Source organism: Bufo gargarizans, chromosome 4 (assembly GCF_014858855.1).
Source record: "Bufo gargarizans isolate SCDJY-AF-19 chromosome 4, ASM1485885v1, whole genome shotgun sequence".
Lineage (NCBI taxonomy): Eukaryota > Metazoa > Chordata > Amphibia > Anura > Bufonidae > Bufo > Bufo gargarizans.
Genome location: NC_058083.1, coordinates 480,774,533 through 480,846,621, shown reverse-complemented (window position 1 = coordinate 480,846,621; position 72,089 = coordinate 480,774,533). Strand labels below are relative to the sequence as shown.

The window sequence follows — 72,089 nt, the reverse complement described above, 5'->3', positions numbered from 1 at the left end:
AGCCATTTTTTTTTTATTCACCGTGTTTGCTTGATATGCACCTGTGACTATGTATATGAATGTGCTAGTCTAAATTTTCTTGTAGTAGGTATTCTGATTTCATGTCAGATATTGAGAAACACATGCATATGTTTTTTTTTTGTATAGTGTATGTAAACCTCTGGTTTCAACTGTAATAATATATAATAATATATGCTGGGGGGCGTGGCCGGATGCCGGGAGGAGAGGTCGCATAGTGCCAGAGCTCCGGCTGTGGAACTCCGACAGCGGCACAAAGCAGCTATATTTCTAAGATTTTGGAGATACTTACCTACCCCAGAACGGACCTTGCTCCTGTACTCCTTCCGATGATGACCAGAGGAAGGAAGAAGGGTTCGCAGCCTCAGAAAATGACGGCATTCTTCCATCCAGCTCCTGGGTCTTCACAAGATGGCGCCGGTTCCCGCCACACGGAGGGAGCGCCCTGCCCGTCCTCTGCAGCGGCGCTCATTCAGCGTTCACCAGGGTCTCCCTCTTCAGCAGGATCCGACTCTCCTTCCTCACAGGAACCTAAAAAACAAAAGAGGGTGAGTGAACAGCAGCCATACAGTCCTCCCCTTGATACTTACCCTGCGTCACCAGGCATAGATCCTGGATTAACAGTCAATGCAATGCAGGACATGCTGTCAGATCTAAAACGATCTATTCATGGCGACTTTAAAGAGACAATCTCTGTTATTCATGCAGACATAGTCGCTATAGGAGAAAGAACCGCACATTTGGAAGAAAAAATGGAGGAATTTGTCTCAGCGCATAACTCACTAGTTGATAATCATAATGCGGTTGAAGATGACATAGCCACCATGAAACTTAAAATCGCTGATCTGGAGGATCGCTCCAGAAGAAACAACATTAGATTCAGAGGCATTCCTGAAAGTGTTCTGGACTCTCAGTTGCAGGACTTTATTGCGGACCTCATAGTGGCATATCTGCCAGACACTCCAGGGCCAGAGTTGATAATAGACCGGGTTCCCAAACCCAAAGCTCTTCCAGCCTCTATTCCCAGAGATGTTCTTGCCAGAATACACTTTTATCACCTAAAAGACTCCCTAATGAGAGAAGCTCAAAAAAAGAGGACGGATATCCCTGAAAGATTTTGTAATGTCCTCCTATTCACTGACTTATCACCAGCGACATTGAGCAGGAGACGCGAGTTCCAAGTGTACACCAAAGCATTAAGGGACAACAATATTCCTTACAAATGGGGTTTCCCTGTCAAGCTGATTGTGAGATACCAAAATTCATCAAATGTCCTAGTTTCTCCACAGGAAGCGTCAGTAGCTTTTGCCAAATGGAACATCTCTGTGCCACCGGAGGGCGCCAAAGCCAAAGATAAAGACAAAGAAAGAGACAAAGCAATGAACTCTCCTTCTAATAGACCTTCCTCTGACAGAAGCCACCTTAACCTGACTCCAGAATGGACCAAAGTGGGAAGAAATCCTCCGTGAAACTTATGCGGGACACTTTCTTTGATACCATAAGTATCCTTCCATGTTATACTTGTTTGGTTATACTACTATTAGGCTATTCTTATGGGGTTCCACACCCTGATGCTCTACCTCTGAGAACAAATATTACATCTCTGTGTTCACATTCCCTAATCCACTGTTTTCCTAACGCCTCCCATACTAAGTGAGATACATCACTACTTGTGGTCACTGTTAGACCATTGTTATGTTTCTGTTATTTATTAATCTTTTTTTTTTCCATGTTTTATCTTATTGTTTTATAAGGTTACACAAAAAAGGTCTACCTCAAACAAAGGAAGTCAAAGATTCAAATCTACGTTCCCCACAATTTCCTTACGGTAACATAAGTGTACTTCACTATTTCACTCGCACACTAATTACTAATCATCTCAGGTTAGAAATATTAGCATATTGTATTAGAAATCAATATGGCTAGTAAAGGTATAAAAATCTTCTCTGCAAATGTTAAAGGTCTTAATAGCCCATTTAAGCGGTCAGCATGTTGGAATGAGGTGAGGAAACAAGGAGCTGACATTATCTGTATTCAAGAGTCCCACCTTAATAAGGAAGACTCCTACAGATTTTCTCACCCCTCCTTTCCACACATTTTTTTCTCATCAGCTTCAAATAAAAGAAAAGGTGTGATTATAGGTTTTAAAAATTCTGTTGCCTTCCAGTGTCATAATACAATAATTGATGAAGAGGGCAGATACATCATCATTATATGCGATATAAACAACTCTAGATACACAATAGTTAATTTATATGCCCCTAATGCTGATCAGATCAATTTTATCAAACGTACAGTCAAAATAGCCCAGGATTCTAAGCAAGGCTCTCTATTGATTTGTGGCGACTTCAACATGTGTCCTGACTCCTCAATTGATAGGCTGCCTTCTCCTCTTCCCTCTCAAAAGAATTCACATCTCAGAGATTTCTTATTTCAAGAGGGTCTTCTAGATATATGGAGGGTTCACCATGCTAATGAAAAAGATTTTACTTTCTTTTCACACCCACACAATACTTACTCTAGAATTGACCTCTTTGTATCAGATAAATGGCTCCTTCAAAAAGTGTTAGAAGTATCAATCTCTAATATAACGTGGTCTGACCATGCGTTTATCACCCTTACTCTGGATGATAAATATAGTAATAGAATATATTCCCCATGGAGACTCAATAACTCCTTACTCCAAAATTCTTCTATTCGTACAGAAGTAGAAAATTCATTAAAAGAATATTTTAAATCCAATGACAATAAGATGGTTTCAGATATTACATTATGGAGTGCGCACAAGGCATTTATAAGGGGTGTTTTGTTGAAACATGCGGCTATCCAAAAGAAGAATAGATGGAAAACTCTTGATAAATTACTAGCTGATATCAAAAACCTAGAGGATTCTTCTAAGATTTCGTTAGACCCTAAAATTATCAGCAAATTAAAAATAGCCAGACACCATTTATATCTCCATTTACACGAAAAACATGAATTCCACCTGCGTAAAGTCAATTCAGACCACTACTCTCAAGGTAATAAAGCGTCAAAAATTTTAGCTAATAGAATTAAAAAAAGAGAAATTAAATCAAGAATCCCCTTCTTATATGACAGTCAAGACCAAAAATTATATAATCCCAAGCATATAGCAGAGGAATTCGCCAAATATTATGAAAATTTATATAATCTGGAGAAAACACCTGACATTGTCCAACCGACTACTGAATATATTAATGATTTCCTTACTGGTATATCACTTCCTTCCATAACTCCAGCCCAAAATCAATCCCTTAACTCTAAAATCACACATCAGGAAATTTCTGAAGCAATACACTCCCTCAAAAACAATAAATCTCCTGGTCCGGACGGACTTACAAATGAATATTATAAAATTTTCTCACACATCCTAAACCCCTTTTTGAATAGATCCTTCAACTTAATAGCAGAACAGGAGTCGATCCCCAAAGATATGTTAAACGCACTGATAATTACGCTCCCCAAACCTGGTAAATCTGCAGACAAGCCGGCTAACTTCAGGCCTATATCGCTACTAAACTCAGATATAAAGATTTTTGCGAAAATTCTGGCAAAAAGATTATCTGGTATCCTTCCTACATTAATAGCTAATGACCAAATTGGTTTTGTCCCCAACAGGCAATCATCAGATGGCACTAGGAGATTCATAGACCTTTTAGATGTAGCACACTCTACACGGACGCCTTCTCTGCTCCTCTCCTTGGACGCGGAGAAGGCGTTTGATAGGATACATTGGAAATACATTCATGCAACCTTGAAAAAATTTGGATTTGGTGATTTTTTCCTGTCTGCGGTAATGTCCTTATACTCCAACCCTAGCGCCTCTATTTACACATCTAGTTTCTTATCTGCTCCATTCAATATTAAGAATGGAACTAGACAAGGGTGCCCCATGTCCCCTTTAATATTTGCCCTTGCAATGGAACCCTTTGCGGAACATATCAGATCCTCCCCTCTCATTAAAGGGTTAACGGTGGGGAACACAGATCATCGCATAGGTCTTTTTGCAGATGATGTGTTAATCTTAACATCAAACCCTGCAACTGCATTAAATGCTATTAACAATATAATTACTAAATTTGGCAAAGCGTCCTTCTATAAAGTTAATATCAACAAGTCCCAAATTCTTGACCTGGGTTTATCCAGAACTACCAAAAACTTAATCTCCAACTCATACAAATACCCCTGGGCTGTAGAATCATTGACATACCTAGGCATTCAGCTTGCATTCCCTACTAGTAAACTATTCAAAGTTAATTTTTGGCCACTATATAATAAGATAAATGATTCCTTAAACAACCTAAGAATGGACTCTCTTTCATGGTTAGGGAGAATAGCAGCAATTAAAATGATGATATTACCCAAAATTATTTATATGTTTCGTAATATTCCAATTGCCATTCCTAAAGGATATTTATCAAAACTACAAACCTTACTCAACCGACATATATGGGGGAAATTTAAACCCAGAGTGAAAGGTCTCATCCTTCAAAGATCACTTAAAACAGGCGGACTCAACACCCCTTCTATTAAACACTACTATGCCTCTTCTATACTTGATCAAATGAGATACTTGATTAAAAATGATACCTCTAAAAAATGGGTTGTACTGGAGAAAAATATAATGGGTGCCCAGGACTTAAACTTATGGCTCTCAGCCACAGCGGTCTTTGGTATTAAACATATCTCTTCACTATCAACCCTGAATGCAATCTTTAGCATCTGGTATGTCATTGCTAGAACAGAAAAATTAGTTACTTCCTCAAGCTCTTCCCTACCTCTAGAAATATGTGAATTAGCCATACCAGACCTTCGGATCGGTAACTGGATATCCTCCGGTATTACAGACATTGGTCAATTGAGAATTAATGAAGTTTTTGTTGACTTTGCTTATCTTCATAGAGAATTCAGCATTCCCAACTCAGATTTCTATAAATACCTTAGAATAAGACATCTACTTCAATCCCCAAGAAATTTTCAATTTACCTCACAAAACCATTCGTTAATGGACTGGATCCATATGACACATAGTCTAGATAAAGGTATCACGAAAGGATATCAATTACTAAAAGAATCTAGCACAAATCCATTACAACACATCATGGACTTGTGGAACTCTGAGTTGGGCTCTGTTCTCACAGAAGCGGAATGGGGGGAAACCTTCACCTCTGTATCTAAGCTCTCCAAATGCTCAGACCATTTAGAAGGAGCGAGAAAAATTCTATATAGATGGTACAGAACCCCAATGTACTTGAATAAAATATTTCCTGAAATGTCGCAAGCATGCTGGAGATGTGGTAATGCCCCTGGTACATACCTACACATGTGGTGGGAATGCCCAGCAGTTAATTGTTTATGGATCTCAATTTTTGAATTAATATCTCATCTAGCAGGCTCCCAAATCACTCCCTCTCCTAAGATGGCTCTTTTATCTGTAGGCCTTATTGAACTCCCTCAACATTATAGATCCATTGTTAGTCATCTAATATTTGTTACCCGCCTAAAAATTGCTGCCTGCTGGAAAGCCGGAGATCTCCCCAATATCAAGAGAATTCTTAGAACACTAGACAATTGTTGTTTATATGAAGGAATTTGGGCTTCATCTAGGAACTCGAAACTTACCTTTCTAAAGAACTGGGATATGTGGTTGAACGACAATAAGTGCAAGATTCCTCCCAATGCGTCTATTAGGCTATAATGCTTCAATCGTGTTGCATTACCTGTACACTAATTTTTTGCTATGTGAAGTACCTGTGATATCATTTCTTATTACTGGTATCAGTTTATCTGTCTTATGAAGTGTAATTTCTAATTTTTCTAAAGAAGTTTCACAAGTGCCTAAAAATACCTCTGCTAAGAATGTATTCATGTAATTGTATTCATGCAATTGTAACCTATTTTATTTTATTTTATGTAAATCTTAATAAAAATCTATTGTTCAAAAAAAATAAAATAATATATGCTCCAGAATTTTTAATTACATGGGGAATGGACGTAATTACGAAAGCAGACATGTCAGGACACAGGTTATATGAACAGAGCCTTATTTGTGCACTATATGTCAGTATATCCTAAGGGGCCCCAATGGAAGGTACAGCAAGGCGGGCCCTGCCTCCAGGCACAGTTGGTACCAAACTACGTATCGGCTTCCCCGCTGTTTTCTTTGTCCTGAGTGGTAAGAAAATGATGATGTGTTTTACCTCCCGCATCTCAGTCCTCTACAACCAGGCACTAAGCGCGGATGATTCATTGCTGATTTCCTGTCTCTTTCTCTTATTGCTGATAGCTCTGGAACTTTAATCCTATCATTATATCCAGAATAATTGTTGTTTCAGCCACAGTAATTACCAGGGAAGGCGAAACTACAATTTAATTTTATTGTGCAATCATATTATTTTTTTGCCAAATTAATCTATTTGCAGCATAAAGTATCTATTCATCCGGGGGAGAGCAGACGGGTTGCCTGTGCAATCTGTGATGACGGGGCTGATCTGTAGGGCACGGCCACACGGTCTGGCTTCTGCATACAAGAAGTCGTATCTGTCCTCTATACTTTCTCTCCTTTTTTGATCCACTCCTGATTTTGACTTCCAAAACTGCATCCAGAAACTTGACCGTGTGACCAGGGGTGCACCTAGCCTTTCTGCTGCCTGAGGTGAAAACTGAAATGGCGCCCCCCATGCCAATGTCTTAACCTAACCCCTTTGCCATACCTCCCAACTTTGTAAATGAATAAAGAGGGACACATTGTGGCAAATTTTTTCCACACTAGGTAACGCCTCTAACTCTGCCCAAAACATAACTATACACCTAATCCCACCCAGTCCCCTTAATGCCCCCACATAATAATTATTCCCCCTTCATGCCACCGCACAATATTCATGCCCCCATTGTGTCTTCACAGAATTATGCCCAGCTGTGCCCACAGTAATATGCCCAGTTAAGTGCCCCCAGTAATATGCCCACATTGTGCCCCTCACAGAGTTAAAAAAGTTAAAAAAAATAAAAGTTAAAAAAAATAAACACCACATACTTACCTTCTTCCTAGCAGCAGCAGGACATCGGCTGCTCTAGTCTGTGAAGGAGGCGGAGCCGAGGCTGATGCCCGGCCCCGCCCCGCCCCCCACCCGGACAAGAGGCGCGGAGAGCCGGCAGGGAGGAGGAATGATGGAGCAGGGAGCCGATGCTGGCGACGGCTCTCTGCTTCATTATGCAACTTCTCTGCTTCCTATGGACACAGGAACATCTGCCAGCAAGCGGGACATACCTCCCCTGTACCGGGACAGCCACTGCAATCCAGGACTGTCCCGCCGTATCTGGGACGGTTGGGATGTATGCCTTTGTCACAATGAAAGCGCTCACTTCTCATGGCCCTTCCGCTACCCCCCTCTTGCCCCTACCTGGTGCTGCCTGAGGCGATCCTTACCTGCCCTCATTGGTGGTGCCCCCCTGCGTGTGACCGTACCCTTATAGAGTGTGCAGTTTCTTCACTGCAGTCATGTGAATCAACATGCTATGTAATGCTGTATTCCAGTTGACCTACATAGGGCCGGTAAACAGCTGAGTGCCTGTCATCTAGTAAACTATTTCACTTTTTACAGCCTGGTTTAAAGATGAAGGTGGTCAATAGTTGTTCCTAGTTTTCTGAAGGTTCACGCTCATGTTTGGTTGGTGGAATGTAGATCTCCTACTAGTAGTTATAGGTGAGATTGTAGACGAGCAAAAGATTAAATTTGTGTTCCCCCATTTAGGCCTCACATTTCTGTGTCCATTTGACATCTGTGAAAAAAAATCTAAATCAAATCAGTCAATGTTTCATCCGTGAAAAATCCGTATTTGGTCCGTGTGTCCGTTTTTAGCTCCCCATATTATCCGTATTCTGCAAAACCTGCTCAGCTGAAAATAAATTTCCAGAGCATCTCCTATCAGTGGTCGGTGAAAAACGTACAAACACAGATACAACACAGGTGCCATCCATGTTGTGTCCATGTTTTTTCACTGACCCATAGATTTCAATGGGTGTGTTTGGTCCTTGTCACTGACCAAAGTAGTGCATGTCTCCGTGATTTCTTCGGTCAGTATAAAATACTAATGTGTGACATAAATGCTATGGATTCTCCGTGCAGAAAATCTGGAGTGTTTTACTGTACCAGCGAAGTACTTATCCGGAGGCTGCGTAAAAAAAAAAAATGCAGGGTAAACTGACTTGTGCTGTGGGTTTACAAACCGCAGCACGTTAAGGGGTTTGTGCCATAAACTACTTTACACTCTAAAACAGGGATGTTCAACCTGCGGCTCTCAAGCTGTTGTAAAACTACAACTCCCACCATGCCCTGCTGTAGGATAATAGCTGTAGGCTGTCCTGGCATGCTGGGAGTTGTAGTTTTGCAACAGCTGGAGGGCCGCAGGTTGAGCAACCCTGCTCTAAAGTTTATTCCTCCTTGGATTGTTGTTTATCAAAATTTTTATTTTTTTTCAAATTGACCTAATTTGCAGTTTTCTCTTATCCCCCATGCTTGAATCTTATTTCCTGGTTTGTCATGTGACTGCTGTCTTATCATGCCTTAGGGCAGTGAGATATCAGCAGGACGTGGGAAACTAACCCGTTCATTTTCTATCTCCACATATTCAAAATCCTCTGTGTAACACCCCAGAGTGATGTTACCACTACTGCACCCTGCTACTATCTCTAATGGGCTAATATAATGTCATCTTATGTATGTCTTTCCAGGTCCTCCACAATGTGCATTCGTAATCTGTTTGCAACTGTTATGTTCATGAAATGTGCCTGGTTCACCAGCAGGTGGCAGCAAACACGGCAGAGCTGTACTTAGAGGGAATTAGAGGGTACAAGCCCACCTCTGGAGAGAAGCTTGTACTACTTCCTGCAGGAAGAGAGGGGACCAGTTAGTTCCAGTCTAGTTTACCCCCAGATAGGGGAAGGGTGTGCAGGGGCATGTCTCTACTAGACGTGCCCACGCCAGCCAGAGCACCTTAAGCTCTGCTGGCCATGGAGGCCAAAGCTTGAAGCCTCAGGAGCCAGGAGGAAAGTTCCCTGGCATAACCTAGAGTCAGACTACAAAGTGAAGTGCAGCATACTGAATAAGCTGAGTTTTACAGCCAGCCTGTCAGTACAGCAGAGTCAGAGAGAAACAGATATAGCAGAGTGGAGTTTGACTGCCAGTTTCATGCTAAAGCCTACTGGACCTGCAAGGTCTGGACTCAAGTTATTCTTTTATTCCTCAATTATTCCCCCTATTTATTTATTCGGAGCCAAAGCCTGGGGTCCAGCCGTATCCAGTGTAGGAAGGTGCAGGGGTCCGTCATTGATGGAAGGCATGTGTCACTGAGATTCCTGGCCTTGGTGAGGTAAGAGCCGGTAATTTCATGTGTCAGCGGCAGCTAGTGCTGGCTGACATGATTTTGCTATTTAGTATGGCTGTAAAGCCGATCCGGGCCGGCTCTTACTGGGAGCAGCCAAAGTGCAGGGTGGGTGGCTGCTCCCCACGTTCCAGGCCAGGTCTTGGTTTGGGCAGCACTGTCAGGTGGTAGGAATTTACTCCTCTCTGACAGTGAATCTCTGTCAGTCTCTGTGTTGGGAACTGGGAGTTTGGGCCTGGGTAAAGGCCTGCTATCTTGTTGGCGTGAGAGCAGGTGGTTTCTGCTATGTCCAAGGACTTCTGCATTGCTGCATGGTGTGAACAAACACCAGACTCAAGGCGACTGTTTTCCTTGAAACTGACTTTTTGTTTTGCTTATCCTTATGTGTGAATAAACACCGAACTGTTTAAGTTAAAGACGTTGTTGCCTCTATACTGCGTCCGCAATCCTGTCTACCACACCAGATAGGAGCACCATGACACACATATAAAGAGATTTTAGGCTGCAAGATACCACTTGGCATTTCCTACACCTGGGACGCGTTATATAGAGGGCCCTCGGGGGAGGCGCTCGTTGCAACTGGGTTTATAACAGACACAACTCGTGCTATTGACCATCATTTGTTATCTGTCTGTCTACTAGCTATCTGTCTCTGTCTGTCTATACATTGATGCATCCACAACTGAGATGTAACTGACACTGCACATATGGAGGAGTAGTTATTGAAGGGAAGGAGAAGAAGCGCTGTGAGCATGTACGTCCTGTATTACAAGGCTCCACTACAGGACGTAACCAACAGCAACTGAAAATCGAAACTGGTTTGCTACAGGGCGCAATGGTAGCTAATAACTTTAGAATAAGGTCGTTTTGATAAATGATGTATTTGGGAAAAGTGAGATAGCAGCAATATCTGTTGGGCGGGAAACATTTATATTAGTGGCACAACCCCGTTAATTTATGCTGTGGGCTTTACCTGTGACTTTCTGATGCAAAGGTTGAAAGCAACAGAAGACCCGTTGTGGTCCCTGCCACAATGCCACTGCAAAAACCATCTCATTTCATGCAGATTGTGTAGAGGCAGATTTCAGAGGAATTTCCATTATGGAAATTTGGCAGCAGAGTTGTCCCATGTGGATGAACCCTAAGGGCTGCGAGGTACAATGGCGTACAGTACATAGAAGACAGGGGTCCTTATTATGAGGCCACACTTGCCAACCAGGATAGAGGAGCCTATTTTATTTTACTGTCCATAGTCTCATATTTAAAATGCTTATAAGGGCTCATGACGTCTTTCCGTGTCCGTTCAGTTTTTTTGCGGACCATATGTGGAACCATTCATTTCAATGGGTCCACAAAAAATGGAAGTAACTTAGTGTGCATCCCATTTCCATATGTCTGTTCCACATTACGGCCAAGGATAGTACTGTTCTATTAGGGGACAGCTGTTCCATTCTGCAAAATACAGAAAGACGTCATCCGTATTTTTTGCAGACCGCAAAGCAGATCCTCTGCGTTTGCGCCGTTATTCAGAGCAGTGGTGCAGGCACAAGATTGTCAGGGGCAGCCTAGATGTCCGACCCCATCAATCGAGCGGCAGGTGGAGCACCCTCAGCTTCCAGGACACCCCATCGCAGGTGCAGAACTCTGCGTGATGAGATGAATTATAAATCGATTCGCTCATCTCTATAGTGGAGTCTTTCAGTTCCTTTGCTATTATTGCAGTTGTCGGGCGCACGGCAAGGGGTCCCTTAAAGTACATGTTTTTCGTGACGCCAGTTGCAGTGAAGCAATAAGGGCACAGGACCACTTTTAGTGATATTGTGGTAGATGGTACCCAGGTGTAGGAATGCCAGAGTGGTGTAGGGCAGCCTATAATGTCCCTGATGTGTCACGTGCTCCTACCTGGATACACTGGAACCCCAGGCGTTGCTCTCCGAAAGCATAAAAATAGCGGGAAGAATTGAGTCCAGACCTTGTGATAAAGTTGATAACAGCTTTACTTGGCATAAATATTCCTCCAAACAGTTTTCAGGCTTTGTGTCTTGGTTCTAAGCAGGCTTTGGCATTAGTGTGGCAGGCAAACTCCTCTCTACTACGTCTGTTGCTCTCTGGCTCTTCTGTGCTGACAGGCTGGCTATAGAACTCAGCCTCTTCCTTATGCTGTACCTCACTTTGTAGTCCGACTCTAGGTCATGCCAGGGGACTATACTTCCTGGCTTCAGAGGCTTCAAGCTGTGGCCTCCATATCCAGCAGAGCTGAAGGTGCTCTAGCTGGTCCAGACAGGGCTTGTCCAACAGGGATGTGCACCTGCTGCCTTCCCCAAGCAGGGGGTAAGCTAGACTGACTTCTAACTAACTCCACCCTCTCTGCAGAAAGTGGGACATGCCCACCACACCACAGAGGGGGGTAGAATGGAATAGAAAGCTCCATTCTCTGTACTTATAGCTCTGCCATGCTTGCTGCCACCTGATGGTAAACCAGGCATATAACATGTGAACAGTTACATAACAAGATTATGAATGCACAGTGTGATGGACTTGGAAATAAATACACAGAATGACATGACACTAGCCCATTAGAGATAGTAGCGAGGCACAAAGGTGGTAATGCACCTCTGGGGCATTACATTACCACATAAGGTACCTTCACACGCAGCAGATGTTCATGGAGAAATTTCTATTGCAGAAATCCATGTGCTTCCTCGCCAAAACCCCCCACTGATTTTCACTTACGGAATCTTCTGTAAAAAAAAAAATGAATCTGCTGCGTGTAAAGGGCCCCCCTGCACCCCACTGTGGTGGAAGCAAATTAACCATTTGAAAGACTTCCCTCTAAGGATTCTTGAAACATTCAAGTCATTTCCGTCTTTTCTATGGGCTGTCTTCTCCAGTGTATTTCCTCCTAGACGGTCACATCGGTTTGTCTTCAAAGTATGGTACATGGGGTGGGGACGAGCGCAGTACAGCATGCTGCAAAAAGATAGGAATGCTAATATTTATCTTGGAGAGAAGTGATGATGAGGAAATATATAATGCACATCATAGTCACTGCCTAGTATAAAGCGTACTACATGATGTGTGATATGCTGTATAGCACATGGTGCATGATATGAAGGGATGCATGGTAAAATGATTTCATGAAAAGTGATTACCCAACCTTCCCCCTAGAGTAAGTCCCTCCCTGCACTGTTCTCTTCTTTCAGGGTGTTACACATTTGTCAGATATATATTTTCCTGAAAGCTGGATGACAACCAATATGGCTTCCATTACAGTAATCTCATGGTTGCTGCCAAGATTTCCTGGGGCCCTGATCACCAAATCTGCCTAGCTTTGCATTAATAAGAAAGTGGGGGGCCCTACGGGAGTTATGGCGTCCATATACATATTACTATCAAATAGCTGAGAAGAACTTTAAGGCCCCTTTCACACAGGCGAGTATTCCGCGCGGTTGCAATGTGTGAGGTGAACGCATTGCACCCGCACTGAATCCTGATCCATTCATTTCTATGGGGCTGTGCACATGAGCTGTGATTTTCACGCATCACTTGCGCGTTGCGTGAAAATTGCAGCAAGCTCTATTCTGTGCGTTTTTCACGCAACGCAGGCCCCATAGAAGTGAATGGGGCCGCGTGAAAATCGCAAGCATGCGCAAGCAAGTGCAGATGCGGTGCGATTTTCATGCATGGTTGCTAGGTGACGATCGGGCTGGGGATATGGTTATAAGGGAAAATAATAGCATTCTGAATACAGAATGCAAAGTAAAATAGTGATGGAGGGAAACAAATTAACTCACCGAGTCCACTTGATCGCGTAGTTGCGGATCTCTGTCGTCTTCTGTAATGTTGAGCTGCCGTCTAAGGACCTGTGGTGACGTCACATCACATGATCCAATCACATGGTCCCTCACCATGGTGATGAACCATGTGATTGGACCATAGTGACGTCACCACAGGTCTTTTGCTAGGTCCTGAAAATGGAACAGAGACCGGCAGCTATGGAGCAGGTAAGTTAACTTTTTTTTTTTTTAACCCCTCCATCCCTAATTTACTTTGCCTTCTGTATTAAGAATGCTATTATTTTCCCTTATAACCATGTTATAAGGGAAAATAATAAAATCTACACAACACCGAACCCAAACGCGGGTGCAAAACGCAATAAAACGCTTTGCACTCGCGCGGAAAAATCGTGCATTTTACTGCAACGCACTCGCATCTTATCGGGCCCTCACACGCCACGCTCGTGTGAAAGAGGCCTAAGGGTACGGCCACACAGTCAGGTTCCCTGGTGCAGCTTAAGAATGCTAAACTGCTGACAGCTAGGTAGGGGCTGGTGTAGTGTGAATATGAAGTTTTATTCCGTTAGATTCTGATCCTGCAAGTCCCCAGGAGGCTGAGCTTCACTGTCACGTGCTCTTTGCGTTGAGCACTTCACAGCCCCTCCACTCTGCTAGGAGTGACAGCGTCCAACCAGGAGACCACTACAGATGTCAGTGAGAGAAGACAGGAGGGTCAGCAAAGCAGCTCAATGCAGACAGCACTTCACAGGGAAGCTTCACCTCCCGAGCACTTGCAATAACTGATGGAAATAACTGAAGTGTAAACTTGGCCTTAGGCTTTTTTCACACAAAAAAAATGAAGATTTTTGGAATGAAGTGTGTCAAATTTATTAAAAGGCACACACCTCCTAAGGCTACTTTCACACTAGCGTTGTTTAAATCCGGCGTTCAATTCCGACACCGCAACTGCCCGCCGGATCTGGAAAAACGTGTGAAAACTGATTACATTTGAATCCTGATCAGGATTTTGATCACAATGAAAAAATGCATTGTAAAAAACGGATCCGCCATTTATGGACTTAAACTTTTTTTTCACATTTTTCGGGTTTAACATGCAAAAGCTGGATCCGGTTTGACTGAACACACGGCGTCAATGGGAAAAAGACCGTATCCGGCGTGCAGTCAAAGTGTTCAGTATTTTTGGCCGGAGGTAAAAATACAACATGCTACGGTTTTCTGAAAAGCCTGATCAGTCAAAAAAAACGGAACTGAAGACATTAGGATAAAACTGATTAGTTCTTTTCCGGATTTGAGCCCCTAGGACGGAACTCAGCGCCGGAAAAGAAAAACGCTAGTGTGAAAGTACCCTAAGACATTTGACCCATTTTCTTCCTTTTTAGTATTAAAAAATCCATCTGGTATCTCAAATTCAATTTTCAACTTTTGCATGACAAGAATGGAAATTTTTCATCATCTTTGTCAATTATGACTTTTTTTGGCTTGTAAAAATGATATGAATGTTTTTGGGGTGGCAATTTTTTATGCAAATATGCACATAAAAAACACAAGCCCAGATTTACTAATGTGTCTGCGCGTAGAATCTGTCTAAAATCTAAAGCAAATTGGCACAACTAAGGTTGCTACAACTTTTTCTGAAAAGGGGTGAAGCCTAGTGGAAAGGGGGCTGGCTTCATAGGAAAGGAGTGGGCATAAGATATAATGTTTTGCGGCAAAATTGCCCCACTATTCTGGCATCAAATTCTCTCAAAGTAAGGCCTCATGCACACAGTAATATGCAGGCACCGGCCGTGTGCTCACCTCATCACGGATGCAGAGCCATTCACTTGAAGTCACATTGCAGTCCCTAATTCACGGAACGGCTGAACAATGGCCGTGTGGAAGAGGCCTAAGCCAACCGATATTGGTATAGAGACAAGTTTCTCTCCCTGCACCAGATTTACCATCCAGCCTTATCCCCTGTTCACATCATCTGTAGAGTTAGCCATAAGGGCAAATTTACTATAGTGCCTGCGCCTTTTTTTAGGTGTAAAAATCCTGCTTTAGGGCTCATGCACACAAACTTATTTTTTGTTCATGTCCATTCCATTTTTTTTTTACGGCCCAAAAAAAAAAAAAAAAAGAAATAACTTCATGTGCATACTGTATCTGTATGTCCGCAAGTCCGTTTCGCCCAAAAAAAGAACATGTCCTATTCCTGTCCTGTTTCTGTTTTGCGGACAAGGACAGGCATCGTTACAATGGATCCGCAAAAAAAAAACGGATGTCACCCTTTTTTTTCTGGATCCATGTTTTGCAGACCGCAATATACGTTCAGTCGTGTGCAAGAGCCCTTAGATTGTCTTGCTTTTTTAATCGTATTTACTACTGAAATTGCGCCTGTTTTGGAGGCATTTGGCCCTCCTTCGCCTATTTTGATTTTTTAGGCTAATTTTAGGAGATTTTAATTTTTGTGCCTATTTTAAGACCCATTTATGTAGGTACCCCTTTCTTTGCGCCTGATTTAGGCCTCTTTCACACGGGCGTTCCGGATTTGCTACGGATGCGTCGCGTGTGCATTGCAGGAAAACCACAGGAGTAGGCACGCAATTGCAGTTAGTTTTGACTGCGATTGCGTTCCGATGTTCAGTTTTTTCTATCTTAATTCAGCAGAACCTGCGCTGACGTAACCGCGCTCACCACGTGGTAAGTGTGATTACGTCATCAAAGGTCCTTTTGCAGGTCCTGAAAGAAGACATGCCGGCTGCGCGAACAAGAGGATGAGGTGAGTTAATTTTTTTTTTTTTTTAACCCCTCAATCCACATTTTACTTAGCATTCTGTATTCAGAATGCTATTATTTTCCCTTATAACCATGTTATAAGGGAAAATAATAAAATCTACAGAACATCTAACCCAAACCCGAACTTTAGTAAAGAAGTCCGGGTTCGGGTCTGGGTACCACATTCAGTTTTTTATCACGCGCGTTCAAAACACATTGCACCCGTGCAATAAAAACTGAACAACGGAACGCAATCGCAGTTAAAACTGACTGCAATTGCGTGCCTATTCGTGCGGGTTTCCCGCAATGCACACGCAACGCATCTGGAGCAAATCCGGGGCGCCCGTGTAAAAGAGGCCTTAGTAGCAAAAAAACTGTCTAATTTCTACTCCACTCCAGGGCTGGCGTACTTTTTTTCATCTGTTTTGAGTGGTGAGTTGTGCCCCGTTTTGCCTACTTTCCCGGAGACATGTTCCTAATTTCAGCTCACTTGCGCCATATTTTCATGGACAAACTAGACCAGTCTTAGTGAATATGAACCTGTGGTGCTGAAAAAGAAGCACTAGAGGTCAGACTAATGCCAATTCACCTAGTCTAATTTATGAAGTGCTATGAGACTTTTGATAAATAGTCAGCAAAAGACAGACTAAGCAAATCCGCCAATTGAAAGTCTAAAAACAGGTGAGCTTGATAAATGTGCACCAGTGAGTTTCTAATGGGTTTGGTAACCAAATAGCGATACAAGATGATTATATTAGGGTACTTTCATACTAGCATTTTTCTTTTCCGGCATAGAGTTCCGTCACAGGGCTCTATACCGGAAAATAACTGATCAGTTTTATCCCCATGCATTCTGAATGGAGAGTAATCCGTTCAGTTTGCATCAGGATGTCTTCAGTTCAGTCATTTTGACTGATCAGGCAAAAGATAAAAACGCAGCATGCTACGGTTTTATCTCTGGCAAAAAAAAACGGAAGACTTGCATGAATGCCGGATCCCAAATTTTTTTACATAGGAATGTATTAGTGCCTTCAAAATACCGGAATGCCGGATCCGTCCCATGCGCAGACTGAAAAAAAGGTAAAAAAAAAAATAAATGCCGGATCCGTTTTGCCAGATAACACCGGAAAGACTGATCCGGCATTTCAATGCATTTTTCTGACTGATCAGGCATTTTTAAGACTGATCAAGATCCTGATCAGTCTTACTAATGCCATCAGTTGACATACGTTATGCCGGCGACGGAACTGCTTGCCAGATCTCTCTGCCGCAAGTGTGAAAGTAGCCTTACTATAGTGTCATTCTGGAATGAGAGCCATGATGAGCTGGTATAGCAGAGCATAAGGACACAACATCATTAGAACAGTAACCGCATCATTTTTGGCTCCCATTAATCCACGTAGAGGATTAGGTTGGTGTTTTGGGGACAAAAACTATTTAGAGCTGTCTCTCATGGTTACACACACGTGGCGACGGATGCAGAATGTTTAATGAGACGTCTTTGTGTGAAAGGAGATGTAATTGACGTGTCTTGTGCATTTTACAAACAACCATTCAGCGCAGTTGTGTTCTGTGAATACATAGAGGAATGTCATTAGGAAGGGCGAGCAGCTGGGTCAGAACCATGAATACACCATTAATTCCCAGGCAGCTGGAGTGAAACCTTAACAATCCAAGAGCGCCATCTCCTCGCGCTCACTTGTGGTGGAGCAGACCGTGGAAGCGTTGATGAAAATTCTACACTTACATTTAAAAGTCCCTGATTTTACAAAAGCGGGTGTATACTGTATGTGGGCAAATATTTAAAGGAATAGTAACAATTCTAACTTCCGGACATACGACTTCCAGAAATAACGCACTGCTCTGATTTCACATAGGCCTCACAGAAATACCTACAGAAACTCGTGGACATATGCACCTGTATCCGTGTGCAGTACACTCAGGGTGCTGCAACATAAAAAATTTCTAGGCGTTTTTTTTTTTTTGCTTGTTAAGCTACCTGCACACGGTTGAGGGTGAACACACAAAAGATCCGTGCGGATTTATGTGAGTTTCTGCAAAATATTTATATTTGCAGATTTTGGTGCAAAATAGATACTGTTTTGCTACAGATCTCACCCTCCCATTGAAATCTGCTAAAACCGCAAACATAATTGACATGCTGCAGATTTGGAAATCCGCAATGCAGGTCAGTTTCCGTATGTAAACAATCCGCAAAGTGTACATGAGATTTGTGTAATCTCACACACTTTGCTGGTACTGTAATACGCTGCGGTTTTTCTCAATCGGAATCTACGCGGAAAAACCTCGCATAATCTACATTTGCAGGTGGCCTAATTGATAGTAGTTCTTGCTTTTTTTTCTGTAGAGAAGTCTATGGAAAAATGGTTGAAAAAATGTCACACCCAGAGCATGCTGCAGTTTGACAAAAAAAGCACCAAGGTGCAAAAAGAACTCCAGGAACCTGTCCTAAAGAACAGAAACTGAAGGTGGGTGGACCCTGCACAGGAACCTACCTCTGTGGGCGTTGCTTTTGCAGCATACTCTTTGTTAACCTAGACACTTTTTGTTTCAATTGTTCCCTGAGGAACTCGACAGGGAGGAACATGCCGGGACGATCTAGTGCAGTGGTGGTGAACCTATGGCACGGGTGCCCTTTCTGTGGGCACCTGCACCCTGGAGAAAGTCTATGGTGTACCAATATGCCTTAGACCAGGGATGCCCAACCTGTGGCCCTCCAGCTGTTGCCAAACTACAATTCCCAGCATGCCTGGACAGCCTACAGCTATTAGAGGATGTTGGGATTTGTAGTTTTGCAACAGCTGGAGGTCCACAGGTTGAGCATCCCTGAATGTCACAGGCAACGCACTGAATGTATTATATTGGACTGTAGTATTCATGTTAAATTGCCGTGTGGGCAGCTTGCGATAAGTATGTGGGTTCTGGGTTGCAGTTTGCGCACTTAGTCTCTAAAAGGTTCGCCATCACTGATCTAGGGTCCTGTGCAGGGTCCACCCATCATCAGAGTGGTTCCCTGTAGTCAGGGTTAGACAGGGCCACCGTAGGACAGACTCTTCTCCTTGCTGGGTCTCCGTCTACCCATGCATACCTCTGTGTTAGCCCCTGATTTTGCTATTTTTTGTTTGAGTGTATAATTTGGGCTCGGCTTGTTTTGTCTATTGGTTCCGTATTTATGGCATTTTAGCGATACATAATAAAAGTTGTTTTATCCCATGCTCTCTCATACTCTTTGAATAGCATGGTCATACATCATATACCATATTTTGTGATATTTGTGCCTTGTGTTTCACTGTAATTGCTAGAGGCTGCAGGGAACAGCTGATCATAGGGGTGCGGGACCCTCACTCATCAGATATTAATGACCTATCCCAAAGATAAGTCATCAGAAGCCTGGAAAACACCCTTTAATTATTAATGAACACTATGTTGTAAACATATTTAGTATCCTGGAAGGTGTGTATATATATATATATATATATATATATCTTGTGTGATGCCCACAGTCAGGTGTATTGCTCCCCCTCCTCCTCCTCAGTGTTCATATTGATTTACTGAAGATTACAGAGTTATAATCCTTTGCCTATGGCTTGTAGCACAAATTCCTGAGATATGAGAGCTGGAAAAAAAATCTAATTGTTGTACAACTGGTTCTATTAATCTACAATGACTCTAAGGTCATGAGGTATGAAAAGTGCCACAGCAGTGGATAAAAGACAAACTGGTTTTTCTGCTTCTCAGTAACAGGTACAGGCCCAAACATTTCCAAAGCCAAGGTTTTGCACAAGTGTCCACTGGAGTACTTTATGTCACATTTATATAAAGTCACATGTGGTTTGATACATTTGGCTATGATACCCCCAACTGGAGTGATTTTGCAACTTAATCCATATGCAAATGATCAGTTAAGTGCACTGAAGGTGGGCCCAAGCCACCCTGTGCACCCTTGCTTCTCCTACCAGCTCCGCCCTTGCCTTCTTAACTGACGAGGCCATGAAAGATGACTATGAACTTGGCTGAATATCCTGGTGTCAGACTCCTTTTATCAAAAGCAAAGGAACCCTGTAAAATCAAAGCTTGCAATATACACTCCACAAGACTTCTTCTGCCAAACATCATGGAGGTCAAGTGAGCAGATAGCAGGGAACACAAGTGCAGCCATACATTTATTGCAATATTTGTCTTACTCAGGTTCCCTTTGGTCAATGTCATATTTTCACAAATTAAAGGGTTGTCTCACTTCAGTAAGTGGCATTTATCATGTAGAGAAAGTTAATATAAGCCACTTACTAATGTATTGTGATTGTCCATATTGCTTCCTTTCCATCACATTACACACGGCTCGTTTCCATGGTTACAGACCATCCTGCAATCCAGCATCGGTGGCCGTACTTGCACAATATAGGAAAAACCACTCCCATGGTCCTGGCTATCAGAGATATGTGCTTTCTTTATGTTGGGGCGAACTGACCATAGACCCTACAGGGAAACTTCCTGGTGGACCAATTCCCAGGGGGCCACTTGGACCTGCTCAAGACCACCACCCATGGTAAGTAATGATCTGACTCCCCCCTCCTGACTGCTGAATTCTGCTGCACTGCCATCCTAAGGCAACTGGAGCAGGAGGACAGAACATGGCAGCTGGTCCTGGCCACCACAGAGGGGCAGTTTTTGGGAGGTATTTGGTGCTGCTGGGGTGGTATAATGTGCCGCAATATGGTATTGCTGGCCCTGACTACTTGTGTTGACCTTGCCTTCTGTCAGTTTGGGACCCACTACGAAAGGGCCCATGGGCAGCCACATTCACTTGAAAAGGACTGTGTTGCAATACTAGATGAGACCCCTGGGTGTCGCTTATTTCCTGTGGGAAAAACTATTGGGCATACTGAAATCCAGCTTGTCCGCTCTGCCGTCAGCAACAGGTTAGACCGCGTTTCCTCCACCTTCAACAGGTACCTAATGGCTGCAACTCTTTCCTCCAGAATACAAAATAACGTGTGCATTCATCCAAAAGACCTATGAATGCTTTCCCAGTATGGAGGGAGGGCGGCCAGTTATATCAGGTCTATAGTCACCAGTGGCGTAGCTAGAAATGACTGGGCCTCACAGCAAATTTTTGAATGGTGCTCCCTTCCCCAGTAATTTTTTTCACAACCCTTTCCTTTCATGCCGCCCCCATTCCTGTGGCTAGTAAAAATCGCTCTCTGAGACCAGGAGCGGCAGCTGTTCCATCCGTCTATACTGCCACTGTATATCATTTTATTGTGTAACACTGTTGAGGGGGCCCCTGACAAAATCTTTTAGTCCTCCTCCTCCTGTATGGGCCCCTACTGGGTCAGGGCCCCAAAGCAGCCGCTTCCCCTATAACTTCGCCCCTATACTTCAGAAGCAAATCAGTAAAGTATCATGTCTTCTGCAGTAAGGGTTTACCAGTGTAAGGATCTTTATATATTCTTTTACCTCGCCTACACCTTGACCACGTATTATCCAGTCCAGAGGGCTAGATAAGGGGGTGTACTCGGTCATGCTAAAGTTCAATGTATTCTTCCTCCCAGAGATTAAACCTTCACATGCAGTAAGTGGTTATGAAACAGCAACGTCAGATCATCAAAATGACTCATTGCATCTCCTAGAGATAAAACCGCAGATCGCGCTGGGCCGTCTCACTCCACTGTGTGCAAGAGGTGTGAGGAAAAAGTGCAAGGCTAAATGCACACGTTCAGGATTTATGTGTGGAGAATCCGCAGGTGTTTGCAGGGAAATCCGTGCGGACTATCCGCATCAATTGGTGCGGATTTGCATGCGGATTTTACTGAGTGAATGGAGAAAATCCGGTCAGGAAAAATAAAATTAATTGACATGCTGCGGATTTTAAAATCTGCACGGAAAAAATCCACATTGTGTACATGAGAATTTCAAATTCTCATAGAATACAATGTGCATGACCTACGGTGCGGATATTCCGCACGCAAATCCGGGCAGAAAATCCGCACACAATCCTGATCATGTGCATTTAGCCCAAGGGAATTGGTCTGCGATACCAGAAACAGCCTATAGACAAGAGCATTGTTTTTTTTCCATGCAGACTTGTGTTTTTATGATTGTAATCACTTAAAGGGACTGTCCACAATTGGGAAAAGATGGCTTCTTCACTTCCATTGTTCCACATGTCCAAGGTTGTTGCTTTTCCAGCTTGTTTCCACTGAAGTGAACTGAACTGTATAAGGATATGTTCACGCAGCGGATTTATGGAGCAGATTCCCCAAAAAACACACAGAACATCCCCCTTGATTTCAACAGGGAATCTGCATGTTATACCATCCAGTTTATATATATTTTTTTTTTCTGTCCTGTCTATTGAAAATGTGCAGGAATGAAGAAAATCCTTGCCGAAACAGCAAAAGGTTAAAAAAACAGATGCAAAAAAAAAAAAAAACTCCTGCAGATTCCACATCATTATTCCACGTGTGATGTCCGTTGTCGTATTGCGGACCGCATTTACGGATCTGCAATACACAGTCACCGCACCGTGGCCATTCTGCATCACGGATGCGGACCTATTCATTTCAATGCGTCCGCAAATCTGGAACACTACGGAGTGCTTTCTGGGAGTTTCCATTCCGTGCTTCCGCACCGCAAAAAGATAGAGCGCTCTGCGCTGCGATTGGACAGCGCTACAGCCAGGGGAGAAGACGACACCCACGGAGAAAGACTCAGTCTCCTCCTCATTGCTATTAGAATACTGAGCGGGAGAAATCCCACAGGGCACAGCGGGTCATAGGAGGCATATTTTAAAAAATCAAGCAGGGTGGCAGCATCAGCAGGGGGGGTACCCCGCAAGTACAGGTATATATCGCATGAAAGGTCCTCTTTAACTTCAGCTCTCTACAGGGATTTACGCTGGGTTCACACCTGAGCGTTCGCGATGGAGCGATCTGTATGCGCGATTGTACCGGTGTTTGCAATCGCGCATACAGAGACAAGCGAATGCCCATTGTCGCGCGTTCCCGAAAGTCTATGTACGGGAACGCGCGACAAGACGCCCCAAAAAAGCTCATGTACTTCTTGGGGCGTCGGACGTTTTACAGCGCAATCGTACGCGCTGTAAAACGCCCAGGTGAGAACCATGCCGATAGGGAAGCATTGGTTTCTCCTTGTTGAGCGTTTTACAGCGCGTAGGAACGCGCTGTAAAACGCTCAGGTGTGAACCCAGCCTTAGGGAAAGAATCAAGGTTCTGGAGAGCAGATCCCATCTACTGACGGGTTTTTTGGGGTCTTTCAAAATGCAGCATGCTCTGGTTGTTTTTTTTTTTTTCAGGTTTTTTACTCTCTAGGGTACAAAACGTGTTAAAAAAAAAGTGACCCCCAAAAAATGCAGCTCGCGAATTCATGGAGGCTCTACAGCAGCATAAACACTCCATGTGGATGTACCGTTACTGTCCTGTCTAGGTTGCTTTTTATTTTAAAGGAGTTTTCCAGGATTTTACTACGGATGACCCATCCTCAGGATAGGTCATCAGTATCTGATTGAATGAATGGGGCTGGGCTGCGATACCAAGCGCTGCCACTATACAATGTACGGAGCACAGAGAAGGCTGCAGCGCTCACAGGAGCACCAGCGCCTTCTCAGCTTATCGGCGGGGGTCCCGGGTGTCTGACCCTCACAGATCAGAGACTGAAGATCTATGTAAAAATCAGATTTAAAGAGAAATTGTCACTAGTCTTTTGCTGTCCAAAGGGCAGGATAAACTAGCAACCGAACTCCCATCTATAGAAAGGACTATTCTTGTCCTCAATAAGGACCAGAATGGGACATGTTCTATAATTTGCAGAAAGGCCACACGTGGTTGTGTGCATGGCCCTATAGAAATAAATGGGTCAGTGAGCTATCTGCAACAAAAATAATAATGCAGATAGCACATGGATGAAAAATATGGTCATGTGCATGAAGCCTTAAAGAAAGGAAGTCATCATGCAATAAGCAGAAGTGGATGAGCAGGATAACAGCCGATGACGGATATCACACCAGCCAGCATACAAACCCCCTTTAATGTACAAGTTACTGTAGACTAGATGTAGGCATGTACATCCCCAGTGAGCATCTGTGCTGAGAATACCAACCCACGGAACCAAATACCCGAGTGCGGCACACAATACCTAGAAGCTGTCCCTCTGTGGTGGCCATCAATAGCTGCCACGTTCTGTCCGCCTACTCCAATTGTCTCTAATATGAATATGGAGCAGGGTGCTGGGGAGGTGAGATGTGGGCCACAACACCAAACCAGCCCTACCTTCAGCATGCTGCCTGGACGTCCTCGAATAATGACCTCTATTGTTCCCCTAGTAGTATGTACCTGTCCTACGGTAATGAGGAGGGTTCGGGTGGCCCTATGGGCATCAGCCCACCGGGAAAATTCCTTCTTGGGTCTATGGCCAATGGATGGTTTGAATGCAAAAGAACCGAAAGTACATCAAGTAAGAGCGTATTCACAGGGAGCAGTATTAGCATGTTTTTTCTTAGTTTTTTGCCCCATTGCCATCTGGCTGTGATACAAGCGTGATGATAACAATTGGTGTATTTTTTGTTTGCTTGTAAGGACTTGCTATAAAAAAAAATGCAACGCAATCTGAAAGCACCATGCTTTAGAGCAGGAAAGCTAAGCAGACTGATATTTTTTTTATAGGAAAAGATTCAGCAAAACCTGTAATTTATACATTTTTCTACCTCCTGTGAAGTAATATTGGTACAGGGGGAGGGGTGATCAGTGATTGATAGCATTGGGTGTATAAGTGTACATAGAGAGATCGCTGTCAGTCACTGATAACACCTCCTCCATGTACCAATAGCTGTTCACAGGAGGTGGAAAAAGCAAATAAATTACAAGTTTTAAGCCTCATGCACACAACCGTTGTAGGCCGGTTCCTGTATTGTGGCCCTCAATATACGGGCACCCTGCCATTTGTGCACCGCATCACGGATGCGAACCCATTCACTTGAATGGGTCCACAATCCTGACGGTGCGGTGTGGAACGGAGGCACGGAAGCACTAAGGAGTGCTTCCGTGGGTTTTCCATCTATGCCTCCGCACCGCAAAAAAGTTGTGCCTGCACTACTTTTTTGCAGTGCAGACCACCGGATGTAGATTGCGATCTAGATTCAAGTGAATGGGTCCTGCATCTGCATACAGTGGCCCTATGGTCGGTGCCCGTGCGTTGCGGACAGCAATTTGTGGTCTGCAGCACCAGCTGTGTGCACAAGGCCTTACTGATACTTTTCCCACAAAACTATAAAATCACTCTGCTCAGCTCTTCCTGCTCTATAACAGGGTGCTTTTCGATTGCACTGCATTTGGGGGGGGGGGGGGGGGCAGTGGAGTTTCAATACCCTAAAAAACTGTGTTTAAACATATACCTCAGCGGATACATTCACTTCAAGGGGGCAAAGAATCCAAAAGATGAAACTTTGGACCCGATTTGACCGGATACCCGTGTCGTTTTTTTTTTTTTCCTCAGGGCAGAATTGCATGGTAGACTACGATACTGTTCCCTCAAAATATATAGAAAACAGATCAATGAGGTCCAAAGTTTAAAGGGGTTGCCCGAGGGTTTAATATTCATGACCTATCCTCAGGATAGCTTGTCTTATCTAATTTGGTGGGGGTCTGACTCCCAGGACTCCTGCCGATCAGCTGCTTGAAGTGGCTGTGACGTTCTGGTGGGCACGGTGGCCTCCTTGAAGCTCACCAAGCACGGCGCTGTCCATTATATAGCAGCTGTGCTTGGTACTGCATCTCAGTCCCATTCATTTGAATGGGACCAAGATGCTCCTAGGCCACGTGACACCACAGGCCTAGGAAAAGACCATGATGGTCTCTTCAAAGAGCTGATAAATGGGGGTATCAGGAGTCAAACCCCACAATGATCAGATACTGGTGACCTATCCTGAAGATAGATCATCAGTATTAGGGCTCATGCACACGGCCATGGCCGTATTGCAGCCCGCGATACATGGGCACTGGTTGCGTACACCTTGCATCACGGATGTGGACCCATTCACTTGAATGGGTCCGCAATCCAGGAGAGATACGATGCGGAACGGAGGCACAGATCGGATGGAAGCACTACGGAGTGCCTCTACACTGCAAAAAAAAAAAAAAAGTAGTGTATGCACTACTTTTTTGCAGTGCGGACAGTCAGGTGCAGATCGCAGACCCCATTCAAGTGAATGGGTCCGCAATGCGGCGGCTCCACCATCGGTGCTGTGCGATTTGCGGTCCGCAGCACAGACCTGGCTGGCACACATTTGTACTGTACAATCCCTTTAGGGCTCATGCACACAAACCTATTTTTATTTATTTTTTTCCGTGTCCATTCTGTTTTTTTTTTTTTTTACTCCGTGTGCATTCCGTGTCCTTATGGCCGTTCCGCATTGTCCACATTACGGACAAGGATAGTACTGTTGTCTTAGGGTCTGGCCATCCCGTTAAATGTGGAATGCACACGGCCGGTATCTGTTTCTTGCAGATGCGCAATTTACAGACAGCAAAACATCCAATAGTCGTGTGCACGAGCCCTTAATCTGTTGGACTCCGCTGCCTCCTTGAAGTGAATGTATCGGCTGACGGATACATTGAGTTTTTCCGGTATGACGTCTGGAGTATGGCCACCCTTCCAGTTCTCCTCTAGCACTAGACCCGGGTCCTCAGAGGCAGCATGCTCGAACACTGGAATGAATAAGGAGGATGTCAAGTTTCACATATTCATTTAATATGCAAAGATACTTAAGGTTTCTCAGTAACTGCCCCATAGATATTTAGGTTCCATACACAGTATGCTTGTCTGCACAAAGGGCACCAGTTATGGCTTCGCTCTAAAACAGAGTTCTTGTAGAAGGAATGCTTTAGAAATGAGTGAAAGAAAAATGCTCCACCTAATACAGAAGATATTCCTGATATCTCTTGAAAGTGTGGATACACATTCACCAATGTACAGGCTGCAGGTGGAAACCGGAAACAACACCAACAAAAAAAGGCATATACTAATGCTGACCAGAAATTGCATAATTTAACATTCATATCCAAACAGGTCGCCACAAAAAGCAAGAGAAAAATGAATTCATAGACAACTACAATCACAATCTTTTTTTTTTTTTTTTATGCAGTAAGTAAATGCATAGTAAGACAATTTTAGCCTTTTTTTTTGTTTTTTTAAATAAAGTTGTTTTTTTTTGTTTGTTTTTTTAATCATGGGTGGGTCCCATTAACCCATTCCAACACCAATGCCCACAAAAACTTGCTAACAACCACTGCTAGTACTTCTCCTGAACGAAAGCCGGATCCTCCTCGTCAAAGTAAATAAATTATGCTGTAAATGAAATAAAACTCAATCTGAACTCTTTACATATACATATATAAAAATAATGTGGAGGGTATTTACATCTGAATACAGCTCTTGGGGGGCATCAAGGGAGCTTAGAAGCGAGTCAGTCATGTACACTAACATGGCAGCCATTTCTTTAGTTCGCCGTTTGCTCAGCCTCCGCCTGCCGCTGGCCAGAACTGGGATTCTCTTAACACACAGCATCTTCAGTGCGGATATGAGATCCAAAATGAGACCGCCATAGGAATACACAGAGATTGACCGGTCCGACGTGTAGCGCGGTCACGTGTCAAACAGAGCAATATGGCGAAGGCTGACAAATCAGGAATAAAGCACTTGGTAAGAAAATTAATGCCACTTTTTAACTCATGTATATTTCATGAAAGAGATAAAAAGATTTTAAAAAAATTCCTGGAGTGCTACTTTAAAGTGAACCTCCATTGTTTAACACCGTATTTTTAAGTCCAAAATTCTGTGCTAATTTCTTGACTCCTTAAAGGGATATTCCCATCTCAACAATTGTGGCATATCACTAGGATATGTCATAAATGTCAGGAACGCCCATGTCCAGAACAGGGCCCAAGCAGTGAAGGGAGAGCAGCGGCGCATGCGAGGACACCATCCATTCACCGCTATGGGAGTTTCAAAAACAGCTGAGCGCTGGCTCGACTATTTCTTAAAGCCCCACTTAAGTGAACAGGGAGGCAGCCGAGCGTGCACATCTTGCTTACCAATCACTGCTATGGGATTTCTGAAAATAGGCACGTGTTATCGGTAGGTGGATTTACGGAGATCCCATAGAAGTGAATGATTAAGATGCTGCGCATGTGCAGCTGCTCTCCGTTTTGGAGACAGGAGCAGATCCCAGAGGTGGGACCCACACCTATCTGACAGTTATGGCATATCCTAGCGATAAACCATAAAGGTGGAGATGAGACAACCCCTTTAAGGATGTGGTCCAGGTTAAGAGAGTTTTAAAGACATGCTCTTGTCATCTGTACTGAGGTCTTTATTCTTTATTCAGGGGGAAGAGGGGGGGGTAGATAAGCCACAAAATCACCTATTTAGAATGGACCCTGCATTAGCTAAAGAAAGGTTTTCGCTTTCATTGTAATCCTGCCTGTAAAGATAATGAGATGACTGCTGGGAAGCAATCCCTACTGGATATAAATTATCAGCCAATATTTAGGCTTAGTGGCCAATGGCAAAAGTGCTGAGTTTTGTAGTTTTTCTTAAGTAATGACATGGAAAATTAAAAATAATATCACAAACCATTCTTAAAAATACTTATGAAACAATGATTTAAGCAATCGGTTATTTTATGATAGACACATTCCCTTTAAAGGCACCACTGTGGGGTACATATGTAATTACAGGTGGGGATGTTACTATGGATCCTTTAGTCTCTACAAATCATACATGAAGTATTGCAGTATATTAATAGACCCACATCAGCACAGGACAATAAACCTGCTTTGTATTTGTGTAGGATTTTCAATGTAGGTCCAGCCTTAGGCAGGGTCTAATTAGGATCCAGTATATAGCAAACCTCGTGGCCAGTGTTATCTGACACTGACTTAAAACAGCACTGATGGGCTTGCAGAAGAAGACCCTACCCTCTGTAAAAACGACTTGGGTGCTGCAGTCAACATTGACTGCAGCATCTGAGGGGTTAAACAGCTAAGAATGTAGGTAACGGATGCTGCACATTGCAGCAGGGCGTCAGACTTACAATTCCAGAAATTCTGCCTTAATAGTACAGTGTGGTCCAAAAAGGGAGCTCACTGCATAATGTTTATACATTGAACTCTGGCTAATACAGTAAGCTCCCTTCTAGTGGCAGATGAAGGTACCCAGAAGGTTAAAGGGGTTATCCAATAGTACAAATACCCCCCCACAATGCCTGGGCCCCTCCTACAGATGATACTTAACCAGTCCTGACACCCACGTCCCTCTGGCCACCACTGCATCTCCAAGTCACGCGGATCAAAACATCCGGTGACAGGGGGAGCAGCCAAAAGCAGGCAACGAGGGTGACCATCCTCCATAGCATCGCGGGTGATGCTAGGGAGGCTGGTCTCCGTCGCAGCCTGTTATTGGCTGCTCCCCCCAACTTTTGCTGGATGTTTTGATCCTTGCAACAGCGAGATGCAGCAGTGGCCGTGCAGGTATCCGGAGGCACGTGGATGCCGGGTATAGTCTATAGGAAGGGCCTGGGCATTGTGGAGGGTATTTGTACTATTGAATAACCGCATTAAGTCTCTCTGCATGGCATTTCTCCCATTAGGGAATTCGGGGTTAAAAAAGAGAAGGGGTCGCCTGTTCAGGATCCTTATCTCCTGGCCATAGGAGTTTTGTGGGAAAAGATTCAGTACTTGCATTTCATACATTTATATTCCTGCTTATTCTGGGCTGTGAAGTCCAGGAGGCGGTCCTATCAGTGATTGACAGCTCTCTCTGTATACACAGTCAGAGGGAACGCTGTCAGTCACTGATAGGACCGCCTCCTGGACTTCACAGCCCGGAATAAGCAGTTTATATTTAAATGAATAAAATATAAGTTTTACTGAATCCTTTCCCATAAAACGATATATCAATCTGTTCAGCTACTCCTGCTCTAACTCCAACAGCATTTTTAATGCGACAGGTTCCCTTTAAATGTGCACTGTGAAATGCTTCATTTTGCCTGTAGGGGCACCACAGAAAAAGAAAGGAACACATACTACCAGTGTTCCCCAGCATTTAGAGGAACAATTTATCAGCTGATGGTCAAGTAGAGATTGATCAAACAGCAGAACTCCTATTTGATCTGAACCAGCACAGAATTTTGAAACTATTAACATACACAAAATGGTATTCAAGGATGGATATTCACTTTAAAATTCATAAGAATTGCTATTGGGATTCCCCGGAAATTAAGAAAATGAAAATACTTAAATATTACTTCATTATAAATATATCCCCAAATACCTTTCATTAGTTATAATGGCTCCTTTTGTCTAGGAAGAAATCATCAGGAGAAATAAAATGGCCACCGTTCTTTTAGTGCACACAAAACCAATCCTAATCAGATAGCATGACAAGTTACTTCAGAACACTGAGCTAAAGAACTGTCTGAGCCTCTTCTCCTTCTTGTCAGGGATTATGATCCTGAATACAGCTGATAAGATCTTCAGCTGAAGATCTGTAGGAATGGAGTTCATGAGGAGACTGCTAAAGTACAGAGAGGAAGGACAGGACAGACTGTGGTAATGTGGGGCTGTTGTAATGGAGACTTCATACCAGTGCTGCTGCTCATCAGCCACATCCCCACATCCTGTGTACTTTAGGTCTCCTCCTGAACTCTATTCCTTCAGAGATTCAGTTGAAGATCTTATCAGCTGTATTCAGGATCATCGCTGACAAGTAGTAGAGGAGGATGAGGCAGCTTTTTAGCTCAGTGTTGTGAAGTAACTCATCCTGCTGTGTGATTAGGACAGGTTTTGTGTGTACCAATAGGACGGCGTCCATTTTATTTCTCCTAATGATTGCTCCCTTAACAAAACGAGCCATTATAACTAATGAAAGGCATTTGGAAATATATGTATAATAAAGTAATATTTAAGTATTTACATTTTCACAAATTCCCGGAGAACACTTAAAAGACAGATAGGCAACAGTCCCAGAAATAAACAGAATGGCTGTCTTCCCTTCCTGTATAAGTTGGGCACACACTAAAAGCTGCTCATAAAATCATACCAGCAAGCAGAAACATATCCAACTAAAAAGGCATTGCCTTCCATGCCGCCCTCAACCCCATGGACATGCACATGTGGCTCAGCCAAACATGTATGTCAATTCACATGATAAATGAATGGGCCATCCAAAACAACCTCCCCACCAAGACCAGACACCAGTGATGCTCTGGCAGTCCCCACCTGCATTGTATCATGGTGGATCTGCCGGTAATAATGTGTATGGTCAGCTTAAGACACCCATCTTGATGAGCGTTCAGGCTCAGGCGTTTCACAAATGCCAGAATAGACACAATACTGAAACCAGATACCCATCTGCTCTGTATGCTAGATCATAGCAATAAAGTAGCTTCCCTTCTAAGTTTTTCCTGAGTGTGTGCAAAACAATAAAGATAAAAATAATGAAAAAATAAATCTATGTTGACAACTTAAATAAAATATGATTTGCTTGTGTCTATTGTCTTCCAAGATCGCTTTATCAAAAAAAGGCTTAAAGGGGTTTCCAGAATTTTGATATTGATTGTCTATTCTCAGTATAGGTGGGGGTCTGACACCTTGTAGATCAGCTGTTACCTTGTGTCTCCAGTGCCCCAACTACATTGTGTAGTGCAGTGTTTCCCAACCAGTGTGCCTCTAGCTGTTGCAAAACTACAACTCCCAGCATGCCTGGACAGCCTTTGGCTGTGCGGGCATGCTGGGAGTTGTAGTTTTGCAACAGCTGGAGGCACACTGGTTGGGAAACACTGGTGTAGTGAACGGAGCTGCTAACTGCAGTATGGCACCCACTGAGTGAATGGGAGCAGTGCTGCAGTTACCAGATAGAGCTGCGCAGTTCTAGCACTGACTACAGGCCACCGGAGCTGTAAGGCAACAACAGATTGGCAGTGGTGTGGGGTGTTTGTCCGTGCCGATCTTACATTGATGGCTTATTCTGCGGAGAGGCCATCAATATCAAAATCCTGGACAACCTCTCCAGCTGGGAACGAGATGTTTGAAAGCTAATACTACAATCATAGAATCATGCAGAAGATTGACAAAAACCTACTCTACAGCCTGGGCTGAAACATGGAAATTATAGTGTTGATTGCAAGAGGATGTTAAAATAAAAATAATTAAAGATTTAATGTCCCACACAAACTTCTGAGGGTACAAAGGTCCTTGCCTGCACGAGAAAAAAAAAAAAAAAAAAAAAAAAAAAAAAGACGAAAACCAAAATGGCTCATAAAAGGACAAACATATAATATCACAAGTACTTCAGGAATAAAAATCTGAATAAAAGTTACGAACGATAAATAAAACCCTGAAATGTTGCAAACATATGCAAACTGACTAGCATCTGATAAGACTAAACACGGAGGACATCAATGAGCTGCATATTTACAGATCCCTCAGACTCTTCTGGTGAACTTGTTACATGGTTCGATGGCGAGATGTGCCCGTCCCATGACCATGACGCAGAGAAGAAACAAAATAAAGAGACGCAGTCCTTGTTTGTGTGGTGACGACTTGTCCCTGGGCTACTTTAAGCATCCAAAGTACACCGGTCAATATGTAGGACGAGTCTATCAAGTCACTGGGAATTTTCCATACTAAAGTTAAATACAAAATCGTCATATGCTATATTATACAAGGTGTTTTGAACTGTAAACTAATGTAGTTTGAGCCGACTGTATTCTCCCCAGTTTCCATAAAATAATTTAATACTGAGGTTGGGTCATTCAGAAAGAGTAATGAAGGCATTTAAATCATATCTGCATAATCCCGTCTTGAAATGTCTGGTTGCACAGAGAGATGTTGTTCCCATTTCTCTTCATGGTTCTTCCATCGTTCTGTAGTTTCCTTCCTCTCCTTGCTGAGGGGTCCCAAGTAAACTTCAAAAAAGTCCACTGGAAAGCAAACTAAACCCATCTTAGCTTATGTGTTCAGTGCAAGCCCTGACAAAAAGATAAAAAAAAAAGCCACTTAGTCTAGAGGCCCTTGGAAAATAAGTCTGATGTAACCTTGCTCCCCTGAAAGCTGGTGTGCACAGAAGGGGCACGCTGCGTGGAAAGTGTGAGTACCATGAGGAAGTGGAATCTGGGACCAGTAGGAAGTGGTTTTTTCTGAGCACACGTGTCCACAGGGGCTGAAGGCATGAGTTGGAGGGCCTGCATCCACATAAAATCCAGCTTCACATCCTAGCCACAGAGGAACGTACGGTCCCACAGAACGACACATTGGACATTCCCGATCTTTCCCATCCCGTTCCTCTTTATTCCCCCAGTTGTGGTAGCCATGCACGTGCCCACAGGTCAGATAGACCCACGGCTGTTTCTCATCAACCACATCCTTTCTTTTCATGCTGGGAAATGCTAGTGTGTTAAAGCCGACAGGACACTGGGGTCTCGCTGCATTGATCTCCTGTCTCAAGGCTTCCAAGTGTTTCACGGTTGGAGTTCTGGAAAGCCCTTCGGCGGTGCGCCATAACAAAGTTGCTCCACATAGATCGATGAGGGAACCGTCCTGTAGTTCGTTGCTTTCATTTTCCACCTGTAAAACAAAAAGGATGATGGTCATTTCTGGACAAAATACAGCACAAGGAAAATAAAAAAAAAGAGTGCAGGGAGACCAGTAGACCATCTAACGTGTATGAGGGCCGATGGCAGATGTTGGGGGATGATAAGGATGTAAACTGCTCAATCCTTTTGCTCTCGAGGAGATGAGCTGCTACCAGGAGTCTGGCAGTAGGTTACTCATCCAATTTAGGACACATGCATGATCAGACGAGTTGAGCAGAAATGTATATGAAGGGACTGGTAGGGATTACACAATCTGAAGAAGCAATAGGTCTATGAAATGTGTGATTACGTCACCATTATTAACACTTTTGTAATATGTAATCCATGGTTGGCAGAGTATTCCCTGGAAATTCCTGGTCCCAGCAGAACACAACTCTATTTAAATACAGAGGTCTGCCCAAGTAATTCATTATCTGGACATCTGTCTGACTAGTAGGGCGGTTTGGATTTGGCCTATGTAAACCCAGCCTTTAATAAATCACCCAAGTTCTATTCAAAACGTTCACAAAGCACTTCTCACAAGCTCTACATGGTGTTAGTCTGAGACAGACTGTGTCATGTAAGGTCTTCTTTCTGCCTGTACAATTATTATATGGAGGTCACCGACTTGTAAGGCACCAATAAATTACTATATTAGTAATACAGCAACACAGACAGTAAATGTCTGCTAGCACAATAACTAGAAGTTCTCCACTGATGCACAGGTAGCAGATGCACCAGGAGGGTCTGAAGGCCCCCGCCATGTAAGATTACATCTGTGTTATAAATGGCACATGGTGGTAGGTGATGGGATCAGGTACAAATTTTGCATTGGGGCCCCAGAGGTTTTAAGTGGTTGTCTCATCCCGCCAACCCCAGGTGATTTTGTCAGGGTGCTTTCCCTGCAGTTGCCACTCCTGGGTAAATGCAGTATTACATGGCAGCCATTCAGGTGAATGGCCATCCCTGTAATACAAGGATGCCTTGAGTCTGCAAGACATGTCTCTATAGTGTCTATATGTGTGGGTCTATATAGGGTCTTTAATGTGCTCAAAATGACCAGCAGACAGAAAATACAAGAGCAACCCATGAACACGTAGCCCCTGCCCGATCGCCCACTAATATGATGCAAATACTGCTCTCAAAAGCAGCACCCTAGGGGTTAATAGAAACGACTTCAAATGCCAGGCCTTCCCAACTCAATCTGTCAAAGAACAGCCCAGTTATATAAAGGAAAACATGTTAAGATGAATCATCACCCAGTATTCACATTTTTTTTCATAGAGGAACAGCATGTTCTGAGTTTGACAAGATGAAATTCACTTGAAAAGTGCTAAAAATATATTTATACCCTGAGAAAACAGACCCTCAAATTTCTTCTTTAACTAAAATCACATTAAGTCAACATTTGTATGTTTTACTGGCCGAACGAGACCGCTTTCAAGCGGCTACCGGGCTGCACATACCATTTTTCCTCTCTGCTGGGCTGAGCGGGTTTCTCTCAAACTGAACACATTGCCGCACACAGATATCTCTCTCCAGACTCCGGGCTTAGAGTCCTCGGTGAAACCATTGCGTGGATGCATAACAAGGACACCATTTGTTGTCAGCCCATCCATCTGTCCATCGAGAGTCTTCCACTTGGCAGCTTTCTCCTATGAATGAGGAAAAGCCAAGCGCAATCAAGCATACTTTAATATTAAATGCAAAAAGTAATGAGAGTTTTAATTTTTATCTTTACCCCAAGAAAAATATTCTTGGACGAGTCAAAGCCTGCAGCATATATTCTTGCGGTAAAAGGAGGGTTTCTTTCGCATATTATCCGGCACGCAAATCTTGAGATGGTGCTTTGAACGGACTGTGTATCGGTGTTGCTCTGGCTTCCTGGAACTGTGTCGGTTACCACAAAATCAATGGGGCTTTCTGTCGACCTTCCAATCTAGAAATACATTACAACAGAGATAGGAATCAATGGAGCAGCAGATAAGTGGAGAATGGCTTCTGTCGGGGAAGTACCATATTCTCAGTCCTATAAGACGCACTTTTTTTCCCCAAAAAAGTGTGTGTGTGAGGAATATGAGTCTTATGGGGCGAGTCTCTACCGCTCCCTGGTAGTACAGTACGACCAGGGAGCGGTGAATACAATTGCCACATGGTGTGCTGCGACATGCCCAGTGTGATGGACATAGGTGCGCTCTGTGAAGTCAGGTCACAGCACAGCGTGGCGGGAAGAGCAGAAAGAGCTCTGGATCTCAGGAGCGTTGGCAGCGACGTCCGGACCAGGAGAGGAGAGTTGATTTATTTATTTTTTACAGACCTGAGGTCTGATTAACATTGGGGGTCTGATCTCAGGGTCTCCGTAATGATGGCAGCCATTGCAATCCACAAGACACAAAAAACACAGATCAGGGAATGCTTACCTGAAACATGTCCGTGTTGCTATCATGCGTGTACTCCACCACCACAGTTTGTGCCCGTGACAAAGTATAAGATATGCTGTGCTGGTCCTTGTTACTTATTGCCTAAAACCAATGAGTTTTACATATGACATCATATATACATATACTGTACCCAGTCACAGTTAAGGTTTTCTTCACTGGGGGGACAAAAATACAGTTTGCTGCCCCAACCATTCATCAAGATTAACCACCAAATAATACACTCACCAAAATGTGCATTGTATGTACGGCTCAGAAAAGAATATAGTAAGCAGCGGACCCAGAGCTCGGCCACAGTGATATGGATATACAAATATAGGGGAAAAAAAGAATCAAACTGCGAAACGCGTCAGCGTCTTTTTACATTGCTTTTACATAGCTTAAATAAATTCAATTTTTAGCAGTTTGATCTGGATTTTTTCCTCTATTTCTACATTCATTGAGATACCCTGGCCAAGCAGAGGAACTTGTTGGTGACTCCACTGTCACCCAGAACATAAAGGAACATGAACCGATGGCACATCCCCTTCACACCCAGCAACTGGGGCACATACCACCCCCCACCCTTGATATCTCCCACTGGCAGTATTTACCAGTGAAGGACTGAGGAAGCAGCCTGTAACTTTGGATGAGCAGATTTGGGTATCCAGTGGAAGGATGGTCAGGTCAGCAGAAAAAATTCTAGAACGTCAACTCGGGAGGCTTGGCACCAATCAGAAAGCATTTAATATAAATGGACTCCAATGACCCACCTAAAACGTATACAAGACTTTGAAGGGCCAGTTCTCTTCTTAAAGGGACACTCAATGGAACAAGAATGCTTACAAGACAAGGTAAGCATGTCCAGAACCACCATGCAAATATACGATGTCTATGGGCAGAGCAGGGGTCAGTGGCTGTCAGACACTTCCACTGCTGGTCATCCAAGGGTCGAACAATAGTGATTAGACCATGAAACTCCAACATGGCTGCTTGCGCTCCCCAATGGAATGGCCAGAGGGGCAACACCAGCACCCACAGAAGTTATTAGAAGCCATAGTGCATGCAGGAATACATGAAATATAACCTTACATTAAGAGGCTGGGGAGAAGAAAGGGGGTTTCTTCATAATGAAATTACAGGACACCCATTAAAAAAAGTCATCCATGGGACCCTTTGAGTCCAGGTAGGTGAAGAATAGTTACCTTTGCTGCCTGCGGTGTACAGGCAATATGAACTGTACTTGGCTTCACCCCATTTGCTTTCAGCCTTTTCAGCAGAGCAAACCTGCTTTTCCTTCTCCCTCTGTCTCCATTTGGAAGAGAGCCATTGTATCTACAGAATTTCAAGAAAAAGACATAAAACACAAATGATAACCGGTCACACTGTTACTGTGTAAAGTAAAGGTGCCCAGAGGGTGCTTGCTCCCTGCAGTGCTATTCTGCGCAGCGCCTAGCTATCTATTCAGTTATCCGGAAGGGAAGAGAAGGGTGTGCACGTATTTGCTTTATGGGGCATGTCAAACACTTGGCTGTTTCTGTATGTCTCATATACTACAATGGAGATAGCTGCATATAAGCATGGCCACTCCTTTTCTAAGGCTACTTTCACACTTGCGTTTACATTTTCCGTTATTTAGATCCGGCAGAGGATCTCAATACCGGAGAAATACGCTTCCGTTTTGTCCCTATTCATTGTCAATGGGGACAAAACTGAACTGAACACAACTGAATGCTCCAAAGTAGGGTTGTTTTGATACCAAAATTTTGATTCGGTTTCAATACCATAAAAAAGCATTGCGATACTCTATACCATGCCGAAAAAAATAAAACGCCAATAAAAGCTGCGTGCATTCCGCATTTTATGGAACGTCCGGCCCATAATAGAATAGTCTTATCCTATTTTTTGGTGACTTAAAAAGTGTAAAGTGTTTACCGCATAAGAGATTTTTTAATATTATGGACTTTTCGGACATGGCGATATGTAATATTTTATTTATTTATTGTTTATATATTTTATATGTAAAATTGGGAATGGGGGTGATATATACTATTTTGGTGTATTATTATTATATTTTTACAGTTTATTTAATAACCATTTCCCCCCTTAGGTGTTAGAACCTGGATCTTTTTATCCCTTGTCCTATTCACCCTAATAGAGCTCTATCAGGGTGAATAGGACCTCACACTCTCCCTGCTGCTCTGTGCATAGTGCACACAGCAGCAGGGAGCCAACTATGGCAGCCAGGGCTTCAGTAGCGTCCTGGCTGCCATGGTAACCGACCCCACAATTACACTGCTGGGGCTACGATCAGAACACTGCTTTGTGGCCACTGCCACCAATGATTTTAATACTGTGGAGAGAGGGGGGAGGGCGCACTGCGCCACCAATGTTTTTAATACTGGGGACGGGGGGGCGCAATGCACCACCAATGATAATTAACGTTTAATATACAAATACAGCCGGCGGCAGAAACACATTGCCGGCACACGACCTCTGACAGGGTGCTGGCCATGTGTTTCTGCCGCTTGTATTTGCAATGTATTAAACGTTAGTTATCATTGGTGGCGCAGTGCGCCCTCCCCTCCTCCGCCCCTCTGCGGTCTCATTGGTGGCAGTAGCACAGGGGGGAGGGAGAGACTTCTTCCTTCTCCCCGTGCTGCTGAGGGAACATGGCTGCGCTGACAGCAGCACGCTCATGTTCTCGGATACTGGGCTGTGCAGTTGCACAGCCTAGTATCGATAAAAAGGCAAATCCTGGTATCGTATCGATACCGAGACAAAAGTATCGACTGGGTATCGAAAGCTCGATACCAGAAACAACCGTACTCCAAGATGCATTCCATTTGGTTGCGTTCCCATACCGAAGAGCAAACTGCAGTAACCTGCGGTTTTCTGTGCGACATGGGATGCGGAGCAAAACGGCATGGAAGGCATTTTCTCGGACACTATAGAAAATGGATCCAGCATCCATTTACTTTCAATAGTATTTATGCCGGATCCGTCATTGCTATATTAAAGATAAAGAAACCGGATTTGTTCATAACGGATGCAGCCGGTTTTATTATCATGACTGAAGTGTTTTTGCTGATTCCTGCCAGATCAGGGAAAAACACAAGTGTGAAAGTAGCCTAAACAGGGGAGCAGGGGAACCCCAATCTGAGGGTACATGAAAACTCCACAAATTGTACCCCCACTTACCAGATATTTATGGCATAAACGGCTACTATGTCTTGCACTGGAATATCCCTTCAGGTTTTATTGTGTCACTTGGGAGTCGTACACTCTAATAGCTGGGCGACCCACCTTTATCTCATGTGTACGGCCAGCATAGCAATGTGGACCTCAGAGCAAACAAGGTGGTGTAAAGAGGTTGTCAGGAAGCTCAGCCTACTGCTTGGCTGACAACAACAAGAGCGCTCTGTGCAGATTACGACTAAAGCCTTGAAGCTTCAGAATAGTACAGTATACAGCACTGCAGATCCATGAGGACTCACCCCAGTACAATGAGCTCCCCATACTTCACAGGTGCTTTCGCAGGGTGGTTTTCTTGATCAGGAGAAAACATGAGCGTGGCCGTTACTTATACCCCAGTCTTATCAAGAGGTTTGGTGCACTTTTTTCATTATTTTGTCTGCAAGAAGAAAAACAAATTTGAGAATACAACATGAGCAAGTGGATAAAGCAATGCCATGCAAAAAGTATTAAAAAAAGGTGCCCACCCCCCGAAAAAAAAAGGACCCCATCGATTGTAAGCTGTGGGAATACAAACACTAACAGAGCATAGCAAAGATCCCGCAGAAACCGAAAAGTGGAGACGAGAACAAGACGCTTCTTCCTTAGGTGTCCAAGGGAAGGGATGCAACCTTCTCAGATGAAATGGGTGAAATGCTTCACTTTCTAATGCAATATGAATTATAAATGCAAGCATGAAAATTACATTCTGGATTGTGTCAGATCCTAAATTAGCACCAGAGACAGAGCTCGTCCTGAACACGATGTGCCATGCTATAGGCCAGGGATGCTCAACCTGCGGCCCTCCAGCTGTTGTAAAACTACAACTCCCACCATGTCCTTCTGTAGGATGATAGCTGTAGGCTGTCCAGGAATGATGGGAGTTGTAGTTTTGCAACAGCTGGAGGGTCGCAGGTTGAGCATGCCTGCTATAGGCCATGAGCCGTCTCTAATCTTTTGGTGCAGGTATCAGACTACCTCTCAGTCCCACCACCAGGTTTCTAGGGAGAGTTACAGGTCACTTTTTTAGGCCTCATGCACACGACCGTTACGCGTTTTGTGGTCCACAAATTGTGGATCCGCAAAACACGGATGGCGTCCATGTGGGTTCCGCAATTTGCGGAACGGCGTGGACAGCCATTAATATAACTGCCTATTCTTGTCTGCAAAACGGACAAGAATAGAACAGGTTAAATTTTTTTTGCGGAGCACGGAATAGAGCAACGGATGCGGAAAGCACACGGAGTGCTGTCCGCATCTTTTGCGGCCCCATTGAAGTGAATGAGTCCGCATCAGAGCCGCAAATACTGCGGCTCGGATGCGGACCAAAAAAAAAAATGGTCGTGTGCATGAGGCCTTAAGCTAATATCTGTTGAATATGAATAAACGTTGGAGGACATGAGGTGGCAGGCCCTCTTCAAAGTGATTCCACTATGTAGGGTAGGTGCCCCTGAAACATCACCATACTTTTCTGGTGAAGATCTGGTCCTCTAATCCTGAGAAAAGTTTCTCTTTTTGTGGGTTTTTGGGGAACCATGGCAAGGGCTGCTCCGCTCAGGGCACATGGCTCCCCTTCCTAGGGATTCTCAAAGAGGGGGGGGCCACGGCAGTATTATAGTCACTGTGATGGTGCACCAAACAGAGAGGCCCCACCCTCAGAGCACTGAAAACAGTGGGTGGGGCAGAAAGAAATAAAGAGTACCTTTTCTCTGGATTAGAGGACCGGATTTTTACAAGAAAGGTATGGTTATATTTCAGGGCACCTACCCTACATGGTGGTATGCTTACTCTGAAACCGATTTTGGAAGTGACAACCGCCCTTTAAGATTTGTAGGACCTTTAGGCCCCTTTCACACGGGCGAGAATTCAGTGCGGGTACAATGCGTGAGGTGAACGCATTGCACCTGCACTGAATCCGGACCCATTCACTTCAATGGGGCTGTGCACATGAGCCGTGATTTTCAAGCATCACTAGTGCGTTACGTGAAAATCGCAGCATGTTCTATATTCAGCGTTTTTTCACGCAACGCAGGCCCCATAGAAATGAATGGGTCTGCGTGAAAATCGTAAGCATTCACAAGCAAGCGCGGAAGCAGTGCGACTTTCACGCATAGTTGCTAGGAGATGATGTCAGTAAATTGATAAAAGTCAATTTACTGTATTTTCCCTTATAACATGGTTATAAGGGAAAATAATAGCATTCTTAATACAGAATGCTTACTAAAATGTGGCTTTAGGGGTTAAAAAATAAAAAATATTTAACTCAGCTCATCCCGTTGTTCGCCCAGCCGGCATCATCATCTTTCTTCTTCTTTCAGGACCTGCCAAAGGACCTTTGATGACGTAATCTCGCGCTCACCACATGGTGAGCGCGGTGACGTCAGCGCAGGTCCTGCTGAATGAAGATAGAAATCTTCTATTTTCCTTCAGCAGGACCTGCGCTGACCACGTGGTGAGCGCGATTACGTCAAAGGTCCTTTGGCAGGTCCTGAAAGAAGACTATGGCGGCTGGGTGAACAACAGGATGAGGGGAGTTAATTTTAATTTTTTAACCTCTCAAGCCACATTTTAGTAAGGGAAAATAATAAAATCTACAGAACACCTAACCCAAACCCAATCTTTTGTCGGATAAGTCCAGGTGCGGGTCTGGGTACCAAATTCAGTTTTTTATCACGCGCGAGTAAAACGCATTACACCCGCGTGATAAAAACTGAACATTGCGATGCATTCGCAGTCAAAACTGACTGCAATTGCGTACATACTCACACAATTTTCCCTGATCGCAGACGCAACGCATCCGGACACGCTCGTCTGCAAGGGGCTTTAGGAGAACAATATCATGGAGCACATAATTTTAGTGTACAGGTAGACAATGACAAACATTTGTAATCACAGGGACTCAATAGATAGTTGGGTGACCCCTGGGATGTCAGTGGCTGCCTTTTAGGCACTGGACCCCAAGACACAAGGCACACTAGGGTGAATTTCATAGGAAGCCAATTTGCCTATTTTTGGAGGTGGGAGGAAACCAGAGTATCCAGAGGAAATATACATACAAACTCCATGCAGATGTTGCCCTTGGTTGGATTCGAACCCAGTGCTAACCACTGAGCACGGTGTTATTGGTGGAGTAGAAATTTTTTTACAGATTTTTTTTTTTACAAGGATACACATCTTGGGCTATGTCTATGGAAAGCTGCGTTGCACTACCAGGCAACTACCACATGTAAATCACAAATCGATATAGTACTATGGAGGCTCAGGGACTCTGTGCGCTCAGTTCAGTGCCTAGATGAAAGCTACTACCCCCTAGGAGAAGGGGCAGGTGTGATCACATTTTCACTGCCTGCCTGCACATGTGAACATGGGACCAACACAGATGCCTTCAGCTGTCAAGCGCACATGTAACAAGTCAGCCAGTGTCATAGGGACAAATCTGCTGACAGATGCCCTTTAAATGACACATTTGGGTATGAAATAGTCCAATGGATCCCCGCCTGGTGGACAGCAGGTTCTCCATGACATCAGTATGCCCCCATACAGACTGACTGGTGGGTCTCCAGCAGCAAACCCCCTCCTGACCATTTTATTTCGGAGGCACCTTCTCTTCTGAGACCAACACTTAATGCTGTAAGCAGGTCCATGGGGACAAACGTCACGCAAAGGGTTAACCGGATAGTAAGGACATAGCAGTGCATTAATCTGGCAGGGAAACTTCGGCCTCATATTTCCGCAGCGCGGTGTCAAACCAACTCGCAGAACATAGCAACAGTAACTACGGGCAGCACGACACGGGAGATAGAAACTTAGTTGGTTGCAATAAATCAAAAGAAGTCTGTGGCACAAAGCGCGCTGGAGAAGTGGGAGTTATTGCACTATCATTATATGCTCCCGTGAACCATGATTCAGACCTGACTCTGCGCCCCGCTGCTTCATTACAAGCGACACGTTCGGAAAAGCGAACGGAGGATGTGATGTGTGGTTCAATTATATACCTGCGCCATTAATTCAGTATGGGAAGGAACAGAAAGCTCTGGAGAACATTAGCCGGGACAATATTGTACAATTAGCCTCCCAACATGGAAAAGAACATGCAATTAGCAGAAGCTTAGAGGAGCCCGTGCACACGTATGAGGCAGCGGTGCTGGTCAGTGGAGGGGGGTCACCTCATGGATCACCTATGGGGGTTACCTTGGTCAAACTAGATTGACAAGATAAATTCTATATGGAGGCGAAAAAGTGACCGCATGTGGAAGTGGCCAGTGACCCGGTGATAAGGAGCACATATGGGGCTGTCTGGGCGTGTAAGCCATACTTAATCAGTGACTCAGCTGGTTATTAAAAATTCTGTTCATGACAAACCCATTTGGTTTGCATACAGCTGAGGCGACGTGTACATTAGGCGATGAGGGCATTATATATCTGCCTGGACAACACGTCACCGCACACGTATGTAAATGAGAGGTCTGTGGGAGAGGTGACCCTGGGCAGAGTTTCTAATAATGACCCATGTTGTATGTTCACGCTGTATACTTTTAGAACACAGCAGGTCAGCAGCCTCCAGCACTCTAATGGTTGTGAAACTGTAACTACTACAACTCCCAGCATGCACACCTGCTTGACTTCTCTCAGAACTCCCACAGAAGTGAAGGAAGCAAGTTCACACCTGCAAAAAGTACACTGCTGCTGCCAGGTGTTAACTGGTCCTTAAAGGGGTTTTCCAGGATTACTATGGTGTTTAACAGATACGTTCATGTAGCCGTTTACCTCATGTACATCCTCCCCATGTTTTTTTTTTTTTTTTTAGTCTTGACTCTCCTAACCTATTTTCACCATGTAAACCAATCCCTCTGGTTTGTTTCCATCCTGTATGTAGCACTTCCTGTTGCTGTCTCCAACCAAACCCATGATGCACTTCTCCTTTCTCTGCCACAGCTCTAGCACCGCCCCTACCACCGCCCAGCTAGTTTATAGCTCCTCCCACCCAGCTTGTTACATAGACACTCCCCTTGGTGGATCAGTCATTACATGATAGGAGGGCGCACAACATGAGGTCAGGAGGCCGCCTGTGACCCACAATACTACTCTGTGCAGTCCCAGCCATCAGGGCTGTATCCTGATGGTCCACAGCATGCACCAAAAATATCTCATAGGTTTGGCCTTCAAGAGAGGGAGAAGAGGTGGAAGTGAGGCCATGCATGGGTGCTGCTCTCTCCGTTGTTTATCGGACACACCCCACTGTTTCTGGCGCTCCCATATATTACAATGGAGGTGGTTACATGCATGTATGGCCGCCTCATCTTCTTTCATGGAATGCCGAACAGGACCTCCATTCTACAAGGGTCCTAGAGTGCAAACCCCACCTATGCAAGGCTAGTTTCACACTAGCCGGAGGGGAGTCCAGCAGGCTGTTCAGGCGGGTGAACAGCCTGTCAGATCCATCCTGCCGCTAGTTCACGTGTGCCCCCAGACTTAGTCAGTGGGGACGGAGCGGCAGTCCGGGGGCACACGTGAACTAGCGGCAGGACGGATCCGACAGCCTGCCAATAGTGTGAAAGTACCCTTACACTTATGGCCTATACTGTCAATAAGCCAGAAATGTCTCAGATGGAAATATCCCTTTAAGAGTGGAGTCCGTCTTTTTTGGAGTACTAGGGGCTTCTGATTTTCAGGTCCGTTTTATTTTACTGGCCCTTATTTTTTTTTTTACCTAAAAACAGCTCCAGATGTTACAGGGAAAATCTATGGGAATTATCAAATGAAGCAATACTGGGGTTTTTGCCCTACAAACTGTGTTTTTGGGGTTAATAGCTTTTTGGTTTTTTAAGCGCTGCATGCTCTGGGTGTGTCGTTTTGCCGCTCAATTGTCTGCCTAATATATATTTATTGCCCAAATCACTTTCATATATAGGGCTGTAGTTTGTGAATGGAGCTGGGGGGTGGGTGGCTGGGGGTTGGGAATTAACACAGTCCTTCTGCATATGCCATTCATAAAATGCAGCCAGACAGAGGCTCCAAGGTTCACAAACTGTGCTATTTGCCTTTCTAAAGGAGAAAGGGGCCAGACCCGCACATACCACCGCCCTATACTGCTTTTTCCTGTAATTCTTTCACGAGGAGACTCTCCAGGTGTAAGGAGCGTCTGCCGCTCCTCCTGGATAATTACATCCATGAATAATTAAAGCCCAGATGTGCTGGATCCTTCACAAGCGGAGACAATGCTCTGATTAAGCCTGCCCCACAATGCACAGTAAAGCCTCTATATTGAGGCCAATAGCTGGCGCGTATAAAAGCAGCACTTGTGAGGTTTCACCCGTCCCAACCGAAGGGAAGACCAACTAAGGTAAAAGACGTTGCAGTCATTCCTAGAAGGTAAACTCATTACTTCTGGAAGGCGAGGTAGCATTTCACAGAGACAGCAGTGTGTACGGCGGCCTGCACCTGATCTTTTATTGTGCCAACATAACCGCCAACATGCACGCCAAAGAGCACACAGCCAGGCTTTCAATATTCAAATGCAGTACAAGCGTGGTCTAAAAGAGTCTCTAAGGTTCATAAAACCAAATTACTAAGGTTCCGTTCACATTGCGTTCTAGATCATCATCAGAGGTCTATGTTGGGTGGACTTCCCGACTTATACTTCCGACCCATGCCACCATTGTATGTATGTACGTGACCGGTTTTAGGGTCACATAGGCTACTTCATGTTTACACTGACGCAGTCCAACGCACCACAATATAAGTCAACGGGATGTGCTGGTATCTGTCATTTGACTGATGATAGCTTGGATTATAGACCCTGGCCACCACGATTCCTTCACCAGACTGTAAAAACTCTTAGTACATGCTTTAGCAAACTAAAAATAAGCTGTAACTGAAGGTAAACCTTAGGGCACTGTTCACATCTTGTTCTGTAAGGCTACTTTCACACTTGCGGCAGAGGATTTCGGCAGGCAGTTCCGTCACCAGAACTGCCTGCAGGATCCATCAAAACATATGCAAACTGATGGCATTTGTCAGACGGATCAGGATCCGTATGACAAATGCATTGAAATGCCGGATCAGTCTCGCCAGTGTCATCCAGAAAAACGGATCCGGCATTCATTTATTTTCACATTTTTCTGCGGTCTGAGCATGCGCAGACCGCAAAAACTGATCAGTTTTTCTGGAACACTCGGGGGCCGGATCCGGTATTAATGCATTTCAATGGGAAAAAATGCCAGATCTGGCATGTGTTCCGGAATTTTGGACGGAGATAAAACCGCAGCATGCTGCAGTATTTTCTCCGGCCAAAAAACGTAAGAGGGACTGGAACTGATGCATCCTGAACAGATTGCTCTCCATTCAGAATGCTTTAGGATAAAACTGATCAGTCCTTTTCCCTAGGACGGAACTCTATGCCGGAAAATAATAATGCTAGTATGAAAGTACTCTAACACATTCAGCATTCACACTGAGAAAGAGGGAAAGTGTCCAGGGCACATGCCAAGGTTGGCTAACAACCTTTTGAACAAAAAACAAACAAAAAAAATGCCAAAAGAGTGTCCCTTTTGTCCTCTCTCGGGCTGGTATACGCATATCCTATACAGTAGACCACCAACAGACAGCAGCATACGTCATATTGACAAGTGTTTCCAGGGTTCCTGGAGGTTCCTTGCACCCAGATTAGAGGTTCTAGAGAACAAAGCAACAAAACTCATCACTTTTACAATAGGAAAGTCAAAGCGAGTTCACCTCAAAGGCGCTTTTTACAAAATAGTAACCTGAGCGAAATTATAGCGCTGGAGAAGACATACAGAATACTGTACCTGTTCTGACACCAGCTGATTTGAAGCAGGGAAGGTAGTAAGAGTTCCTCAACAGGACGTCATGTTGTATGGTCGTGACTGCACCAAGAGGCCATGTCTGCCTGATTACATAGGGAAGTGCACTGACGACAAATGAAGATTTTTTGCGGCTGCATAATAGACTGGATCAGATGTCAAACAAGCATTTGCTCATTTGTCAGCTGATCGGTGGTGAGATTAGATGGACTGACGATCAGCCAAACAGTTCCTATCAATGTTCATTCCCAATAATAAGCCTGTGTAAAGGGCCTTAAAAGGTGTTTTTTTCGGGTTTATAATATTGATGATCTATCAATATCAGATTGGTGGGGATCTGACTCCCGGCAAAGCCACTGATCAGCTGTCTGAGGAGGCCATAGCTCTCCGCTGAGCGCCACGGCCTCCTTGCATCTTACCAAGCACAGTGCCGTCCATTAGATAGCAGCTGAGCCTGGTATTGAAGTACTCACTTGAATGGGAATGAGATGCACCTAGACCAGTGATAGGCAAACTGCGGCTCTCCAGCTGTTGCAAAACTACAACTCCCACGATGACCTGCTGTAGGCTGAAAGCTGTAGGCAGTCTTTGCATGCTAGGAGTTGTAGTTCTGCAACAGCTGGAGAGCCGCAGTTTGCCCATCACTGACCTAGACCATGTGACTGACAATCGTGATGGCACTGGCCTAGGAGAAGCCGAACCATTTACCGGAGCTCCGTGGTCCCGTCAAACAGCTGATCTGCGGGGGTGCTGGGAGTAGAACCCCCACTGATCTGAAATTATTGACCTATCCTGAGAATAGGCCATCGATATCAAAATCTTGGCACAACCCCTTGAAGGCCAGAAGCCCTATGTGTAGCAGGACAGATACTGATGACCTAGTGATTTGATCTCCCATTTAAAGAGAATATACAGCAGCTGGAACAACAGCAGCTGGAAGCCTGACAACTGAAGCATTCCCACAATATGGATGACATCAGATGATTAGTGTGCTGTTCTTGCAGCAAGCAGTGACCTCACCACTCATGTGGGGGATTATGTAATCCAGGATCATCATGATGTCAGACAGCGAAAGGAGGTCAAGCAGGAAGCTTCAGATAGAGAAAAGAAAGAAGCAGGACACCCCACGCTGCACAGGACAGTCATACACGGTTGGCTTTATATGCTTATCATTATGGTCTGAGAAAGACAACTAATATGATCAGGTCTAGAGAAACCAATGACTTGCCACAACTGATCTCATCTTCATCCACAACGGAGGCCGAATCCACCATTTATCACTGATGTGGAGGTAAGAGTCAATCCACACTGCAGAGTTCAGCAGGATCCACCTATGTCTACCTCTGGCAGATGCCTCCAACTATACTGCTGTATAGGCATAAAATGGCATATATAACCCATAGTCTGCTATCTATCTATCTATCTATCTATCCACATATATACACACACACATATACATACACACACAATATGATTCCTTTTTGCAGACTGTCAATCTATGGAATCACGTAGCAGACTGCACTTTTCCATGAAGAAATAAAGCTATTGGAGGTCAAAAGGAATCCTGCACAGTGTTAATGCAGCCTGAGGTTCCTTGGCCTACCCTCTACAGACAACTACTACCCTCATTTTAGGACTCATTCACATGTAACAGTTGTGTCCAGCCACCCCGACATAAATAATGTCAAGCCTGTTCAATGTCCAAAACCAGTCAGCTCTATGCAATGTTCTGTCTGGTGGTAAAACTGACCAAGAAGTAAACAGCTGTTGGGGGGGCTGCCGGGTGTCGGGCCCGTCCCGAGGATAGCTGATAAATATGTAGAACCTGGAAAACCGCTTTAAAAAGACTGTCACCAGCATAAACAGACAGATAACCTGAACAAAATGCCAGGTCACTTTTTTTTTTTTTTAAATTGACCCAGCCAATGAGTCCCGATATTCATGAACTCTCGACCCCCGGAGGGGTAAGCCGGGTCCTCTCGACTATCAGGACTCACTGCTGGGTAGTGAACTACATTTTATCAAAATGGCTGGGTCAACTCAAGAAACTGCCCCAGTGTTTTTTGAAGGGGATCTGTCAACTGGTGACAGATTCTGTTTAAAACAAATCCCCCATCCCCACGTACGAGGGCGGTGGAGTCGACTCTCCCCTCGTGGAGCCACGCTCTCTTCCTCCACAACACACTGCTAGAACTCAGATCTGTGTGTGGGCTGTCTGGAACATTTAACATGTTAATAAGATGGATATTTAAAGCAGCTGGCACAATTTACCAGAACCAAAAAGATAAGCCCACACGTAAAAAAGTAGGAGAGTCGACGATGTGCCCACATTACATAGCAGAGCCCTGAAGACGCTCTCGCGCTGACCTACCACGGCGTTGTCCCACCGCAACCATCACAAACTGAGGACTGAACAGCTGCTGCCAAACAATACAACCTGTTCATCTGCGGCCGTACGTTAACAGCCTTCCAACTGCTCCTTCACTAGCTCAGGGGCCACAAGGCTTCTAAGGCCCTGTTCACACCCTGTGGTGTGGAATAATCTAGCCAGCTGCTCATTGGCCCAAATTATATTTCTGAGGCCGAATGCCTAAGGCTCCATTCACACGTCCGCAAAATGGGTCCGCATCCTTTCCGCAATTTTCCGGAAAGGGTGCGGACCCATTCATTCTCTATGGGGACGGAATGTGCTGTCCGCATCCACATTTGCGGATCCGCACTTCCGCATCCGTGCTTCCGTTTCCGCAAAAACATAGAACATGTCCTATTCTTGTCCGCAATTGCGGACAAGAACAGGCATATTCTATTATGTCTGCAATGTGCGGTCCGCAAAATGCGGAAAGCACATTGCCGCTTTCCGTGTTTTGCGGATCCGTGTCTCCGTGTATCCGCAAAACACATTGCGGACGTGTGAATACAGCCTTAGTGACATTTTCCTGTGTTATGGATGAGCTAATATCTGTGACTACAGTTTAGCTACAGTACAGGAAGTCTACGGTAGTCACAGACACACCTCCTGCCTTGTCTTTAGTCCAGGCCGCAGCTCGGAAAGAGATACCTGCAGCAACGCCGTCGCAAAAGACAGCCCAATTTGGACAGTTTTTACAGTGGCGAATTTCAAAGAAACCCACTGATCAATTCCAGTGACAGAAATTCATCGTCGTGTGTGGATGTACTATAAGGGCAGAATGAGGATACAACATAAATTACTAGTCCACCAGAGAGAAAAATAAGATGACCAGGTAATGGCCACACATGTTTGGAGCAAAATGGGCTTTTTGTATGCTTCACATGTGCGTCAGGACAATTCATGCCACATACAAACGTACCCATAGGCTCCAAATCATCCACCGGAGGTCAGAAGAGCATCCACCTGGCCTTCTCAGGCACATATACACACAGTGAAAACATAGATAAAAATAAGTAAAGTCAAACAACTTCCCGGTATAATGTGAGCGCAGCACAATCATCCGGGGATTTCCCTCACAGATATGAAAATCTCCTGGACGTCACTTACGGAGGGAATGTAAACATCTACAGGACACCTTCTCCTCTGGTTTATCTCCACAGTGTGAATTTTCACCTCAAAGCAAAAATCACTGTGACAGTAACAGGTGGCCAAGTGTGGGAGGACCTCCGCAGAGGAGCCATCTGTCCCTCCACACAGCTGCCTGCTGTGGCCATCACAAAACCTCCATTACATGCTACCAAGAGGGGTTTTGGGCCTAAGGACTTTGGCAACAAGCCTGCAGACCCGCACCGATAAAGCACCAAAGAGACGTCTGCCAAGAGGCCAGCTGTATGTTATATACGATATGTGTGTGCAAAATAGTCACTGACCGGCCACAAGACTACACAAACCTTCACCTGTCCTCTTCTGTCAAGACGTTAAAGGCTATTCTGTAGCCATCTCTCTACCGGGAAAGCTGGGTGACAAACAACATGGCCACCATTACAGCTCACATACAGGTTGTCAAGAGAGAGCGTGTGAGAGAGTGAGAGAGAGACACAAACACAGAGTGTGAGAGAGAGACACAAACACAGAGTGTGAGAGAGAGACACAAACACAGAGTGTGAGAGAGAGACACAAACACAGAGTGTGAGAGAGAGACACAAACACAGAGTGTGAGAGAGAGACACAAACACAGAGTGTGAGAGAGAGACACAAACACAGAGTGTGAGAGAGAGACACAAACACAGAGTGTGAGAGAGAGAGACACAAACACAGAGTGTGAGAGAGAGACACAAACACAGAGTGTGAGAGAGAGACACAAACACAGAGTGTGAGAGAGAGACACAAACACAGAGTGTGAGAGAGAGACACAAACACAGAGTGTGAGAGAGAGACACAAACACAGAGTGTGAGAGAGAGACACAAACACAGAGTGTGAGAGAGAGACACAAACACAGAGTGTGAGAGAGAGACACAAACACAGAGTGTGAGAGAGAGACACAAACACAGAGTGTGAGAGAGAGACACAAACACAGAGTGTGAGAGAGAGACACAAACACAGAGTGTGAGAGAGAGACACAAACACAGAGTGTGAGAGAGAGACACAAACACAGAGTGTGAGAGAGAGACACAAACACAGAGTGTGAGAGAGAGACACAAACACAGAGTGTGAGAGAGAGACACAAACACAGAGTGTGAGAGAGAGAGAGAGAGAGAGAGAGAGAGAGAGAGAGAGAGAGAGGGAGAGAGAGACACACACAAACACAGTGTGAGAGAGACACACAAACAAAGAGAGAGACACACAGAGAAAGAGACACAGAGAGAAAGAGAGAGCGAGAGAGAGAGACACACACACAGAGAAAGAGAGAGAGACAGACACTTGACAGAAGAGGACGGGGAACACTACTTTCCAGGTACGGCTACAATACGGCTACATAGACGACCTCCCCTGTATAACCCTGTCTGAGTAATAACCATACACTTACGGTAGATCTGGATAAGTCACCTCATCTGTCATGAATAACACTTTGAGGATACAATAAAAGGAAAACATATTTCCTGAGTCACTTACAGGAATTCACGAGCCCAAGCCAGAAAACAAGAGACCGTCCACTTCTACGGATCCAACAGCGTGTCCAAGGATACAAAGTAAAAAGGAAATAATAATCTGCTACTTAAAGGGGCACCCCAGCCAAAGATGCCTACAAGTGGATGCTCCTGAGATGGAGATCAGTGGCTAAGTATTGATGAGGGGGGGGAGACAGCTTTTTATGCCACTGCAAAAAACACAAAATCACTCCCGACATGGATGATAACAGGAAGCAACAGACAGCATTCCCCTGTACCAGCTCTATAGACTGAGGACTGCCTTAGAACAAGAGATACTGTATATGCAGTGTAATGGAGGGCCCTCATGGTAAGTAAAGCCAGGCCTCGAGGACACCTACCGGCATACACATCCACTTACCTCTGCTGAAGAGCACAGGGCGATACAATCCAGAGCAGTGTGGCTATCCTCCTGCACGCACAATATCCCGATTGCCTGCTTTTCTTTGACTTATGTGTTTGGTGAGGCGTGCTGACTCAGACGGGTGGGAAGGTGCTATGCAAAACAGGTAAACAGCATCCTGCAAGCAATAGGACAGCCTGCGATCTGACTCACAGCAATCTGTGGCTTCAAAAGGAAGAAAAGGAAGTGAAAGGATGCACGACTCTGCCAGCACCCCCACCTACAGAGTGCTGATAGATAGCGAGAAGCTGGAACAAAAGCCTGCGCCGTCATGTGATAGCTCCTCGCAGTCATCAGGTGCCAGAGGTCTCTCCCGTCCACGCTCCACGCTGGATTCATTTCACGTCTCAATCAGATTAAAAAATGACAGGGGTGAAGAAGCCCGGCTTGTGTTCCCTCTTAGGCCCCTTTCACGCAAGCAAGTTTTCGGCGCGGGTGCAATGCGTGACGTGAACGCATCGCACCCACATTGAATCCTGACCCATTCATTTCAATAGGTCTGTGTACATGAGCATTTTTTTCACGCATCAGTTCTGCGTCGCGTGAAAATTGCAACAGGTTCTATATTCAGCGTTTTTCACGCAGCCCTGGCCCCATAGAAGTGAATGGGGCTTCAGTGAAAAACGCATTGCATCCGGAAGTGCGGATGCAATGCGTTTTACACTGATGGTTGCTAAGAGATGTTGTTTGTAAACCTTCAGGTTTTTTTATCCCGAGTGTGAAAAACGCATCAAAACGCATTGCACCGGCGCGGAAAAAACTGAACACAATTGCAGACAAAACTGACTGAACTTGCTTGCAAAATGGTGCGAGTTTCACTGGACGCATCCGGAGCCAATCCGTCACACATGTGAAAGAGGCCTTACTGTATGAAATCTGAGGCATCAGGAGAGTAGGGCCTTATTCGCACAGTCAGTGTTTGGTCAGTGATTTCCATCAGTGATTTTGAGCCAAAACACAGAACAGGTGCAGATCTTTCCCTTCTACCTTATGTCTGTGTAGGATCCACTCCTGGATTAGGCTCGCAATCACCGATGGAAATCACTGAACAAACACTGACTGTGTGAATGAAGCCTAAATCGGGGTGCCAGCTCTTTCAGGCCATTGTTGGATACCATATCATAGGCATGTACCCCTGCGATTTAATGGACTCCCCCATAATATAACACTGGCGGTGATATAGTGCTATATCGCACTGCAGCCTAATAATCGTACCTTGGAATCTTCGCCTTATAATAGATTGAAAGGGGTGTCCAGGATTTTACAGGGGTTGTCCTCAGAAGTCCCACACCCTGCACCCCGACAATCAGCTGATCTGAGGTCAGCGCCAGAATGACACGGCTGGTAACTGCAGCGCTGTGCCGCTTCCCTTGAAATGAATGGCAGCAGTGCTGCAGTAACCAGCCCCGTCCACTACACACTAGATGGCGCTGTGTCGTTCTGGTGCTGGAGCTGATTGGCAGAGGTGCGAGTTGCCTGACCCCGCCGATCAGATAGTGAAGGCCTATCCTGAGGATAGACCAGCACTTGTAAAATCCTTGACAACCCCTTAAGGTCTGGTCACATCACATTAAATGGATGCGAATTAAAAGCTTTTACCGCATGCAATACTGGCCAAAACGACTCTTTGGCCCTTCATCAAGCTCATTCAGCCCTATGAATATGTTTAGAGCATACATTGGGCGCTTTCAGGCATACATGCTAAATGAACTTCAACTAGCCCAGCACATCATGCACATGGCAGAGCCTGGATGGCACTTCAAGGCCTCGGTCACATTTCTGGGAAAAAATAAATAATAATAATAATCAGTCCATGTTACATCATTACACGGACGCTGCTCAGCTGGAAATTAATCTCCAGAGCATCTCCTATCAGTGGTCAGTGAAAAACGGACACAACATGGATGCCATCTGTAATGTGACCCATAGACTTCAATTGGCGTGTTTGGTCCGCATCATGTACAGAAGTAGAGCACTGACCCATGGTCAGTATAAAAATACTGATGTGTGAACAGACACAGTGAAATAAACGAGTAAGCGTGCTGTCCGTGGAAAATGCAGATAGCACAAGTCAGTGAAAAACAGAAACTAGGTTTAAGAGTGTAGGAGCCATAATTTGGCATCTGAAGGAGCAGTTTTTTATGTCAAATTCCATGTTAATCACTGACGGGGGGGACTGATGGTGTACCCAATTAGTTTGAGAATTCACTGCTTGTCTGGGTACTAAAACATAAAATAATACACAGTCTTTAATTCAATACATGCTAAAACCTAATTTCATGTAACCCTGAGAGAAACAACCTTGGTCTGCCTCTGTATAAGTTTGGAGGCGTCCAGTATGGCTCCCCTAGTCTTCTAGATGTGTTTTATTACGGCCCAGTATAACATGGAGGGTTCTCCGGGCTGTAATAAGCTGGGTGCATGAGGCAGGAGCCACAGACTCAGGAAGCAGCAAGGAGATTGCATAGGACCTACCCCTACGACTACATAGTTCTTCCTATCCAGTATCTCAAGACACGGTAGTCAAGTGCTGGAAGTGGTTGGGTAGTCCCAGAAGACTCCCGGGCACCATCTGAGCTGTGCTTGTAGGTTCTTCTGGGGTGTCACTGAGTTTTTCAAGATTTCCTCCCACATTATACAAATCATACTTGAGGTATGGGAACCAGACTGTGGAGCCATGTGGAGCACAGGTAAGTACCCACGTGAGTGCATTCCTTGTAACGGGCAGACAATGGTGTTAATGAAATAATTAGTAATAAAAAATTAAAAAAATTCCATTATTGCACTGAGTCATTTTACAAAGATCGGCCTTTAAAACAATCTGCCTAAGGCCTCATGCACACGACCGTTGTTCTGGTCCGCATCCGAGCCGCAGTTCTTGCGGCTCGGGTGTGGACCCATTCACTTCAATGGGGCCGCAAAAGATGCGGACAGCACTCCATGAATAGAGGATAGTAGTAGTAGTAGTAAAGGACCGGCGCTCACTCTTGAAGTCTTGCAAATATTTCTTTATTGCCACATATCTGTGTCTGTGATAATCGTACCTTGGAATCTTCACAGACATAGATATGGAATAAATAAATATTTGTAAGACTTCAAGAGTGAGTGCCGGTCCTTTACTACTACTATTATATAGATAGGATGCCAATCCTCGGAGGCGTGCACCGCCACGCCAGATTCGCAGAGCCAACTGATCTACAGCACACTATCCTGAGGATAGGTCAGCAATATTAAAAGCCCAGAGAACCCCTTTAAACAGGGATAGTCCAATGGGCAGTCCGATTCAGTGACTGACAGCTATTTCTGCTTGTACACGGAAGGCTGTCAATCACTTAGGAGTCCAGTTGATGGTCTCCTAAGCTCAGAATAAGCAGAGCATTAAATGATCAAATACAATTTGTAATAAGTCCTTTTTTTCTCAGAAAACTATAAAATAAATATATTCAGCCCCTCCTGCTCTGTAGCATGCTGTTCACAGAGAGGACTGCATTTTCAACGTGATGGGGTCCCTTTAAAGCATACATTCTGGCTTCCTGTAGCAACCAATAGAGAAAGCCGTTATATATTAAAGTAGCAATCCCATAATACTTTTTTCCGTGACCTGTTAGAAAGGTGCATGATGCAAACTGTAGTGAAGGTAATTTTCTTACCAGTGACTGTATTTGTTATACCCCCCCTTCTGATTCTCAGCTGTGTCATGTGACCAGCACTCTGCCTCTCCAAATAATGTGTGGACAGGGAGTCGGTTTCTCTGTGTATTCCTATTGGAGCCTCAATGTCAGTCTCATAGGAATGAATAGAGAAGTAACTGACTTTCTGTCCTGTGTCAGTTGGAGATCAGAGTGTTGGTCACATGACACAGCAGAGGATCAGAAGGGAGGTTATAACTCACAAATACAGTCACTGGTAAGAAGTTTAGTAGTAGTAATTTTTGTGGGAGTGCTTCTTTAAATATTAAAAATGTAAATGAAATCACCACAAGCCTGACCTATTTAGATTAAAAAATAACAAATTTAGATGCCAGTTCTGGGATCGGCACCAATTTCTAAAACAGGTTCTACCCCCCCCCCCCCCCCTTCCTTGACCAGCCTGGATGAGACCGTTTCTGTAGCTCTGCAATGGGAATCGTGCACATGAGGTTATTCTGCAATTCTAGACTGCTCCCAGAAACTCTTAGTGATTTAATATTTCCTTCATTAAATATATATAAATAAATAAACACTAGGAGATTGTTAACCCAAATCAATGTTAAGTTCTGGGCCTTTAATAATTTTTCCCCTTTGAGGGCTTTTACTGCCAAAAGCAAGGAAAACCCATGTACATTACTCGTTTCCATGGAATAACAGTCGCTGTGTCCTGAGAACAAATCTGTACATGGATTTAATGTTGGAGAAAAGCCATGTCCACGAGCCAACACAAACCATGCTAAGAATGCCTTCCTAATCCTGAGATATGAAGAATTGATCTGAAATAGAGGCTGTTTTCTGATTCTTTGACCTAGTTACTGAGCAACCCCGATCTAACAGGGACATGAAACCCGAACACACATGGATTTATTCTGGAAGCCACCGACAGAAGGTAGACACCTTGAAAGAAAACGAGAGGAAGCCAAAGAGGAGCTCCAGAAGAGAGCTGCAAATCCTCCAGAAGAAATATTCTGCAAAACTTTAAAGGGGAACTCAAAAGTTTCCTATTGTATGGCTACATTCACAGGACAGGGTTAGAAACAGCCACACAAACAGTTTTTCATGACATTTTTCAACCATGTGTTCATTCATTTTCTGGCCATCGGTACGTTTTTAATGGCCGTTTTACATCCATTTTTAACAGCCGTGAACAACACATGATTTTCATCATTTTAAGTTAAAACCCCAACCTCTGCAGTGCTCCCTATAGTGTCCTCAGCATAAATAATGCGCCCCCTGTCATTATAATTAGTGATGAGCGAAGCGAGCTTCAGATGGAACATCTGAAGTCGCTTTGTTCAAAACATCGGAATAATACCGTACGTAGAATCGTCTCCATACAGTATTAGAATGTATGGCTCCGATGAGCCAAAGTAAGCTACTCACGAAGTTGGATGGCATCCGTGGTTTTCACGGACCCAGACTATAATGGACGTGATGGATCCGTGAACACGGACAAAATAGAGCATGCATCTGTGCTAAACACACTGACCCACAAACCGTGCTAAAACACTCATGTGTGAATACACACATTTAAATGAATGGGGACGTGTGCTGTCCGTGAAACGCTGTCGTGTGAATGAGGCTTTAAAAATCAATTTCCAAAGTTATTCAATGAAGACACACGCGACTTCGTGAATAACTAACTTCGGCGCCCATGCATTCTAAGGCTACTTTCACACTGGCGTTTTGGTTTCCGTTTGTGAGATCCGTTCAGGGATCCTACAAGCGGTTCAAAACGGATCAGTTTTGCTCTAATGCATTCTGAATGGATAAGGATCAGACTGAATCAGTTTGCCTCCATTCAGTCTCCATTCCGCTTTGGAGGCGGACACCAAAACACTGCTTGCAAACGCGAGTGTGAAAGTAGCCTAATACCGTACGGAGACGGATCTCCGTGCAGTATTATTCTGAAGTTTTAAAGGAAGTGACTTCAGATACTTCATCCGAAGCTCGCTTCGCTCAACACTAGTAATAATGGCCCCCAGTATAGATATTAGCCTCCAGTTGTGACCCCATATATAATGCACCTGCCTCCCCCCAACCCTGCGAGTGCAGACAATAGACAACAACAATAATGATATACTCCCCTCATCCACTGGAACGTACGGGAACACTCGCTCTTCCCCGCACGTTCGAGTGGATGAGGAGAGTTTATTTTTTACTTCCTGAGACTTTTGTAAGCCGTTTTAACGGCCATTGGACGGGTGTACTCCTGTCTACACGGCTGTTAACAATGGGCCTATTGAAAACGGCCAAATATTCTATTTTTTGACGTCCACTATTCACTGAGCATTAAATAGTGGACGTGTGAATTGCCCCACAGACTTTAATTTGCTTTAAAGACGGCTGTTTTTCACTGTTGTGTGAAAATAGCCTGAAACCCTCTTTACAGGGGACAATTCAGCAGACGATTGTCGGGAAGGAAGCATTCCGCGATCTCCTCCACAGTATGGAGTGGAGTGGTCACTATTGTGATCGCTCGTCCCCATACTGGCTCATTGTTTGTCGGCAGCAGAGGCCGTTTAGACGGCAGGGCTACATGTGCTGCTAGCAAACGATAATTTAGGTGACTGCACAAAATGATCATATTACCCAACAAACAAGTGTTTCGCTCACTCATCGGTAATCGCCGGAACCTTTACACCGCCAGATCATCGCTAACAAGTGTTCCTATGAATTATCTGGCGGATTCTCTGCCTATGTAAAAGTGACTGTTTGTTTGCTCCCAAGACGCTCCACAGGTCCCCACTAGTGGTTATTTTCCTACACACATGTGACTGGCACTCAGCGGTCATGGTAGCATATAGTAGTTGTGTGAACATACAGCAGGTAAATAAAGACCAGTGGGTACCACAGGACCATTAGAACTGGGACATGTACCTGTTTAAGGCCCCTTTCACACGAGCGAGTTTTCCACGCGGGTGCAATGCGTGAGGTGAACGCATTGCACCCGCACTGAATCCCGACCTATTCATTTCTATGGGGCTGTGCACATGAGCAGTGATTTTCAAGCATCACTTGTGTGTTGAGTGAAAATCGCAACTTGTTCTATATTCAGCGTTTTTTCACGCAACGGAGGCCCCATAGAATTGAATAGGGCTGCGTGAAAATCGCAAGCAAGTATGGATGCGGTGCGATTTTCACGCACGGTTGCTAGGAGACGATCGGGAACCGATCATTATTATTTTCCCTTATAACATGGTTAGAATGGAAAATAATAACAGAATGCATAGTACAATAGGGCTGGAGGGGTTTAAAAAAAAAAAAAAAAAAAAAAAAAAAAGCTAGCAAACTAAAAAAAAAAAAAAAAAAAAAAAAAACGCAGCGCACAGCTCACAGCCTGGGAGGTTTTTTTCTCCCAGGCTGTGAGCTGTGCACTGCGATTGTCCAGCGCTGCAGCCTAGGAGAAGGAGACGCCCACAGGACAAGGGCAGTCTCCGCCTACTATAACTTACAGAGCGAAGATACCGGAGGACATAACGGGAGAACGGAGCGGCGCCCGGGGATAATAGTAAGTGCAGTGAGATCCCCGGGCGCTGCTCTCCATGTCAGCATACTTAGTTCACATTGTTTTTACAGGTGAAAGGTCCTCTTTAATCCACTTGATCGCGCAGCCCGGCTTCTCTTCTGTCTTCTTTGCTGTGCACAGGAAAAGGACCTTTGATGACGTCACTGCGCTCATCACATGGTCCGTCACATGATCAATCACCATGGTAAAAGATCATGTGATGGACCATGTGATTAGCGCAGTGATGTCATCAAAGGTCCTATTCACCAAAGAAGACAGAAGAGATGCCGGCTGCGCGAACAAGTGGATTAAGGCGAGTTACGTTTTGTTTTTTTTAACCCCTCCAGCCCTATTGTACTATGCATTCTGTATTCAGAATGCTATTATTTTCCCATATAACCATGTTATTAGAGAAAAATAATACAATCTACAGAACATCTAACCCAAACCTGAACTTCTGTGAAGAAGTTCGGGTCTGGGTACAAAACACATTACACCCTTATCCGGACACGCTCGTCTGCAAGGGGCCTAAGGGTCCATTGGCTGATACACTGGGACGGGATTAGAATGAACCAAACGTTTCCAATCATTGCCCCCCTCTCCAGTTTGAGCTGCATTTAGCCTGGGGATACACACCAACACGAAGAGCACAATGCCACACTGCGACATCGCATGTAATGTTACTCTATATAGATGCGATGTGACTGGCTGCAACCGCAACTCAAAATGCAAAAAACTCACTGTTAGAATTTTGGTTGCAAGTCGCAGACAATTTTTCCATCACAGACCACAATGCAAGTTGCATGTGACTACGTCTTTCTGGGGGTTATAGTTTTTCCAACGCTGGGGGGCCACAGGTTGGGCATCTCTGTATTAGACCCTCAACCCCATTGACTTTAATGGAGCTGAGCTGAAAATAGGGGGCATATCCCATGGACATGTTTTTCTAGGACTAACTCTTGGATCTCATTTTTAATAAATAATGCATGCTATTAAAAGAGATATATATTCTGGTTTCAGCAAACAAAGGTTATTTCGTGTATGATAAAAATTTCCACCAGTTTGCAATACACTGTCTGCCTCACTTCCTTATAGTATTCACTGCTTGCTGTCATTCTACAGGGACCTTTGTGTACGGTCACACAGGGCAGAATATTAACTGCAGATTTGCTGCATTTCCATGCCAATATCTACATGTGGATTTGCCTGGATTTCAGTAAGGCTTGGCCGTGGATTTTACCCTATGTATAGCCGGGGGTGGATACCCACCTGTAAAGGATTGTAAGTCCTGGCCCCCGCCACATCATCGCCGTTTCCAAGAGGCAAGGACGGTGTGAAACACACAGGTGTTTAAAAAGTTGCAAAACCAAGGATAGCATCTGCATGGAGTTTGTATGTTCTCCCCGTGTTTGTGTGGGTTTCCTCCTACACTCCAAAGACATAGTGATAAGGGAACTTAGGTTGTGAGCCCCATTGGGGACAGCGCGATGCTAACGTCTGTAAAGCATTGCGGAATATAGTGCGTAAAATAAATGTAAAAAATGGGTCTCGTGACTATTTCACACCAAAAAGTGGCGTAAAAATGTTCGTAAACAATCCCATCAGACGCAGTAAAATACCATGACTGTTTCACAACTTCAGTGTGGGAAATGTCACAAGAAAACCCCATGATCTCCAGCAGGGCTGGCCTTGGTTGTAAGACGCCTGTGGCTTTTGCACAAGGGGGAGGCACTGAGGTGGCGACATTACCACGACCTGACCTCCCGTGGGGCCTCGGCCTTAATGAAAATGGAAGAGTTCATGATCAATAATGTTTTTCTGTGCATCTCTACAGCACAGAACGTCTTCCAGATCTCACACTTGGGTGAACTGTATTACCGGTTGCTAAAGGAAAATAAGAAACCTGTCGTTCGCGTTTTTCCCTGTAGGTTAAAAAAAGCTGCAAAAAAATCCAGAAGCAGATCCCATGGTTTCATATTGCTGTCAAGCAGGTTATGAGCCAAGTAAAGAGGTCAAGTAACACAAGCGAAGGAATGATTGGATTATGGGCATTTGTGCAGCGGATCAGTCCGGCAGTCAGCAATGCCAATCTGCGAAGAGCTCAGCACAATGCGAACAGGGGTCTACGGCCCTGTTCACGTCATGTTAGCGAGTATGTCTGGAAAAGCTTGTATGTGCCAAGAGTATCCACAGGACTCCATTCTCGTGAAAACGTGGCCTCCTGGCCTCTGTATATGTTGGTCTAGCATAGTAGACTACACAATGGCATACAGTAAGAAAGATGCCCGCTGCACAATACAATGCAGGCTTATGTCGGGAGCGTTTCCCAACTGGAGCCATTAATGTAATAGGAACATTGCCTAAGGGTGCTGCCACAACATGCCTGTATAGAGTCCTATACGGACGATTCAATATCAGATTGGAGAGGGTCCAACTCCTGGCACCCCCTGCCAATCATCTGTTTGAAAAGAACAAGTGCCGCCGATCTGCTATTGATGACCCATACTGAGGATAGGTCATCAATATAGGACACTGGCCAACGCCCTTAACGCAACTCCGTTTTGGAATTACTGTAATTAAGTCAGCAGTATTTTTTAGTTTTTTTTCTCTTCGCTGGAAGAAAACACAGACCATAACCGCAGATATGTTTTATGAAAATGTTTTCTGTGTTTTTGTGGCGAGTTATTTTGATGCACCAAAAATGCAGCACAGTAACGATGTCTGGCAGCACCCTAAGGCTAGATTCACACGACTGTATGTGTTTTGCGGTCCGGAAAAAAAACATGACAACCGTATGGCACTTTTTTTTTGCGGATCCATGGTAACAATGCCTATCCTTGTTCGCAAAATGGACAAGAATAGGACATGTTCCTTTTTTTTTTTTTGCGCGGCTACGGAACGGACATATGGATGCGGATAATACGCTGTTAAATCATTCTGCATTGTTAAAGGGGTATTCTGGCTAGTAAAGTTACTACTTTCACACTGGCGTTTCTGGATCCGCTTGCGAGATACGTTTCAGGGCTCTCACAAGCGGCCCAAAATGGATCAGTTCAGCCCCACTGCATTCTGAATGGATAAGGATCCGTTCACAATGCATCAATTTGGCTGCGTTTGGTCTCCATTGCGCTTTTGAGGCGGACACTAAAACGCAGCTTGCAGCGTTTGTGTCCGCCTGACGATGCGGAGCCAAACGGATCTGTCCTGACTTACAATGTAAGTCAATGGGGACGGATCCGTTTTCACTGACACAATTGGTGCAATTGAAAACAGATCCGTCCCCCATTGACATTCAATGTAAGTCAAGACATGCAAACGGGTCCGTTATGAACTGATACAAGCGTTTGCATTATCGGTGCGGATCCGTCTGTGCAGATACAAGACGGACCGCACCGAACGCAGGTGTGAAAGTAGCCAGAGGATAGGAGATAACTATTAGGGCTTATGCACACGTCCATATGCGGAACCATTCACGCAGTGTGCATTCCATTTCCATATGTCCGCATGGCCGTTCTGTAAAAAAAGATAGGACATGTCCTATTCTTGTCCATTTTGCAGACAAGGACAGTTATGGTCACAAAGGATCAGCAAAAAATAAATAAAAATTATGCAATACAGACATCACACGGAGGTCATCCTTTTTTTGCATATCCGTGCATCAGACCTCAGATTGGTGGGGGTCCGACTGCTGGGACCCCACTGATCATGAGAACAAATGGCCTGTACCCCACACAGCTCCCCTGAAATGACCGCTGCTGCTGGTTACACGCCCGTTACATTAGTTTCTACAGGAGTTCTGGAGATAGCCGAGCGCTGTATTCACTTATTTCCAGAACTCCCATACAAAAGAATGGAGCAGCCATGCGCATGTGCGACCGCTCTGGTAATTTCAGGGCCCTCGTTCTCTTGGCCGTGGGGTCCCAGCAGTAGGACCCCCACCAATCTAATAGTTGTCCCCTATCCTGTGGGTAGGGGATAACTTTTAACAACCACCATTCCTCCTTGCAAAACTGCTCCATCTCCTTCAAGTTGGAAGGTTTGTGCTTGTGAACAGCAATCTTTAAAAGGGATTCTGTCCCCTTGTTTTAGCTTATAGAGCTGCGGACATGCACGGCTAGATCGCCGCTAGCATGTCCGCAACATACCTGTCCCATAAAGCGGTGTCCTTTTATTGTGTTTAAAAAAATTATTTTATAGATCTGTAAATGAGCCTGGTAAGGTGCCCAAAGCTGTACTAACCTTTGTGCCCAGCCAGGCCCCCCTGGGAAGGAGCCCAGCACCGCCGTGAGCTCGCGCATGGGCAGTGCCGGTATAGTGTTCCCTATAAAATAATTTTTTAAACACAATAAAAGGACACCGCTTTATGGGAAAGGTATATTGCAGACATGATAGTGGTGATCTAGCCGTGCATGTCCGCAGCTCTATAAACTAAAACGAGGTGACAGAATCCCTTTAAGTCTGACCACAGATTTTCTATTGGATTGAGATCTGGGCTTTGACTAGGCCATTATAATACATTTACATGTTTCCCCTTAAACCACTCAAGTGTTGCGTTAGCAGTGTGTTTGGGGTCATTGTGCTGCTGGAAGGTGAACTTCCGTCTTAGCCTCAAATCACGCACAGAGTGGTACAGGTTTTGCTCAAGGATATCCCTGTATTTAGCACCATCCATCTTTTTCTTGACTCTGACCAGTTTCCCAGTCCGATCCCCCCAGCATGATTCTGCCACCACCATGTTTCACTGTGGGGATGGTGATGTGATGTGTTGGGTTAGCACCAGACATAGTGTTTTCTTTGATGGCTGAAAAGTTCAATTTTAGTCTCATCAGACCAGAGCCCCTTCGTCCATACATTTTGGGAGTCTCCCACATGCCTTTTTGTTTTTAGCTGAAAGTAATGGCTTTCTTCTGGCCACTCTGCCATAAAGCCTAACTCTATGGAGCGTACGGCTTATTGTCATCCTATGTACAGATCCACAGCAGAGACTGGAGTAACTCTGCAGCTCCTCCAGGTTTACCTTAGGTCTCTGTGCTGCCTCTCTGATTAATGCCCTCCTTACCCGGTCCGTGAGTTTTGGTGGACGGCCGTCTCTTGGCAGGTTTGCTCTTGTGCCATGTTCTTTCCATTTGGTTATGATAGATTTGATGGTGCCCCTGGGGATCATGTAGACTTGTACTTCTCAACAACATTGTCCCTTACTTGTTTGGAGAGTTCCTTGGTCTTCATGGCAGTGTTTGGTTAGTGATGCCTCTTGCTTAGGTGTTGCAGCCTCTGGGGCCTTTCAAAAGGTGTGTATATGTAATGACAGATCATGAGACACTTAGATTGCACACAGGTGGACATCATTTCCACCCGCACTTACGGGTCCGCAATTCGATTCCCGAAAAAAATAGAACATGTCCTCGGGTACTAATGAAGCGCTTCCATAATGGAAGCACTTCATTAGTATTTGCCCCATAAGGCGCAGGGGCATTTTTCCGCCAATTTTAGCATTTCACTTCACCAACTTAGACTATTGTGTTCCGATCTATCACATAAAATTCAGATTAGCAAAACATTGAACTTAAGGCTATAATGTAACAAAACACGAAAAAAGTCAAGGTGGGTGAATACGTTTGCAAGACACTCTAAAAGCTTGCGTGGCCAACAGTTATTCCTCAAAACCCCCCATCTATATACGGCTTATATATGGCTTGGCCAAGCATGCATGTGCGCTCAACACCGAGAGGGGAATGAGCCACTGTCCGATACCTCTGCCAGCGGTTCATCTCCCTTTTGAAGGACGTTGCATGTTAAAATGCAACTGCCTGACCTTCCTCCCCCCCCCCCCCCCCCCCATTATCTGCCATTGGGGAGACACCTGCAAGTTCAGCCAACATTCATCAAGTGTGTATGGGCACCTAAAGAACATAATATAATTCTTATAGCCAGGGAACCTCTGAGTTTTCACAGAGCTATGCAACACAGAAGTGATAAGAAACATACAGCAATTTAGCCATTCAGTAGGCAGGAGACCCGACGAGAGGTGAATGAAGACTTGCACGTGCTATTTACCAGGTAAGGGTCTATTCACACGTCCGCAATTTTGTTCCGCATTTTACGTAACGGAATTGCGGACCCATTCATTTCTATCAGGGACTATACGTCAATCTGCTCAGCTCATGACATGATACCGATATACTGAATGTACAAATGGCGATTGTACTTTAAAGGGGTTGCCCACTTTTGCTATATTGATGTCAATATCAGATTGGTGGGAGTCTGACCCTGGCACCTCTGCCGATTAGCTGTAGGAGGAGAACGCAGCGCTGCAATGTTGACAGCGAGAAGGTAAACAGAAGAGAACACAGAGCTTGTACGAGCGCTGCGTTCTCTTCATACAGCTGATCGGCGGTGGTGCTGGGTGAAGGACCCCAGCCAATTTGATATTAATAAGCTGAGAACCCCTTTAAGGCTCTTATACAGCCACAGTCTGGGCAAGTATCCTTAGAAATGGTGGGTGATCCATAAACTAGAGCCAAAAGTACTAATAAAAACAAACAAGAAATTTCTCACGAACAGGAAAGACGTTTTCTCTAAGGAGAAAATAGAGAGACTATCAGACAGGAAGGAAACGGGTCAGAGAGCTGACATATAAGACCCAATTCTAAATAAGATCATGGACGTCACATTGCAAGTCGCTTCATGTCATTTCCGAAGACTATACATCCGTTCTTATGTATTCATACCACCCGTGCTGAAGGCTATATAACACAAACACTCAATGGCTGTCAGCCAAACAGCTATTCCCACCAACCCCCACACATGTGCACACAGTCTGGCCGAGCATGCATGTGTTCTCCACGGTGAGAGAGGAGTAAGATGCTGGTGGCCTATCTTCCCAGGGAACAAACGACCGACCAGGGATTGAAATTTAACAGACACCTACCTTCCTCCAAAACGGTCTTTCGGGGAGAAGTTGGAACTCCTCCAAACCCATAAGATAATCGTCTGGCTTTGCCGAAATCAGCGGTTTTGGACGACGTTTATGTGTATGAAGGGTCCTTAGAATTCAACTCAAGGCTGAACTCCTTCTGAACTTAACAGCTCAGATTAAGGGCTCATGCACACGACTGTATGTATTTTGCGGTCCACAAATAACGGATCTGCAAAAAATCCAGATGACATCCGTGTACATTCCATATTTTGCAGAACGGAACAGCTGGCCCTTAGGGTCCATTCACACGTCCGTGTGTGTGTTTTGCAGATCCACAAATCCGTGGATCCGCAAAACACAGACACCGGCGATGTGCGTTCCGCATTTTGTGGACTGCACATCGCCGACACTTAATAAAAAATTGCGGACAAGTATAGGACATGTTCTATTTTTCTTGAATGGAGCTTAGCCGCGCCCAGGCCATTGATACTAGTCGTGACGTCACTGGGCAGGCGGTAAACAGTGAGAAGGCCGTGGTGCTGCTGGAACGTCGCTGCCTTCTCAAACAGCTGATCGGCGGGGTCCTGCCGGGTGTCGGACCCCCACCGGTCAGATGCTGATCTATCCAGAGGATAGATCATCAGTTTAAACAGAGTGCAGAACCCATTTAATTATGTACAAATCCAACAGAAAAAAAATGGTGACGAGTCTCACTGGATGCCATATGGCGGTATTCTCCCCTAGAAGCATGGACTGCCGTCTGCTCAAGCCACAATACAGAGCTGACCAAGTCCCAGGTGCAGAGGTCCCAGGGCGACGAGTGTAAATCCCATGTCTGGTTATCTACATAGGTGACACACGGAGGATGAGCCTGACGCTACAGCCTGTGTACCACATGGTGGAAATCCATCAGCCAGCACACCATGTGTGTCCATCATGTCACAAGTAGCAACAATCCCAGCAGCGGGACAGGCGGCGTGACCGAGCCCCCGCTATATGCTGATATATGTATGAACATATGTAAAGCCAGGAAAACAATTGTCCAATATGCTGCCGAGACGGAAACGCCCTAGGGGCGCGTGTACAACGGCTCTCACTAATTCAACACTTCAGGGTAGGCATCTCTTCAGCGCAGCGCACAGCATGGACAACAAGGGACCTTCCGTAGGTCTGCTGGACCATCTTGCCACTTCACAGACACTAACACCTTGTTGCCAGAGATTTTGGCCCCACGGATCCCGGCTGTGTGCATGCCGCCATCTTCTTTGTCCCTTCTGTAGACACGTCCTATCCTTGTCCACAAAACTGTCAAGAATAGGAGATGTTCTATTTTTTTGTGGCACTGTGGCTCGGACACGTGGATGCAGACAGCATTTTTAGTGGCCCTGTTCAATGTGTCCGCATCCAACGTGCAAAAAATACACAGTCAGGGCTCGTTCACACGAACGTGTGCTGCCCGGTGCCGTATTGCGGACCGCATTTGCTGATCTGCAACACACATGCACCGTTCCGTGGCCGATCCGCATCACGGATGCGAACCCATCAATTTCAATGGGTCCGCAAATCCGGAGATGCAGAAAGGAAGAATGGAACAGTACGGAGTGCTTTCTGGGGTTCCATTCCGTGCTTCCGCACCGCAAAAAGATAGAACTTGCTGTATCTCTTTGCGGAACGGAAGGATCGCGGACCCCACAGACAGTGCTCGTGCATTGCGGACCGCAATTTGCAGTCCACAGCACGGGCTTCACACGTTCGTGTGAACGAGCCTTCATGTGCATGGGGCCTTAGAAGGTAGATGCAATTGGCCCCATGCACACAACTGGATTTTTGCATCGGTGTACGTTCATTTCTAGAGGTCCGCCAGAAAACGGAATGGACACGGAAAGAAAATACGTTTGTGTGCAAGAGGCCTTCCTCCGTGGTTATTGTCAAACTTTTGACACTTCTAAATAACAGGCGAACCAGAAGGACAAGAAACCTGGGACAAAATACAGCAAGAGACTAAACAGAACGAAAAACCCCAAATTACCATAAAAACACAAACAAAGCCGCAAAATAAAAGGAAGGACCCCCCTGACACTCCGGGAGAGGAACAGCGAACGCCGGGGGAGGGAGCATATGTCCGGGAAGAATCTCCAAAAGCCAACAGCCTTCGTGACAAAGACTTGCGGTCCTGCCAAGGAAGACAGATGTAAGCCCCTCCAGAGGGGGCAGCGTGGGACTCTCCGAATTCATCAACACAGCGGAACTTAACCCTTCCTTTGCCTAGAGGTAGCTGGGTCTCGCTTTCCTCCAGGATTCTCCGATACCCAACGCAGCCTGAACAAACTCGCGGCAAAGACCACCCTACGCACAGTACAGGACGCAATAACCTTTCGTGTGCCGGGAGCGGTAGACAGGTCTGGCGTGGAAACAAGTAATAAATTATGGTGTGTGAGGACCACGGCGATGACCGGCCTCTCATCGTCCATGCTACTCCAGCTGTTGTAAAACTACAAATCCCAGCATGCTCCATTCATATCTACGGGAGGTCTGAAAAGAGCAGAGCAAGTATGCATGCTGGGAGTCGTAGTTTAACAACAGCTGGTGCGCTGGACGTTGCCTACTCCTGCTATACAGCAATCATACACGTGCAGAGATATCAAACAACGGTCCACCATCCGCAAAAACGTAACGTTCACAGAATGGCAGCGTCCTCTACACCCAGCCAAAAATATGACACCAATGCCAATCAAGAGCCAGAAGACAATGAACGTGACCAAGCATTGCATTGTGGGGGACATTCGCTATGCCTACAGGCCGGTTACTCGTGTGTCACGATTACGTCGCCCCATTACGAGCTCGTTAATTTCCACCAAAAATAGCAAAATTATTCAAAGCTTCTGGAAACGTAACAACGCAATATCTGGCGATGATCAGGCGGGCCCCGGTCTAGGACAGCACAGGCAAGGGGCATGCATCAATACCGTCACCGACCGCCTTCGTCTGTGCGCCAAAATCCAGAGACGTGGGGTGACTATGACAGGTGAAGCCTGAGGTTCACAGTCCCACAGTGCATCCCACCTCCCCATTTCTAAAATGTAGAAAAACAGGAGCAGCCTGGACATGGTGGCGGAATTGCGTGAATCCAGGCGGCACACGATGGCGGTTCGTACAGGATGTTATTCACATGGCGTTAATATGGGGGTGAATTAGGTGAAAGGGACAGGATTGGGGGGTCACCACCCCCCAACTATGGGCAGCAGGCTGGAGACATCACATCAGGAAGGGGAGAACAAAGCCTGTCTCATTAACAATGGCTGGGAGCAGCTGACAGCAGGACGTGGGCCCCGGAGGTGCATCAGGCGGGCAGTAGGACCACGCTGGGCGGCCAGCACCCAGGGGTCGTCTCCGTGACTTACAGCGATACAGGGCAGAGTGCGGCGCTCCTCTCCGCGGACGACAGCACAAGTCACAGGCCTGTCACGACGAAGCTGGTCTGCTCCCCCGGAACAATACCAATGATGGCAGCGAAGCAACAGCAAATATGGCGGTCGGGGAGGCGTCGTTCTCCAGAATCCCGGGTCTGGACGGGGCCGCCCGGCAGAGCACACTGGCTGCAAGGCAGGAACTGCTACACAGCGGCAGCAACGACAACGGAGGGACTGCTAGAGGCGAAGGAATCGCTGCCCGGTGACGTCAGCACGCACGGCCATAAACACAGAGGAGAGAACCAGTACATGGAACGTCACGACGCACGTCCGGAGGAGGGCATCATGGGAAATGTAGTTTAGGAGCAAACGTTTAAAGGGACAGTGAAGCATTTGAGTGCAATTTATAATTGTAGGTGAAGTGTGATCTCTGGCAGGAGAGATGTATCTGGCTTCCAGATGAGCAGTTATACTCCAGAAGTGTGAACAGAGCCTTAATTAATAATTGATTGAATTGGGCGTCACAAATCTTAGGGGGGCGGGGCTGTTAAGCCGAAATAGTCCAAACGATACTTGTGGCTATAAGTTATACTTGTACTATGAACTTGCGTCAGTTGTAGCAAAAATAATGTTCATGAAAGAATCATTAACATCCACAGTTGTGGTAATAATCAATTGCTGTGCTTTATATAGAGTACATTACCGCTCCTGTATCCTGCCCGTTCATGCACCCACTTAACCCGGCGCAATGCTTTAATTGTAGACTTCCAGGACCTGTCGGTGAAGTCTCTGTAATCTCCCCTCTTGCCTAGATAGATGTAAAGGAAAACTGGCTTAGTTGCCCATAGCAACCAGTCGGATTTCAGTTTTCATTTTCCTTTAGCTGGAATCTGAATGGTTGCTATGGGCAACTAAGCCAATTTTTCTTCACAACAGTTTTGATAAATCTGCCCGAGTGTTTTCAGATAAGAGGCTGTGTACACAAGGCGAACGACAGACCTCTGCATAACTGGATGGACCCCACTGTAAGTGGAAGCGGTCTGTCAAGTGTCTGGCTATGCATGGCATTATCTGTACACAATACGGTTTTGTTTGCGGTTGCTATAATTTGCCGACCACCAGTTGACTATATACATCCGGGCACTCAGCACGTATTTCTGCAAGGATGTTTCTGAACGCTCCTTGAAGAATTTGCTGCTGCACGCTAATTGTCAGTAACCGCAGGATTCCCAATAAAGAAGGAAGGGATGTTTTTTTATTATTTCTGCCTTGCCCCTCATTCTATACAGTGCGCCCGCCGCCCGTTACAGGAGAAATCACTCAATTAAACAAAATGTAATGTTAACGAGCATCTGTCAGCATGAACAGGCATGCTTCCTGGTAGGGTTGATCATGCTGCTCAAAATGATACCTTTGTTGTATCTGTAGGTAGAACCGTTGGCAAGGGCAGTATAACTACCCCACAAGTGACCCCATTTTGGAAAGAAGACACCCCAAGGTATTCCGTGAGGGGCACGGCGAGTTCCTAGAATTTTTTATTTTTTTGTCACAAGTTAGCGGAAAATGATGATTTTTTTTTCTTTCTCTTTTTTCCTTACAAAGTCTCATATTCCACTAACTTGCGACAAAAATAAAAAATTCTAGGAACTCGCCATGCCCCTCACGGAATACCTTGGGGTGTCTTCTTTCCAAAATGGGGTCACTTGTGGCGTAGTTATACTGCCCTGGCAATTTAGGGGCCCTAATGTGTGAGAAGTACTTTGCAATCAAAATGTGTAAAAAATGGCCTGCGAAATCCGAAAGGTGCATTTTGGAATGTGGGCCCCTTTGCCCACCTTGGCAGCAAAAAAGTGTGACAGATCTGGTATCGCCGTACTCAGGAGAAGTTGGGGAATGTGTTTTGGGGTGTCATTTTACATATACCCATGCTGGGTGAGATAAATATCTTGGTCAAATGCCAACTTTGTATTAAAAAATTGGAAAAGTTG

The 72,089-nt window shown here is 44.9% G+C and overlaps 1 protein-coding gene across 2 annotated transcripts; it reads right to left on the bottom strand.

Annotated features, from left to right (window-relative positions):
• Positions 1-32,322: 32,322 nt before the first annotated feature.
• PELI1 (pellino E3 ubiquitin protein ligase 1) lies at positions 32,323-70,779 on the bottom strand. Of its 2 annotated transcripts, none has more exons than XM_044291848.1 (7): positions 70,093-70,779; positions 39,557-39,693; positions 37,265-37,394; positions 36,063-36,164; positions 35,384-35,581; positions 35,109-35,297; positions 32,323-33,634 (listed from the first exon to the last, which is right to left on the bottom strand). In XM_044291848.1, exons 2-7 carry the CDS (start codon positions 39,625-39,627, stop codon positions 33,068-33,070), a joined length of 1,257 nt encoding a protein of 418 aa, XP_044147783.1. In that variant the 5' UTR covers positions 39,628-39,693; positions 70,093-70,779; the 3' UTR covers positions 32,323-33,067. The 2 variants fall into 2 exon arrangements, with proteins under 2 accessions (XP_044147783.1, XP_044147785.1); XM_044291850.1 differs by lacking the exon at positions 70,093-70,779 and adding an exon at positions 52,537-52,762.
• Positions 70,780-72,089: the final 1,310 nt, after the last annotated feature.

What these genes read in the sequence shown, in the direction of transcription:
- PELI1 (XM_044291848.1), bottom strand. Translation starts at nt 39,627, where the DNA reads ATGTTTTCTCCTGATCAAGAAAACCACCCTGCGAAAGCACCTGTGAAG. An exon ending in GGGGAGCTCATTGTACTGGG is followed by an intron (nt 37,395 to 39,556) that starts GTGAGTCCTCAT and finishes GAAATTCTGTAG; the next exon opens with ATACAATGGCTCTCTTCCAA. An exon ending in GTACACCGCAGGCAGCAAAG is followed by an intron (nt 36,165 to 37,264) that starts GTAACTATTCTT and finishes CATTGGTTTTAG; the next exon opens with GCAATAAGTAACAAGGACCA.